The sequence below is a fragment of the Callorhinus ursinus genome, unplaced genomic scaffold (assembly GCF_003265705.2).
Source record: "Callorhinus ursinus isolate GAN/ISIS: 27379988/994484 unplaced genomic scaffold, GSC_fseal_2.0 scaffold2, whole genome shotgun sequence".
Lineage (NCBI taxonomy): Eukaryota > Metazoa > Chordata > Mammalia > Carnivora > Otariidae > Callorhinus > Callorhinus ursinus.
In genome coordinates this window covers 33,801,566-33,873,654 of record NW_027397064.1, presented here as the reverse complement: position 1 = coordinate 33,873,654, position 72,089 = coordinate 33,801,566, and the positions used below count along the sequence as shown (strand labels likewise).

At 38.8% G+C, this 72,089-nt stretch overlaps 1 protein-coding gene, 1 long non-coding RNA gene and 1 pseudogene across 2 annotated transcripts in view; 1 reads left to right on the top strand and 2 right to left on the bottom strand.

The window, feature by feature from the left end:
• FTCDNL1 (formiminotransferase cyclodeaminase N-terminal like) overlaps positions 1–31,039 on the bottom strand; it is a 144,355-nt gene extending 113,316 nt beyond the window's left edge. The window contains 3 exon segments of the mRNA XM_073880592.1: positions 26,356–26,457; positions 29,123–29,244; positions 30,751–31,039. Of these exon segments, the coding sequence (XP_073736693.1) occupies positions 26,356–26,457; positions 29,123–29,244; positions 30,751–30,779 (253 nt within the window). The 5' untranslated portion in view covers positions 30,780–31,039.
• Positions 31,040–44,689: 13,650 nt separating this feature from the next.
• Positions 44,690–63,672, bottom strand: LOC141370571 (uncharacterized). Its single transcript, XR_012374733.1, has 3 exons — positions 63,527–63,672; positions 46,363–46,532; positions 44,690–44,769 (listed from the first exon to the last, which is right to left on the bottom strand). It is a non-coding gene; the product is annotated as an uncharacterized lncRNA (long non-coding RNA).
• Positions 63,673–69,686: 6,014 nt separating this feature from the next.
• On the top strand, positions 69,687–70,361 carry LOC112807672 (ras-related protein Rab-33B pseudogene; annotated as a pseudogene).
• The last annotated feature ends 1,728 nt before the right edge of the window (positions 70,362–72,089 follow it).

Genomic DNA, 72,089 nt, shown 5'->3' with positions numbered 1-72,089 from the left:
GGCTTTTCTGTTTTACTGGGAGGAGTGAAAAAATATGCTGAGAAACACTGATGTAACTAAAAAGGTTAGAAAAGTATATAAAGTCGTTCAATTTAAAAATAAGGAGGGAAATTGCCATTGCTGGGAACTAAATTCACTGAAAAACCAGATGAATAACATCTACCCTAATGATAAAAGTGTTACAAATTCTACTTCAATAGATATTATTGTAAAAAATTAAAGCATTTACTCCTTCCCACATAAATGTTCTTTTAAGGGAGAATTCATGCTAAGATTTCAGTTGATCCTATCTCTTAAATTTGAATTACAATCTGGTTTGTGAAATATTAGAAACTGTTTATCCACATCCCTTATTCACTGTTCCTCCTTGAAACATTTTCTTTTTCTGCTATTAACATCTGCTTTGAGCCTCCTAAATGAGGGTGTCTCTTGATGAACAATGGCCTGCCTAACTTGGCAACTCTTGCAATTTTCAAGTTTTTTGCACAAAGATTTTTACCACTTGTCAGGAAAGACATGGCGAAAAAAGTTGTGCTAATATTTCCTTCTTATCTTGAATCTTCCATCTAACCCAAACTGAATGAATGCACTGAAACCCAGGTCTTATAAAACTGACCACTGCAGGGCACCTGGGTGGCTTAGATGGTTAAGCGTCTGCTTTCGGCTCAGGTCATGATCCCAGGGTCCTGGGATCGAGTCCCACATCGGACTCCCTGCTAGGCGGGGAACCTGCTTCTCCCTCTGACTCTGCCTCTCTCTCTCTCTCTCTCTGACTTTCATGAATAAATAAAACATTAAAAAAAACCCACTGCAAAACCTTAATAATTATCCTTTATGAAGACGATAGAAAATAATTACAAAATTGATTTAGAGAAATTTTGAAAGTAATTTGGAAGCATTAAGAATTTAAAAATATTTTTCTTATAAATATATGAGATAAATAAAATACATGCACATATATTTTACAATACTGAAATCAAACTGTTCATAGTACTTTATATCCTTTGGCCTTGACACTGGCTACCCCTTCTTCCTAAGACTCTTCACATCTCCACATGGCTAACAGTCTCACCCCTTCAAATCTTTGCTCCTATGCTGCCTTCACAATGATGCCTACTTTGGATTATCCCATTTATATTTTTTTAAAAGATTTATTTATTTGGGAGAGAGCACGAGCAGGGGAGTTGGGGCAGAGGCAGAGAGAGCGAGAATCTCCAGCAGACTCCATGCTGACTAGGTAGTCCAATGCAGGGCTCAATCTCATGACCTGAGCCGAAATCAAGAGTGGGATGCTTAACCGAATGAGCCACCCACGTGCCCCTGGATCATCCCATTTAAAATCATAACTCACTTCCATCCTAGAACTCATGATGATGCCCCTTGTCCCATTCAATTTTTTTTTCCTTTAGGCTACACCACCTATCATTTTTCTATCACACTATATAAATTCCTTATTTATTAAGCATTTTATTTATCATCTGTATCTTCACTTCCTCCCCACTGGAATATAAATTCTTTGAGGACATATAAATTCTATTTTGCACAATGATGATAGTGCCTGGCACATACTAGGTACTTAATAAATATTTGTTGCCTTAATCCATTAATTACAAATTTTCTCTCTACACTGTATTGTATTTTCCACGTTGCTAAAAATTCTTCCCAAACTTCACACTTAAGTGCTTGTGCAACAATATTTCACGTGGGTATGCTAACAGTCTGCTTAACCATTCCCAAATCCTGAACATTTACAATGTTTCCAGTATCCATGGTCATAAATAATGCTTTGATAAACACACTTGTAGATAAGTACATGCACCTTTTATTATTTCCCTGGGATTTATCACTAGAACTGGAATTCCTGCAAGGCAGTTCTATGCATTTTGAGAGCTGTTGATACATATCACTGACTTGCTTCCAGGAGGTTTTTTTATACTACCATTAGCAGTATGAGTGCCTCTAACTACATCTTTCCCAGCACTAAACATTACCTTTAAAATACCATCTTTAAACATTTTTGTGCCAATTTTGGCAACTTAAAGTTTTAACTTAGGACTTGCAGATGTTGATGAAATTATTCATGTAAATCACAGCTCTCCGTGTGGAGTGAAATAAAGCAGAAATGAGAAATCCCGAAGGGTTATCCATTTCAAATCAAACAATGTAAAATAGGTGAGGATGGAGCAGAGACACAGATTATCTCAACCATAAGCTGTTCTCTCATGAGATGGGGAAGCAATATCCACTTTGGTTTAAACAATTACAGACCAAATCTGTTCCTAAGAGACTTAATATGAACACTGAACTCAGATTTCCTATCAGGTTAAATTTCTTCCCAAATACTGATGCATTCATTCTCACTGCACCACAAAAACAAGAATTAAGTTTTCAAGGGTTTGCTTAATCTAATGCTAAAGCCAGTTCTTCTGTCCCCCAATACTGGTAACCCCATTTCTAACTCCTGTCCACCTGACCAATCCCAGTCACCTGGCACCGCAATGACGTGGTCTGTGGTGCGATCCCTTCAGGATTCAGTGAGCTCAAATTAGAAACCAGGAAACAGATTTCTTGAAAGTTAGAAAACTTACACTTCTACATTTGTGAGACAAATTGTGGGAAAATATGTGAGGTTCAAATTGGCAGGAAGCAATCAGTTTCTTCCTTTATTCCATAACTAAATACTAAAAAACATTTATAATCACTCTTTAATAAATCTCTCTACAGTGGATTTAAAAAATGGTCCTTTAGGACACCTGGGTGGCTCAGTCAGTTGGGTTTCTGCCTTCGGCTCAGGTCATGATCTCAGGGTCCTGGGATGGAGCCCCGCATCATACTCCCTGCTCAGCAGGGAGTCTGCTTCTTCCTCTCCTTCTGCCCCTCCCCTCTGCTCATGCTCTATCTTAAGTAAATAATAAAATCTTTTTTAAAAAATGGCCCTTTAGTATCATATCTGGCACTTAGACATGATTTCAACTTCACAGTGTTATGAGGGAGATACAATTACTATGTCCATTTTATAGATATGGGAACTGAGGTTTAATGAAATTAATGGCTAATACACAGCCAGGCCAAGATTTGAGCACAGCCTCACAGCCTATGCTTTTTTCATTGTACTATTCTACTGGATTGTAGATATCATTTGTTTGAGAGCAGAATTCTACACAAGGTCTGTGTGTAACCACAGCGGAGCTATGCCTCAAGGAAATGTGCCTGCCCACCTCTTGCTCCCTGGGTATCTAGTATTTTAATAACTGCTAGGTAGGTATTAACAACCAAAATGTTACCTAACGTGATTTAATTTTTGACCCCCACAGAAGATATTTGAGAATGGAAGAATTAAGACTCAAATAAACAGCACTGGGCTGGAGACGTGCAGGAACGGGGTTTTGGAGAGGGGCACTGCCTTTTCCTAAAGTCAGCCCTAAGCACAGGAGATGAATGGAGTAGCAGAGAGAGGCAAGAGCTGATGAATCCAAGGGAAGAGAGAACACCTTCCCAGTGTTTGTTCTCTCTGTTCTAGGTGCCTGTTGCCTAGAAAAGCTTTTCCCCAGGGTGGCTCTAGAACTGATTTCAAGCTGTAAGCATCCACCCTGCCACCCTGGATGTTCAAGTACTGAAAGATTTTCCTACGAGCTCAAAGTAGCCTCTGATCAGGTCCCTACCCCTCAAGTGTCCCCATCACACCCCAGGATACAACCTCATACCCTTAGACACAGCAGCAGGCCCCCAGGCACCTTCCCCAGTGTCAGAAGCTGCAACCATTCTCATCACTGGCCATGTTGCAGGGCTCATTAAAGATCCTGAATATCACTCTTGGGGGCTCTCATCAATTACCAGGGCTTCTAGCCTCTCCAGTCAGCTTATAAAGGCATGGATGAGAGTAAAAACCAAGAGAAGACTCACCGATTCAAGGAGGAGCCCCCAACTGTAAACCCTTCTGCTGACATGGGAGAGACCAAACAAAGGGAACCTCAGGATGCTGATAAGTTTAAAAACAAAAGCAGGACAAAAACATACTGAGAACCTGTTAAACCACATCTAAGCAGGTGCCGCTCCCAGGTCAGATTCAAGAGCACTGAGATCTCTCCTCATAAACCATCCAGTTGCTTCCTTCTCTGGACAGAACGCACTTCTCAGGCAGGTCAGCCTCACTGAGGAGAAATACACCACAGCCAGAGACATGAAGGACCAAATTCTCAGCAAGGCCCACGAGCAGCAGGAAATTTTAACAAAATTAAATTGAAATTAAACCCAATAAAAAAGTAAAGCATATAATTTTTTATAGTGATAAAACATATATAACATAAAATCTACCATTTTAACCAATTCTAAGAGTACGTTAAGTATCCTCCCATCACTGTGTAACCATCACCACTATACCATATAATTTATACAATTTTTAAAAATCAAAGTTTGGGTATAATTAATTTTCCCTTGAAGGTAGTCTCATGAAAAAAGTTTGTCTTTGTACAAGGAAGCTAAAATCCCCAACCCAATACAAATCTAGTTTTGCAGGGAAAATTCATCACAAGAATTAATGAAATCGGTGCCTTCAATTTTTAAGCAATTTTATGACAACACCAAGTTGTGTATATTGTTAAGAAAAATAAAAAGTTAAGAGTAAAAGGGCCAGATCCTCACTGGAACCTGTAGCTACATGTACTATTAACTTTAAATTTTCATTAAATTAATTGGAAAAGAAAAAGTGAAATTGTCACTATTTGCAGATGACATGATATTATATAGAGAAAACCCTAAAGACTCCATCAAAAAACTGTTAGAACTAATAAACAAAATCAGTAAAGTCAAGATCAATAAACAAAAAGCTGTTTCATTTCTATACACTAATAACGAACTATCAAAAAGAAAAAATAAAATAATCCTGTTTATAACTGCATCAAAAAGAATAAAATACCTAGAAATAAACTTAGCCAAGGAGGTAAAATGTATATTGAAAATGAGATGTTAATGAAAGAAACTGAAGACAATACATAAAAATAGAAAGATATTCCATGCTCATGGATTGGTAGAATCAACATTGTTAAAATGTCCATACTACCCAAAGCAATCTACAGATTCAAAGCAATCCTTATCAAAATTCCAAATGCATTTTTCACAGAAATAGAATACACAATCCTAAAATTTGTATGAAGCCACAAAAACCCTGATAGCCAAAGAAATCTTGAGAAAGAAGAACAAAGCTAAAGCCATCATGCTCCCTGATTTCAAACTATATTACAAAGCTGTGGTAATAAAAAAACAGTATAGTATTGGCACAAAAACAGACACATATATCAAGGGAACAGAATAGAGTTCAGAAATAAACCCACACATATATGGTCAATTAATTTATGGCAAAGGAGCCAAGAACATACAATGGAGAAAGAACAGTCTCTTTAACAAATGGAGCTGGGAAAACTAGACAGCCACATGCAAAAGAAGGAAACTAGAGCACTATTTTGCACCATACATAAAAATCAACTCAAAATGGATTAAAGATGAGTGTGGGGCATCCGGGTGACTCAGTCAGTGGGAGCGTCTGGCTCTTGGTTTCGGCTCAAGTCATGATCTCCTGAGTCGTGGGGGCACGACTCAGGAGATCATGACCAATGCTCAGCGGGGAGTCAGCTTAAAGACACTCCCCCTCGGTCCCTCCCCCGACTTGGATGCACACTCTCTCCCACTCTCTAAAATAAAGAAGTCTTAAAAAAAAAAAAAAAGACTTGAATGTAAGACCTGAAACCATAGAACTCTTAAAAGAAAACATAGGTAAGTTCCTTGCTATAGGTCTTAGCAATGATTTTTTGAATCTGACACCAAAAGCAAAAGCAATGAAAGCAAAAATAAATAAAGTGGGACTACATCATACTAAAAAGCTCTGCAGAGCAAAGGAACCCAGCAACCCAGCAACCCAGCAACCCAGCAAAAGGTAACCTTATTTAATGGGAGAAAATATTTGCAAATCATGTATCTGATAAGTGGCTAATATCCAAATTAAATAAACAATTCATATAACTCATAGCAAAAAAACAATCTAATTTAAAAATGGCAGAAGATCTAAATAGACATTTTTCCAAAGAAGAGTTACAGATGGCCAACAGGCACATGGAAAGATGCTCAACATCATTAATCATCAGGGAAATACAAATCAAAACCAATGAGAAATCACCTCACACCTGTGAGAATGGCTATAATCAAAAAAGCAAGAAACAACAAGTGCTGGTGAGGATGTGGAGAAAAGAGAACCCTTGTGCACTTTTGGTGGGAATGTAATTTAGTGCAGTGCTCCCTTTGGCAGCACATATACTAAAATTGGAATATAATTTAGTGAAGCCACTATGGAAAACAGCATGGAGGTTCCTCAAAAAATTAAAAATAGAACTACCATATGATACAGCAATTCCACTTCTGGGTATTTATTCGAAAAAAATGAAAACACTAACTTGAAAAGATATCTGCACCACCCTATTCATTGCAGGATTATTTACAACAGCCAAGAAGATATGGAAGCAACCTAAGTGTCCATCGATGGATGAATGGATAAAGAAATTGTGTCTGATACACACACACATAGTATTTTTCAGCCATAAAAAAAAGAAGGAAATCTTACCAGTTGCAACAATGTGGATGGACCTCGAGGGCATTATGCTAAGTGAAATACATCAGACAGAGAAAAACAACAAATACCATACGATCTCTCGTATGTGTAGAATCTAAAACAAACAAACACCAAACAAAAAACAAGCTCATAGATACAGAGAACATATTGGTCGTTGTCAGAGGTGGAGTGTGGGAGAGTGGGAGAAATGGGAGTCAAAAGGTAAAAATAAAAATTTAAATTTAAATACATAAATAAAATATAATTAAAAATTAAGTTAAATGTGGCACTAGTCACATTTCAAGTGTTAGTAATCACACGTGGCTAGTAGTCTCCCTATTGGACAGTGCAGACATAGAACATTTCCATCATCACAGAAAGTTCTATTAGATAAACATTTCCAACATCACAGAAAGTTCTATTAGATAAACACTATAAGGAAGTCTAATGTTTCCACATTATTGGAGGCTACTCTGAATGACAACTTGTTTTTCATCCTCTTCCTCCATTCCTCGTATCTGGATTTTCCCTCTCTAACCTTATCTTCCAAGGCAGATGACAGAATTGCTTTCCCATTTTTTCTGGAGAACTGTCCCAGAGGACTTCTGTTTGCTGCTGATGGCATCTCTTTATGGGTCTAATTACAGTCCCCTGTAAGCAAGGATAGAGATAACATACGTGTGTGTGTGTGTGTGTGTGTGCGTGCGCGCACGCGCGCGTGTGTGTGTGCGTGTGTGTGTGTGTGTGATGTACAAAATTTAGGTATTTAGAGAATGGTGGTATTGCCTTGGTGTGGCAGCAGTGTAGGCCTTCTTCATCTGGAGGTACATTATGGAAGAACAGAGGCTAAGATGGGCCTCTAGCCACAATAAGCACAGGAAATCTGTCCAACTGCAATTTTAGGGTTTGTTCTTTGTTTTCTGTTTCTAATGTAGACTGCCATGTTGATGGGAGGAGTAAATATTTTGTACGCCTGGGTTGTATGAAATCTTGGGAAATGTTCTTTCTTTCAGTCAGGTTGGGACTCTAGCATTGGAAGCCCATGATGTTGTACACACCACAAAGAAAATCTCCCAAATTTACTAAGTGATCTTTGCTTCTTTAACACTACATTAAGATACTATAGGACACCGCTGATAGGTAGGGCCAGATGCCTGGGACACGTACAGCCAACTGAGGTTTAGGAATTGTAAAATAATGTTTAGGTGGTTAGCTAAATTCTCCCCTCAAATCTGGAATGGCAGGGGGTGGGCATGGCAAAAACATTTAGGAGAGTTAGGATATTGAGACATCGTAACATCTGACAACTGTCCAAATTGTTCTGATCACCTGTACCTGCTCCACCATAACTCAGAGTGACTCACACTTCGGCTGCTGCAGGAGACTAAAGCACAAACTGTGATGCCTAAAGTCTCTCCTACTAAATAGTGTGACATATTTTCTGGCTTTACCCAGCTCTCTGCCTATCCAGGCCAGCACCTCCATATGGAGCTATAGTTCTGGAGCACTGCAGTTTATAGAGCCCGGAATGTCTGCAAAGAAGGATTTTTGGAGCCTAGTACCTAAAGGGCAAAGCTGTGGGAGATACTTGCAGTAGCAACCCCCAGCTGTTAGTCAGCAATGGGGGTTCAAGGGCAGGGGTGCATTTTGTTTAGTGCAAATCACATATGCTTTCTTGAAGCCAGAAGATATCAGTTTGAATATCATTTCTGCTCCTTAATACCTATTTGGGATCTTGAACAATTTACTGGACATCTCTGAGCTTCAACTTCTCTGTCTGTAAATTTAAAAAAAAAATGTTTTAAAAGCTTCCTGTAAAGCACCAACTCATTATCTAGAAATTTGGCAATTAAAAGGCATAGGAAAAAGCATTTATCCTGCCTTTCCTGTATAAACTGTTTCAGGGTAGCTAGATAGCCTGAACTGAGGAAAGATTTTTTTTTAACAGAAAAAATCCAACTACTAAATGTGCAAGTAATGAAGTAAGTAGAAAATCATCATTTTACAGCCTCTAAGAAATAATGGTTTCAGACAAAGATCATCAATAGATGAATACCTCAATTGAACTTCAAATCAATCAAGCCTCTAAATCTAACTTAAAGTTTATTAAAAAATATGAGAGATGAAGATACAAGTAAATTATGATACCACAAGGGAGTAAACAGATTTGGGACAACTGACCCAGTTTCTGTACCAGTAAGGACAGGAAAAAAGGGGAAGGGCGATACAGGGGCACTGGTCTAGATCAACACCAGGAGAGATACAATGAATCAGTGTTGTGCGTGAACCATGTGGAGATCCAGATTCAAATAAGCCCATCACAGGAAGACATGTGCCCAGATTATACAATGGATACGAGGTGGTACCAGAGAATTCTCATTTTGCTGGGTGTGATGACACTGAGGTCATGTGAGAGCATGTCCGTAGTGCTTAGCGACATATATTCAATACGTAGGGGTGAAATGACATGATCTTTGGAACTTGCTTTAAAATACTTCAGTAAAATCAAAGGAAAAGAAAAAAGGAGGAGGAAAGGAGAGAAGAATAAAGGAAGTAAAGAAAAAAAAAAAGAAAGTGAAGAAATGACTCAATAGAATGAATGAAGAAATTAAGCTTAAATAAGCTAAGAAAAGCACCTGGCATGAAGCCTGCTGCACGGTACTCGGTAGACGCTAGCTTCCTTTCCCCTTGGCAAGCCCACACCACTGTTCTGAATTCTGAAAGTTCTGAATACCTTCCTGGACTGCTATGTCTGCACTTACTAGAAACCCCAGGATATTTTAACGACGCTCCTCTTCCATTATGTGTTCTACACAAAATCAGGATGGAAGGAATCCAATTTAATTTTTGTTCTTTAATGAAGCCAGAAAAGGAAATATTTCATTATTCAAGTACAATGAAAAGACAACCAAAGCCAAAATGGTAGTAATAGAGATAGTACGCTATACTATTCATATTCAAGGAACTAACATTTGTGTTTCTAATAATTGCAACTTAAGGGCCCATGGCCGGTGGGTATTTGTAATTTTGCTGAAAAGTAAATTTAGATTGCCTGTATTTTCAAGAAAAGCATCAAATTTAGTCAGAAGCTTACTAGCAAGTTATTTTATTTGTGATATAAATTACATATTCAAAAGAGCTAGTTTTAATTTTATCATTTTATTTACAATTAATCTACGTTAAAATCATCCCATGTAACTTCAAATCCTCACATCATGCAAATCAAACAGGCCTTTTGCAGAAGATAAAAATTCTGAATACTTCAAGCTCGAGCCAGTGGGAACCGACTCCACTGGTTTTCAGGTAAGTGGGTTATTATTTAAAACAACAGTTCCATGTGCATTTCCTGTGAAGCCACCACTCCCTCTCCAGTGGAGTCAAATGCTTCCAGAGCGGGAACTTTTAGCACTTGTAATGAATCCCCAAAACCCAGAACATCTGAACTAAGAATCCCTGCTTCTTATTTGTGTTCTCCGTCCACTGAAATTCATTTTTCTCTCTCTCGTGTTCACAGAGTATTTTACAGCTTTTATAGGACATAACATCAAACCTCATCTACTTGTGTTATACAGTTAATTGTGGACTTTTGCTCCTCCATTAGGTTTCATACTCCCTGAGGCAGTGCCTTGTAGTTAATCATGTGTTAGGTTGAATGACTTGAATTTGGTTCCTAAGCCCTTTGCAGGCATTGGATACTGCAAACCTGAAGAATGGGGTCCATTCCAAACACACAAATGACAGTAAGGAGTCACTGTGCTAACAAAGTGAGAAACCCTGGGATCCATTTTCCAGCATTATTCTCATGTTTTCCAAGCTGTCCTCATCAGCAGCCATCAAAGCCACCAGTCCCTGTGGGCTACCTGAACCAGTCGGTACTGTCAGACAAGGCAAATATCTGAATCACCTGGTGCAGAAAGAGTATGATGCCATCGTGCTGGTATTGAAACAGGCAAAGCAAAACTCTGCAGCTTCCTAAATGGTGCTCTATTAAAAGACCAATATTTTTTCATTTTTCTTCCCTTCTTGACAATCTTTTCCCACCATCATTAACAGTTCTGATCTTTCAATTTTCACTAGTTTTATTTTGAAAAGGCTGATAAGTGATATTTTTTTCAATGTATTTTAACCCTCATGGTTGAATGACCTTATTTACTCAAAAATGATTTTTAGCCATTTCTATACATGTACATTTATCACTTTTAGTCTTAAATTTAGAGACTTCTATGAGTTTGCTTATACCTCTTTGCAAAAGGAGAACCGTTGCAATGAGAAGTACCTCAATGCAATGAGAAGCTTAAGCTTCATATTCTTAACAAAATGCTTTTCTCTGAGCCTATAACAGACATAAGTGTGGCTAAAATGTACTATTTAAAGAGAAGATACAATAAGTTGTACGTAAAGACATTAAGAATCTGCTTAATTAAATAGATATGCCTGCCTTACACTAACATACACTTCATGTCTACAGTAGTATTTAATATTGTCCTTTGCCCTTCTGCTTTTGTTTCTTTCAGGAACAATTTAGGACTACTGGCATAAATGGAGTTAAAATTTAACTGTTAAACAGACTTGCATTTCAGCAGCTTGAGGTACATAACTGATGAGCTCAGGTTTGTTATATTTTCAATAGCACCCAAAAGGTACAACTAGAAAAAAACTCAGGTCTGTCATTCCCTTTCCTCTAGGAATAGATAAATTTTCCTTCCTCTGACCCATGGCATGATGTGTGGCTTATTATTAATATTATTTTCAAACCAGAACTCTAGTGATACTCAAACAAGAATCAAATTTTTTCATAAGTACATAGCAATCAAAAAGAGTATTTTTCAACCCTGTCACCTCATACCCAATAACAAGAAAAGGGAAAGAAGCACAGAATCTAAAAATTAAACTGGGTGCTAGACTTCAAATCTTACAAGCATCCTCTAGTTTCAGTCTAGCTCTCTTAATATAGCCAAGATTTTTGTTTAGTTGATTTATTTATGTATTTTTTAATGAGAAGAAAAAAAAGATTCTCTACCAGAAGCCATAAAAATCTCTCAGATGGTAAAACAGATAGCCCTAAAAGTTTTTGCCTAAATTCATACACATACCTAAAATAAAACTGGCCCATTCATCTCACTACGGTCCTTTGAAAGAGAAGTCATTTGAAAATACAGCCTAGTAGTTCGATGCTGCACTGCCTCTAATTAAGTGCAGACTAGGGAAAAATATTCTTAGTTCAACCCATGGCGGGGGGCAGAAATTTCTCTCTTTGCAATTCAAGATTATTTTAAAGACAGACCATTTCTTTTCCAATATCTCCATCAAAAAGAGCTGTTAAGAACTGTCTCCCAACCATCCAACCCCAAGAGCACGAAGCTACCCAGTATTCACCCCATATGCTTGGCTTTGAAGTGTGAAGCTGGGACGTCCCACTGGACTCTTCAGCCACCATCAAAGCCATCTCATTACGCCCAGCGCTGAGAGTTGAAGCACGGGGCCCTAACCGCTCCAACACAAACACTGCATTAACAAAGCAACCACAATATTCCTCCCCCACATGGCTAGAACTTGAAGAAATTTTTACCATATGTACACATGCACAAGATACGAAAATTTATTATGCTAGAACATCATTGAGAAATACATTAAACATGCTGACTAGAGCTGGATGTTATTCTAAGGGACTGAAAAAAAATAAAATGCAGCTGATCTTTATGATGAAAGAACAGAAACATCAGGCTGAAAAACAAGATCAAGTACAATTCCTAAATTGTATTTCTACTGACACATTCTGTTGCCTGTTCTTTCTTGAAGTAGCAGAAAACAATTTGGGGGGGAAACAAAACTCTATGGCACATCTCTGGATGCTACTGTTTACTCTGCCAAGTTCATTTCTAAAGGACAAATAAGCTTACAAATAATGACACACTGATAAAAGCATTTATGATTCAAAATGAAGAGGACTTACTAAGAAAAAATAATTCCACTTGTGTCTCTGAGTTGTCAATTTATCATTGGCATGGCAGTAAAAAATAAAGTGCAAAGAAAAAACTTGTTACATGCTATGGAAATGAGGTAATCAAGAAATGAGGGTAAACACTTGATTGGTTTTCATGTAAAAACTAATCTGTCAAAATATTTTAAAATATTTGTACCTAATGACTCCATTCCTTTAGAGAAATTCTTGCATTTGTACACAAGAAAGACTATTCAAGAATGTTCACTGCTGCATTATTTGTAGTAGGGAAAAATGAGAAATAATCTGAATGTCCACAAATAGAGAAATAAGTAAAATGTGATATATTCATACCATGATATTATATAGCAATTAAAAGGAATAAACTAGAACTATATGTAATACCATGGATAGATTTCCAAGATATCTTGCTGAATAAAAAAGTTCTATCTTGATCGCATTTATATTACAAACACACACAAGCAATATTATATTGGGTTTATGAGTATATACATACATATATGTAAACAAAAGCATGGAGAAATTCTGAATTCAGAGTGCACATAATATCCTCACACCATAACCTGGCAGGGGGTGGTCAGGGAACCAGGAACGGGGATGATGGTCAGAGGTGAACTTTAACCTTACATGGAACACTTGAAATTTTGAAAAAGAGAATTAATATAAAGTCCTAGGCAAGGTCTAATAAATAAAAAGTTGTGAGGATCCTTCATTCTGCTGCTGTCTTGATGCAAAAACATGAGTAAGTTTCTTAGTATTTCTACATCTGGGGCGCCTGGGTGGCTCAGTTGGTTAAGCGACTGCCTTCGGCTCAGGTCATGATCCTGGAGTCCCGGGATCGAGTCCTACATCAGGCTCCCTGCTCGGCAGGGAGTCTGCTTCTCCTTCTGACCCTCCCCCCTCTCATGTGCTCTCTCTCTCTCTCTCACTCTCTCAAATAAATAAATAAAATCTTTAAAAAAAAATTTCCACATCTGTTTTTCAGCTATAGAATGAAAAAATTCATCTATCTTCTATCTTTATTATAAACATTAAGAATTACATGCCTCTAAACTCTTCATATATCATATACTTTCATGGAGAAATAGGTATCCATGAAAATATATAGTATATTAATAGTTTTGGGGTACATTTTATACATTTTTTCACATCCAAGAATCCAAGAATTTTGTTATTTCCTTGTATATGACATATACTTTCATAGAGATGTGTATATACAAAAGCTTGTTATTCCCATGTAGGGCATATGCTAAGATAATTATCACTTTGTGCAGACAGGATATCACTCATTTAAAGAATTATACTTTCCTGAGTGACCTAGCATATGTTACTTATGCTGTATTCAGTAATACGAAATAGGCACTGAATATTATTTTGCAAAGAAGAAGCTGTCTGCTATAGAGCTTAGAATTTTAGAGCTGAAAGCACTTTACAGATCTCCTTCTCAAGAGGTTTTCAAACATCTTGTCCTGCAATCCTTTTTCTCAAAACGCACCCTGTTTGGAATCCTGCTAACACAAAAGGGAGACCAGGGATCCATTCCCTTTATGGTGGAGGGCAATCGCCTGGGTCCCCACTGCTCAGCACCCTGCTCCACCATGCCACAGAGAATCACTGCAAATAGTGACAGCTATACTTACGGGTGGGAAGCAGTGTACCAGAACCTTTACATACAGGAATTATTTCTCATAATCCTCCTGGCAGGATGATATTATTCCCCACTGAATAGAGCAAAACCAAAAAAGGACTATAAAAGAGACTAAAAAATTTTCCTAACATTAGCTGGCAAATAAGTAGCAGATCTGAAATTTGAACTCAGATTTATTCAGCTCCAAAATCCCTATTCTGACCACTTATGATTTGGCTTTCCTGTCTAGCCACCCAATGTGATATAATCTTTTAGTTCATGCTGATTAAAAATAAACGGCACATATACATACAGATGTAATGTGTACATGGGATAGAATTGGGCCTGTCCCTTCCTTATGATTCTCCCTCTTAGTAAGGACTTCTCACTCTCTTTCAGGGGGCTGTGGAAAAGCTGGGGCTGCCCCAAAGAAGAGTTCAGATGGGACACAGCAAAGCCTTGGGAATGGCTCCACCAGAAGGAATACTTCTGCGGGCCAATATATCATCATGTAATTTGCCTTTAATATAAAGCCCACTCCCCACAACAGCAAAGAGTTAATTTGGCTCTCCCACCCAACTAGAGCTCCCCAAATGACAAACAAACTGAGTGAGTTTGGTTTCCTTGTGCGTGTCTGGATCCCACACATCTTCCTGGCCACTGACCACTGACCACACTCAACAACCTCTCAGTCATCGCAAGCCTAGCTGTAACTCTCACCATGTGCCCCCTTAATAGGTCCACTTCTCCCAGTGCCCTTCCCACAGTCCCTCTGCTCTTTGCCACCTCGCACCTCTTTAAAACTCCCTTGGGGGAAAAGTGTTTCCTGCTCACTACTGACATTTCTTCTACATGGAGAGAGTTCTGCTGGTCTTGCTGGCCAGCAGAGTTTTACGAGTTAAACTGTGCCCCACCCCAAATCCATATGTTGAAGTCATAGCCCCAGGACATCAGACTATGAATTTGGGAATAGGGTCATCGTAGATAAAATTAGTTAAGATGAGGTCATATACAGGAGTAGGTTGGGGTCCTAATCCAATATGACTGGTGTCCTCATAAGAGAGACATCTGGGGGGCACCGAGGTGTCTCAGTCGGTTAAGTGTCTGCCTCTTGGTTTCAGCTCAGGTCATGATCTCAGGGTCGTGAGATCAAGCCCCGTGTTCAGGCTCTGGGCTCAGCTGAGTGTCTACTGGAGATTCTCTCTCTCTCTCCCTCCCCCTGTGCTTTCACTCTCCGTCCCCCCTGTTCCCTGTGCTCTCACTCTCTCTCTCTAAAATAAATAAATAAAATCTTTTAAAAGAGAGAGAGAGAAATTTGGACATAGACAATATATGGGGAAATGACATGTGAACATGAAGAGGGCCATCTAAAAGCCAAAATGAAATAGATCCTACCCTCACGGCCCCCAGAAGGAACCAACCCTGCTGATACCTGGATCTCAGACTTCTAGCCTTCAGAGCTGTGAGATAACAAATTTTTGTTGTTTAAACCACCTGGTGTGTGGCACTTTGTTACTGAAGCCCTAGGAAATAAACATTGGCCTTGCTCCTCCTAAATTTCATTCCCTGATGGGGAATTTGGAAGAGAAGCTGTGTTTGCATAGGCATACCCTTTCTCCTTCTTCCTTCTTAGGAGCTAGCTGTCAGCAGGAAGCACATATTATGGTCCACTCCTCCTTGCCAAAAGCTTTCCAGGGGCAGGCCTGTGCTGTCCAGTGCTGCCTGTGACTGGCTGGATGAGTCTGTCTGATTCTCTGGTTGAGTAAGCTCAGCGGTGTTAGTTTCATCAGTATTAAAGTTAGTATTTCCTGGGCGCCTGGGTGGTCAGTCAGATAAGTGTGTGCCTTCAGCTCAGGTCATAATCCCGGGGTCCTGGGATGGAGTCCCACATTGGGCTCCCTGCTGAGCAGGAAGCCTGCTTCTCCTTCTCCCCTTGCTCCTCCCCCCCACTCATGCTCGCTCTCTCTCTGTGTCAAATAAATAAATAAAATCTTTAAAAAAAATAAAAGTTACTATTTCCATTTCTCATCTGCCTTTCTTTACTGACAAACTGGTTCAAAATTTGGGAAAGGAAAGAGTGTACTATTTATAACGAACACCCTCTGTTCAAACCTGGACCCCAGTCATCTTCTTCTGGGCAGGGAGTGAGGTGGCCTCCTCCCTTGTCTTTTCTACTGCAATGGTATAAACTTCGTGCACTGCTTCTCCCAGGCCTCTCCTTTAAGTTGTCAAAAATTCAAACATGAACACTGACTGCTACTTCCTTTTTTTATTTTTTCTTTGAGAGGGAGGGGGAGGAGTGGCAGAGAGAGAAAGAGAGAGAATCTTTTTTTTTTTTTTTAAGATTTTTATTTATTTGTCAGAGAGAGAGAGCACAAGCAGGGGGAGCAGCAGAGGGAGAGGGAGAAGCAGGCTCCTCACTGAGCAAGGAGCCCAATATGGGACTCGATCCCAGGACCCTGGGATCTTGACCTGAGCCGAAGGCAGACGCTTAACGACTGAGCCACCCAGGCATCCAGAAAGAGAGAGAATCTTAAGCAGGCTCCACGTCCAGTGTGGAGCCTGATGCGGGGTTCCATCTCATGACCCTGAGATCATGACCTGAGCCAAAATCAAGAGTTGGAGGCTTAACCAACTGGGCCACCCAAGTAAACCCTGACTGCTACTTCCTCACTCCCACTATAAAAATTCGATACCCCTCAAGGTAGCAAATAACTCAGTTTGTCCAAGAAACAGTCATGCATAGTCTATGGGGGAAAGAAGCACACAAAAATTAATATCTCAAAATATTATCTTACTGTATGTTTTTAGTTAGCTAAAATTGGGCAATGAGTTTTTTAATATATCAATTTTAGTAGTCAAACAACAAATGATAATTGATCTAATTAAAACCATGTTATAACCATATGTTGTTGTCATTACTATTATCACATGCTCTGGGTCTCCTGAAGAAGAACACCCTCACTTAACCAATGGAGAGCAGGTAGACAGGCTGGTAGATCCAGGAGAGTGTGGACAGACTTGGGTTTATGTAGCGCACTTTACAGGCCCATCAGTGTCACTAGCATCACTATGTCATTTCTTCAGAATTTTCTAATCCTAGTGACTTTGACATTGGGAGTATTAAAAATGCTAGGAAGCAGGGATAAAAAAGAAAAGGAACTCAGGAAAAGAACTGCCAAAGTCAGGGGGCATCTGGGTGGCTCAGTCAGTTGAGCATCTGACTCCTGATTTCAGCTCAGGTCATGATCTCAGGGTCATGAGATCAAGCCCCGAGTCGGGCTCCGTGTTCAATGTGGAGTCTGCTTGTCCCTTTCCCCCTGCTCCTCCCCCCACTCACACACATGCGCGCGCTCTCTCTCTCTCTCATATTAATTAATTAATTAATTAAATCTTAAAAAAAGAAAAAGAATTGCCAAGATCCAGGGACCTGGGCTCAAAAAGTTAGCTTTGATGTCAGTGGCCTGCTATAAATCCCTTATTAGGTTCACATTCTCTGAAACACCATCAGCAATCACATAAAATCAATCTCTGGGTACTATAAATAACTACTCAAAACCAGAAAACCTAGAGCCCTTAAACTCTGAGAGCCCCCCAGGGCTGCCTTTACTAGTAAGTAGTGAATGTTAATATCTCCCACAATGACCCATGACTTCATCATAAGTATTCTGAGACCCTTTAGAGGTAGGGTGGGAGGCCTCCCAATTTTTAACTATAAATCTTCTAAGTAACTTCTAGATTAGGGAAGAATTATAAGAAGTATGCAGTTAGGCAGCAAAGATTTCATGCACTCCACCCAATCATCCCAAGATTCTTATAATATAGTCATTTTTGGTCAATATTTGCAATAAATCCTATTCAATATGCATCAAGAGTAAAACAGGGAAGGAGGGAGAGCGAATACAAAGGTGTGTTATCAAGCTAGTCATCATTGTGAGCAACTGGGGCTTGGCCTTGCTGGAATGGGCCTCAGAATTGTCCACCTCAAGGACAAAAGATGAGAGTATACATCTACCAACTCAGGTCCCTCCATTGGTCATGGCTTGCCCCATGGGGTAACTTGTTTGGACTTCAGGTTACCGCAGAGTCAAAGCAAAAGAAAAGCATGCCACTTTTTTCAAGTATGGTTGGGTTCATCCGTAATTGCTGTGGAAGAACAGATTAGTTTATTCTACTTCTCCCATTTGGCCTTATCCTTCCCTCATTAGTACCTCTGTTTACATTAGTAGATATAATCCTGTCACATTTATTAAACCTGTAGTAATATGCATTTATGAACAACCTGGTAACTCTCCTTTGTAGTTAAAATGTACTAAATCAATCTTAATATTTTAAGTACTTTCCTAATGCACAATCCCTTGTTTTTTCAGTTTTCTTAAAATACAGTGCCAATATCCTCAAAATTCTCAACTAAATGCTATGTCCTAAAACTATGTTAACATATGCTCATAAAATCAACCACTGTTTTTATGCTATGGCAATGAGGGCATTGCTGATGGTGGAGAGAATTATATCAGAACCCAGCATCTAAATTGACTAATCTCAACCAAATCCAGGGCTGTTTTATAAGACAATCTCCATAGCAACTAGAGAATCGGGGTAGAAAATTCTTGAAGTGGAAAGTTGTGCCTGATTTGCCAGATCAGCCCATGTTTTGACAATCTGTAATAAGGTAATCAAAGGGTCTCAAGACTATCACACAAGTGTTGACATCGTGTGAATCTGTCATGGCACGTGTCCTCCAAGTCATAAAAATACTCAAAAAAAATCTAACAAGGCTGATATTTCTAATCAAATTCATTAATGTTTTATATATTTTGAGGTAAATCAAAAAATAAAAATCAATCATGTAGGAGCTATTTCTTTATTCACATAACTTACTTAGCTAGCACTTTATCTTTCCAGTCTTCTAAATGTCCATTTATATGGCATTGTACAAACATTATTTCATCTGATTAATGACATAAAACAAAAAGCAGGTTTCCACATCATTTATAAAATTCATAGCTATTGTCCAGACTTTTAAAGCTGAATGTTATGAGCCTACATGTTAGGTAAGCCCACTGTCATTGACAAATCATTGGGAGAACTTGCCTGAGCACCTTCTGCCCGGACCCCTCCCCCACATTTTCACTCAATCCTTCTCATGAAGATTTATGTGTGAATGGGAAACAGGGTCATGTTTCAGAAACACTGGTTCCCACATGTAAAAACACTGAGTAAGGAAGAAAGGAAAAACATACAGGAAGCAGTATGGCCCACAACAATCCTTCAGAGAAAAATGCTTATTAAAAAATTTATAAAAACCCAGAAACTGAGACTAAATATATTCAATATTGAGTTAGACATCAGACAAAAGAATATGTTCCTGTAAACTTACCACTGATTCCAAATTAGGTGAATTAAGTGTTCTTGAATGATCCAAATTAATTAAAAATCATCAAGAAGAATTACAGAAGTAGGGACTTCCAAGTAAAATGAGAGTATGGATCCTTATGTTTACTTTCACTGCTTCCCAAAATCCCAGGAAAAAGATGGGAAAGGGATACTTTTTAAAAGCAAGGACTCAAACAAATGGAAGCGAAATGGAGGAGGAGGCAACAGCACTGGAACTTGGAAAACATGTAAGAGTGGTAGGTGATTAAGCAGATGCAAAGCAGCAAGAGGAACAGCAGAGAAGCAACCTGACTTAGGCCACAGGCACTTGATAATGATCAGAAATGGCAGACTCACTTTGGAAGGGAAGATAAAGGCAAAGCTCAAAACAGGGAAGCTGGTGGCAAGTCTGTTTAAGCAGCAGTTAGATGCTACCCATCCTCCACATAGACAGGCAAGTGCCCTGTCCCCACCCTGGCAGAAGACACAAGAGGCATCTGGCACCAAGGCATCTGGGCTGGGGAATACTGGACACAGCTGAGGGTAGGGATGAGTAATGAAGAGCTATGAGAATATTTACAAACTAAATGCTGAGACTCTACCAGCCCTTGTCTACAATTCATTTCCTAAAACATGGACAGCTGTGTCTACCCTCCAGGCTGAAGACTGGAAGATCCTTCTACAAGGAACTTGAACAGCCCAAGAGGAAAGACAAAAAAAATACTGACATAGGGGTTCTCCAAAGAAATGATCTAGTCAGATGAGTCTACAGCTGACAAACTCCACCTATATACTGAGAATATCCATTCAGTCTCTTAGTGTCCACTCTTAGAGTAAGCAGCCAACCAAGAATCATCAGACATCCAAGGAAAGCCTTTAAAACAAACAAGCAACCTGGGGGTGAGGGTGAGGGTAGGGGTTGAAAAACAGACATAATACAGGAAGAAGAAAATATTAAAAATTATCCATTGATAATGCATTCATGAAACATGGCCAGAATGTCATTTCAAATAATAAGATAAAATCCACTCAGAGAGTATATGAAAGCATTTGGAAACTAATATAGAAGAAATGAAAGACTTACTGAAGGCTTGGCATATAGAGGAAATTTTCCAGAAAGTATTATAAAAATATAAAGTGATGGGGAAAAGAGAGAAAATAAGGGTCGAGAACCAGTACAAGAGTTCCAATATCCAAATAACAGAGCTTCCAGAAAGAACTGAGAAAATGGACGAAATCATCAGTGAGATAATTCAAGCGTTGTCTGGCACAGAGGAACAAGAGTGTCAAGGATTCAAAGGGCCTAACACATCTCCAGCCTAATAAATGAAAACAGACTCATACAAAGGCACATCACAGAAATTTCAGAACACTAGGAACAAAGTGAAGATCTTACAAGCTTCCAGAGAGAAATGACAGATCACATACAAAGATTAGGACTCATAATGGCTTTAGAGGTTTCAATAGTAACATAAAAATAAGAATTCAATAATACACTGTCTTCAAAATAAAGGAATTATTATTTCTAACCTAGAATTTTACACCTAGCCAAACTAACAAGTGTGATGATAGAATAACAGCATTTTCAGACATGAAAGGTCTCAAAAATATACTCCCCCCTTTTTAAAGGAAGCGAGTAGACGATATGTTCCCCTAAAACAAGGACGTAAACTAAGGGGGACAAAAAAGAGAAGATATGAGATTTAGGAACCAGTATATCCAACATGGAGAGAGGTGCAGGGAACACCCAGGATGACAGTTAAGGGAGATTCCATGATGACAGTTATCTTCAACATGAGATTTAGGAACCAGTATATCCAACATGGAGAGAGGTGCAGGGAACACCCAGGATGACAGTTAAGGGAGATTCCATGATGACAGTTATCTTCAACAAATTGAGGGCAACCAGTACTAATTGGAACAGGTCAGAGAGGTCTAGAAGATGGTTCTTTAAGAAGATAAAACTGATAGAACATTCAATGCAGGGAATGTTCTATCTAAATGCATGGAGAGATGCTATTATTAACAGACAGGGTGGGGTTAAACCATTGATCAGTATATTAAAAACTAAGTAAACAATCAAAATGCTAATTATCAATTCCAGCCAAAAGAAAAAGTTGTGCAGAAAGGGTAAAATAGAAACAACATTCTAAATGCTTCATTGTGAATAATGTTTACATAGTTATAATAACGTAACCATTAAATATTTATCCAAATTTTGATATAACTGCATGGAAAGAGGGAGAATTAGGAAGAGTGTGTGTGTGTGTGTGTGTGTGTATGTTGGGGGTCAGGGGTGGGTGGTGAAAGGAAGCTAAATTTTCACCTTCTGCAGGGAGAAGTCAATAGACAATGCCTAAAACTGAAAAATCAAGAAGCACCAATATGAGTTGGTATTTAGATACCTGGAGTTGAATCCTAAATGATAAGACAAGAGAGTTGAAAGCACTTGGTTCTGGGGAGAAGGAAATTAAAGTGATAGGGAAAAGGGAGTTATGTAGGTACTTAGAGTTTTGGGAACAAACAGTCAACTTTCAGCCACATGTGTGTATCATTTGGATAATAACAAAGAGGAAAAAGGAGGAAAGGAAGGAGGAAAGAGGAGAGAGAGGTAAGGACACAGGGAGGAAGGGGAAAAGGGAGGAAAGAAAAAATTTTAAGAGACATAATACAGATAAAAATGAAAGACAGTCTAACAGATCAAATGTGGTTTTTATTGAGAAGGAAAACCAAAGTCCAAACATTTTTGGAAAAGTGTAAGCTTTAATAGATCTCTGTGTCTCCTAGCTCTCAATTTTATATCTAATTGCCAAATGGTGGCATATAAAAAAATATTCACGCTCTTTCCCTCCAAATCCCCTTTTTTCCATCATTTGTAAGTGATGACACTTTCATACCACTGCTTTGTTCCCACGCCCCGCCCCCCAACATCCTATGGGTTCTCTCCATTCTCTCCACTTTATTATCTAGGGCACCATCACCTTTCCAAACTGGTCTGTCTGCTTCCTGTCCATCCTCTAACAGGCAGGCAGAACAAGCTTTCTAAAATTCAAAGCCATTCACACCACTATCTTGCTTAAAACTCTTCCATGGTTCTCACTGCCTTTAGGATAGGTTTAAACTCCTTAATCTGGCATATAGGACTTCATGCTCTGACCTCTAACTACCTCTGAAGCTTCATTTTTTTAACATGCTCAGGAATGCCTCTCATTCCACCCCATCTCTAAGTTCCAGCCTGCCAAACTGAAGGCCTTTGCAGGTCCTCAAACCCAGGGTGCTCTCACATCTGAGCCCCCACATTGCTGTGCCCTTTATCCTAAAAGTTCTTCAAAGAAAATTATATGCAAAAGTATGTGTAAGTGTTTGTGCCTATGTATGCATACATGCATAAAACTTGCAAATGATTTTGACACTATTTATAAGGCCCCCGAACACCAATTTTGGACCCCACTTTAAGAACCCATTCCTTGGGCGCCTGGGTGGCTCAGATGGTTAGGCAGCTGCCTTCGGCTCGGGTCATGATCCTGGGGTCCTGGGATCGAGTCCTGCATCGGGCTCCCTGCTCCTTGGGGAGCTTGCTTCTCCCTCTGCCTCTGCCTCTCTCTCTCTGTCTCTCATGAATAAATAAAATCTTAAAAAAAAAAAAAAAAGAACCCATTCCTTAAGTTATAAGCAAGCTTACAGCTGCTATAAAAGTTCTGAAATACATCATTCAGAATATTTGCATATAAAGCATACATGAATTACACATATCAATATTAGCTATTTTTCATGTCACTGGAATGTTCTCCATTGCCCTTCCTCCCAAAGAAAGTTGGTTAAATGATTATCCTAAAGTTGGTTTCATGAGAAGAGGTAACCCTAAATGAAAACATCCCTTCACTGTTTTGAGAACAGTAAGATCCTAGAATTTGAATACTTCTACCTCATAAGAATGCCTGAGCATGCTGTTACAACAACAACAACAACAACAACAACAACAAAAACTTAAAAAAATTGGATGATATTAGATGAACAGCTGTGTAAAAAGGGGAATGTAAAAATAAAAACTGCATGTTGCAGCATCAAAATAGTAACCATATACAGTATATGACTGTTTTTAATCAGATGAAGATTGGAGCTATTACATTTCAAATCAAATGTTATAAATTAGTTCAAGAATGCAGCTGAGCTCTCATTTAATTAGAAATGTCCATGTTTAAATCATGAGGTACAGTAGCTGCCAATGAAGCAAAAGGGCAAGGGAAGGGAGAAATACCATGTCCAGACCCTCCGATTGTCAACTGTCTCCTACACAGGATGAACATCTGGGGGTGGACTAGTCCTGATGTAATGAAGAACTTCATGTACTAGCTAATTTGAGATTTAATGTAATTGAACATAATTGTTTTGAAGACAATTAAAATCATTATTCTGGTCTGGACAATTCTGAACTCTTCATTTTTGTGTGAAACGTATTTTCCCCCATGCTGAATTTTAACCCTTTCTTGGATAAAAAGTATGGCAAATTTTGGGCCAGGATTTCCCTGGGAAATAATCTTTAAATTGTCAGCTCACATTAAAATGCAGCACAAGCAGTAAGGTGCTCCTCTGGAAACAAGTCTCTTTTCCTATTGCTAGTACTTGGTGTAGCTCAGCTTAGCCAGAGTCCAAATCTACATCCCACATGTTAGACAATTCAGCATTAAATAAAAATGAGGCAACATCATACAGGGATTTCTGAGGTCATACAGAGAAGAATGCAATTATCCTAAGGCGGACTTTCCCCCAAAGGTTATGAGCCTCTGCATCTTGTAATTAACCACCGTGCAGCTAGACAGTCCAGGCAAAAGGTCTTTCTTTTCTCCCAATTTGCCTAATTCAAAAACACCTCAAGTGACATAGCTCAAATTTTCCAAATTAAATTCACCCCTGGGGCTGAAATCAAGCACGTGACAGTTCAGTTCCAAAGCAAATCTTAAAGAGAGTTGTGCATAGGAAAAGAAAAAAAAAAATCAGAGGAAAAAGGGGTAGGAGTTAACATTTAAGTGGTTTTTCAACCTCATCATTACCCCTGCTCAAGAAAATAGAACACAGATGGGCAAAACACACCCGGAAGAGTTCTGCCCGGAAGAGTCTAAGGAACTCATTAGAAACTACTGTTTTTTCTCATGATCTATGGTGAATCTGTAAGGGACAAAATGGTTGATTTGCCCCATCCCAGGGCATTTAGAGTTCCACAGTGTTGTCGGGTGGAAATTGGAAAGATAGTCACAGAGACACAGTATGCACTGCAACCCATGAGAGCCTATTGTTGATGTAGTTCTCTGAGGTCAACTCTTACCAGGGTGTTGAGGAATGATTATATTATCACAAACTGTTCTAATTTGTGAAAAATGGTTTCCAATCAGGAATGACACACTACCCTCAACTTGCTCTTACTTCTGGCCACAGCTCCACACTCATCCTGTGGGACATCAGAGAGAGGGTAAATGGGAAAGAGGTTCACTGCTTCCAGGCAAGAGTGGATCCCCTCTCAAACCTCCATAGTAATAGACTTAAAGGCCTCCAAGCTGGCAGCCAGAAGAGAATTGCCTTAAAATGTGAAATTGTAAACAACAATCACTAAACTTTCACTTGCATCTAAAGAAGCAGCTATAATTTTACTGTCCCACTTGCTGTTTTTCTTTTGCAATCTGTATAGGAGGTTATTTTTATCCAGATAAAAAAAAAAAAAGAAAAGATCCAACCATTTCCCTTCACCTCACCTCCCAATTGTCATAAAGTTTCACATTTCTGCCAGCTCTTTATTCCCAAAAGTGGAGGAATTATGCAATGTTCATCAGTCTTAAACAACTCTGTATTTTTTTTCAGTTGGTTACTTTAAATTTTTTCAATTTTATCAAATTAATCTGATAAAATTCCACATTATTTTCAGAATGCTTTATGAATAATGAAATTAAAATATACACACATACATTTTTCTGAAGCATAAGTATTTGATTTTGCTCTTGTTCAGTAATTAGATTTCTTCCATTGAATCATTAATCTAAGTACATGTTATGGACAACTATACTACTACGACTCTGAGTTTTCATTAGTGCAATATGGCCATTTTAGCAATAGAGATAAACAACAAAGAAGCAAATTTTACATCCTATGATTAACATTCAAGATAATCTGTCCTATGTTTGCTGGAAGTTATCAGTCCACTCTCTGCTCTCCAAACAAATAGGCCTTTTGAAAGAAGACACTCTGCTAAGTTGAAATCAGGTTTATTTGAAAATATCTTGAACCCTTTACTAAGCAATATTAAGATGATATAGGCTTTTCTTTAAACAATTATGATCCTTCCAATTCAAGTTGTCCAATTAAGCCTGACAACATCCCTATGAGACATGGAGTTCATTTCATTTCAACTCATGAACTAAAGATTTCAGGGTCCCAACCCAAAACACAACTGCTTGGTTTATTTCATTCCATGCCAACTTATCAGTGAAATCAAAGTTGATTTCAACACTATTACTTCACAGGTTAAAACTAGAAAAGGTTTCCTTAACCACATAAGATTTGGGATCATCATCTTCAGTGAAAGAATATTATTAAATCTTGGACCCCAAGGTTCATTTTAATAAAGAGGAAATGGGAAATGTTTGAGATATACATGTTCAGAAGAATAATGAAAAACCTTTTGGGGTACACTCTCTTGAGTATTCAGATTTATACAAGAAATCAATGATTAAAGAGCATTCAGGTCTACCTGAAGCTCACCCTTCATCAAAAGATAGATAAACAAAGAAACCGAAATCTTACCTAATTCATTAATAGAAGCCGATATTGTAATGACTGATTTGATGGAGTCTTGATCAGAAAATGAAAATATATTGAGCATTGATGCTTCAGGTTATTTCTGCCCTGTAAAGAAAACACATACATGCAAGAATTTTTTTTCTGTGATGAAATCTTAATAATTTATTTCTTCTGATACAATTAAACTTAGCTTGATAGAAAAATTCTGGGATTTGACCTCTGAAGTGACATTGACTAATCATGAAATTCACCAGTAGTAATGTCTACTTCTTAGAGCATTACTATATAACCAGATTATAGTTATAACTAGATCTGTTATCTAGTTAGAACAGTTCAGAGGCTCCATTCGGAGGCTAGCCTTTGGTGTTTATGACAGATCGTCTCTTGGACTTGCTACTGGGCTTGCCGACGTTCTCTCAACTCAGTCTAAGATGGTAGCCTCTTCTTTCAATCGCCAAATCACACCACTCTAAATTCTGGTCCTTCTCAATCTCATCCTCTAGGCTTTGTCAATTTTTCCTTCCAAAACCCACAAATCAAACTGCCTGGATCAAAATCTGACATCTGGAAAAGCTAAGATAGGCCAATTAGTGCCTGAAGCACAGGTTCCTGGGATGTATGCACCTGTTAGAAACTGTTCTGTCTCCACCATCTCCTTTTCAGAGGCCACCAACAGCCTTCAGATGTTAACGACTTCCAGCTTTTGGTGGCTTGTGACTCATTTGACTGTGTAACCTGGAGGAGAAAGCTGCCATACACTTGTATGGCAGCCGCACATTACCCCAAAGTTATTTTTAAAGTTTACAAGCCTGGTTCAGCCTCCTTAAAAGTCCCCCTTAAGCCTACAAAAGCAAATTCAAAGCAAAGGACAAAAGTTTTCAGGCAGTAATTAAACCGTTAGCTATGCTATTATACCTTTGCCGCCCTGTCCCCTGGCAGCCTAACAATTAATCTTTTCAGAAGAGAGGAAAAATGAGTTACACACAGGAACTATAGAGCTTACAGCAGCCCTACGTTATTAATTTTAATAACATGAAAAGATAAACATATGTCACTCACTCATAGCCAAATAAGCATCTACAGAGCCCTGCCCTGGTGTACATCTAAAATTTATAACTCAGGTTCCTTTACCTAAGACATTTTTAGGCTATTTAAATATTTTCACATTGCTTAATCAGAAGAAATATGGGTATATAATTTTATTCCACTCATTTAAAAATAAATGTACTTAAAATATTTGTAAAACGACAGGTCATTTTCTTAGCTAGTGCCACCTCCTTTCATTTTTAAAACCATGAAAGATGAAGCAAGAACAAGATTATACAACCTCTTATTTTATGTATTTTTTCAACATACTCTAGCTCCTGGAAGAAAAGAGATGATTTTATTTTTTCATCCTAAATCTTCTTCTGAAAATCTTTTATTCTCAGTTTCATATGATACAATTGAATCAAATGCTAAAAGAATGAAACACTCTCTCCTGCAATTTCTTAAGCATGCATCTAGAAAAAAATTACTGCTGGCAGGAGGAACTGTCAGTATGAATCTCAGCAGAAGTAAATTGTTTGGTATTTGTAATGGAGTATAATAGCTATAATTCCACTTGAGTTTCTGCCACTAATAAGCTGATAAAAACTGTGAGTTGAGACCCAGGTGTCCATCAGTCTATGGCTTCCACAAATGTCTCTGCACATGCACTTAATCACAGAGACAGGTAACCCAATCTCTTTAGAAGTACTGTGTCTGACAATGAGGGGCCCAAGCTGGCTCTTCCCACAAAGAGAATGCAAAAGCACAGCTGCATACTGACTCCAGAGGAGCTTTCTTATCAGCAATTACCAGGAATTTTCTTAGACATTTCCAGCTCCTGCAGAGGTGTAAGACAGTAACTTAAATGTGCTCACCATTAGAAATGGGCTAGGTGAAAACACTTCTTTCTCATGAAAAGTAGTCACCAGATCAAAAATGACTCAGAAATTAAAATGTACTGTCTCACGTGCTTCAGGATTGTGACCCTAATGCTCACCTGTTGCCAAAAAGTTGATTTAATAAGAAAGCATTTCTACTTAAATGATTAGAAGTCCGAATACACTGTGTTTTGTGTGTGTGTGAAGGCAAAAACAACTGGAATTCAGAACTGTGTGTCATCACATGAACATTTTAACAAGAGTAAAATAAAGAGTAATATCTCTCATTGGAAATACTGGCCCAGGGAGTAAAGAGGCTTGAGGTCCAGTCTTCTGATTTGCTGACTGATCTTACACACATCACTTAAATGCAATTGCCTACAAGTTTTTATATGGAGAAAATGGAGTAGAAATAATAATGTTGTAATGAAAGCTTGGGCTTTGTTGGCAGGAGAGCTTTGAAAAGTAGCTGGTATTTGGCAAGTTTATTTTTTATTTAACCTGTTGAATAAAAAGCATAATGTACAATTATGCTCATTCTATTAATGATCAAATAAATGGCCCATGTGGGAAACATTAAACCTTTATGTAAATATATCGTCCTCGGGAGCCTGAACTCCTGAACAATGCTCATCTCAGACACTCACTCTCCAATATGAATAGGTGCACTGCTGAGCTTACGCAGGCTTTTGGAAGAGCACATGTGCACATATGAGCAACTGTTCTATCTCAGTATCCCGGAGTCCTGCCCCAGAACTAGGAGGAAAGTCTTAGAAGAAGGAAGAGTGTTCTATAGCACTGTCTGCAGAGTAAAAAAACTACTGTACTCATACATATTCGCTTCAATTGTCTGTTATTCCTACCATTTTTTTCATGAAGAGCTGCCTGTGCTATGGTCTCAACAATGTATTTTCTTCTGGCTTCTGAAATATTTAGTAAACAAGCAGCCAAATGGAGCCCCAGGGAAGAAGACATGGTGATTTTTCTAGAATAGAAGAAAATTATTGTTCATTTTGTTTTCTATGGCTCATTCATATTTTCATGTTCATTAACCATAAAAAAATTATAGTTTTTGGAAACCAGTCATAATATGAACACTTCACTATTTTATTCCTGGAGAACACCTAAAGGAAAAAATCCTCAGATTGAGTCAACCAAGAAACCATGTGTATGCGGTCATGCACATATGAACCTACAAACATAGTAACAATACTAGAAAATATAGGGCAAGTTACTCAGCCTCAATTGTCACGTAAATGAAAACATTTGTTAAAGTATTTTATTCCCTTTTAAACACCAATTTCCTTAGATTATCCCCATTTTCAAGGTCTATACTACTTAACAAATAAGCTTGATCCTCTTGTTAAATGAGACTAGGGAAATGTAGAAAAGGGAAATGAAGAAGATTCTTATAAAAACTACTTTTCTGGCAAAAAGAAAAGTTATCTCTATGCGCCATGTTATAGGCAATATGTGAACAAATAAAAGGGACTCATTTGGGTGCTGTAAGATACCAGGTGTTTAGACAACTATTTGACTAAATTCGTCTCACACATTAATCCCCAAAGTTCCTTTATGAGTGTAAAATCTTTTCACAGGACTCTCTTCCTTGAATTAAAATCTGACATATATTCTATAACGAATCAATAATTACAAAAACGTGACTGATGCCCTTTTGTTGAAAGTGGATTAATTACAAAATTATTCCCCTTTTCAAGATCAGGCCATATTTTGGTCTCTCTTAAATATAACTAAATATGGCCCTCACGAATTCATTCAACAAATTATTTCATAAAGGTTATCTTGTATCAGGCAATGTTCTCAGGGTGAGGAATACCGCAGTGAATGTTGTCCAAGTTTGAGACAAACGTTAAGCTTATGAGTTTAAGCTAAACTGTGCTCTGGTGCAAATAACAGTACAGGCGATGCATAAATGCTCTGGCTTCTGTTCACCAGGATTTTCATTGGCCTAATCGTCCTAACCCAGAGGGAATGCAGGGCTCCGTGGCAAGTTTAGGTTTGTAAGCAACTTTTCATATCCTGACCATCATCTCATGACTGAAAATTCATTAAAATATAGTCATTAGGTTTTTGTAGACGTTAATAACATCGTTGTAATAAAGCAGCTCAGACCTCTCTCGTTTCTATGTAAACAAAAAATTGCTTTACACAAGGGGTGTGGGCGTCTTCTGGCTTTCATTTGTTTTCAGTGTGTTTATGTAGCTTAATTGTCTCATCAGGCACTTTCCCAACATAATTATGCTTTTTAACAAATGGTGTTTATGGCAACCCCTAACAGTGCAAAAGAAAGGATTAGTTTCATCCTCTCATTCCACATTTTGATTCCCTGTGGACAGTTAAATCACACAAAGATGGTGTTAGAAAAATCTACCTTCACAGCAAAAGCTGAAATTAGCGGCCACCAGGCTTTTGGAGAGCAGTCAGGCTTGTTAGCAAAAAGGGTAAGTGTTTCCCTGCCTCTTCCACTTACAAAGTAACCCAGAGCCACCTCGCAAACATTCAGCGGTTTGGAAGAATGCGCTCCTAGTCCGCCCATCCCTCCAATCACAATCCGATTACTTCCGGCCATAAACCAAAAAGCTGCCTCCCCATGGGGAGGAACCAGCAGGGCCAACGCCCAGTGGAGCAGTTCGCGACAGTTCCGCCAGATCACCTGCCTCCCGGCGCACGCACCGCCGTTAGCGCTTTTAGGGCCGCAAAAAGGCTCGCCGAGGGGGCGGTAGCGCGTGCTGAGGTGGGAACCCGCCGCTGGGACGCCCTGCGAGGCCCCGCCCCGGTTCCGGTGTGGAGTGGCTCCGGGCCACGTGGGCAGAAAGCTAACCCGAGGGACTCGGCGCGGGCCTTAGGGCAGTCCCCCGCTGCTCCGCGAGGGCCGCCGGGAGCAGCGTCTGCGGGCCGCGGGGCCCGGGAGCGAAGGACGGCCGGCGGCAGAGCCGTCCGGGACCCGCTCTCGAGCCAGCGCCGGCGCTCGCGGACGCATCGGGGAGGAAACCGAGCTGCGCGCGCGGAGGGGCGGCGGGGTAGGGGTAGGACGGCGCGGAGCCGGGGTCGCCGCGCGAGAGCGGCGCGCAGCTTCCGCCGCCGGCCCCGCCCCCCCTGACGCCCCGCTCGCGCTCCAGCCCGCCGCGCGCCTCCGAGCGCGCCTCGCGGGTCGCTGCCTGACCTCCGCTCCGCGCTCCCCGCGCTTCCCGCAGCCCCGAAACCTCAACGTTCTGCTTGGAATTGCCTTTTCGCCCCCTCTACTTTAGCTTGGGATTCTCCACAGTTGTCTCTTGTAAATGAGTGACTTTTTAAAAGGGCATCAGAATCTAATGATGAGGTCGTTACCCATTAATCATACACCCAGCAGGGGGCTCTTTGGTGCACACGCATACGCACCCTTCTAGTAAAGTCTCTTCTGAGAAATACTGCCCGCAAGCGCTTGTGAGTAGGAGCTGGACCCACCCTAGGACAAAGCTGTACTAGTACCTGCCCTTTTACTGAAAAGTTACAAGCGGTATGAACCAAGCATTAAGCATTTCCCTTTTTTCTAGGCCAGTGAACCTTGAGAATACATTTCTCCTACAAAAACCTGTGTTTTTTTAAAAATATATATAGCAAGGATTAAATGTCACCATTTTGATCCAATTTCGTTCCTGAAGTGAAATAATCACTAAATAACTACTTTGACAGAATAAATTAATTTTTAAATCTATTTTTTTATTTTCTAATTATACTTTTTAAACACAGATTTGAGGAAATTAACATTTATGTGGACATTTGGTTTCTAGCCTAATGTGGCATAAAAATAAGTAACATAATGAGTGTTAAAAAAAATCAGGTTCATGATGCTTCTCACATCATCATCATTGTACTTAGATGTCACAACAGTATTATGTGCGATTGTGTCAGATCCAGCCTTCTCCATCTCAGAGTGTTGGCAGGTAGGAGGGTTGTTGGCAAGAGGAGGGGTGTTAACCTCAGGATCCTGGATTCATTCCAAGGCTGGTAATTACATTCTGCCAGCCAAAATTCATCCCATAATTTTAATTGGATAAATCCTTTCTGGCCTAAGCTACTGCTATGCCTGTCAAACTGTTGCCACATTTCACCCCAGAGGTGTCTGTGTTTTAGTTGCAAGAATCAGTCCCTTTGAGGTTGGCTTATCAATTTAAATCCTCAAAGTGCTTTGGGATCCTATGGAATTAAATATATATTTAGGTATTTCTTCTACTGAATCTGCAATAGAAATGCATAAAATATACATCCATGTTAATGCCTAAAAACCAATACGCATCTAATGTCAGCAAATAATTTCAAACTAATTTAACTAGACTGATGTCCCTAACTTTCTCTTCGCTCCTTTTGAGAGCTTTTACTGACCATAGCATTAGCTTCCAGTTAACACAAAGTACTGCAGTGTCCAACATTTCCTTCCAAGGAGGACAATGGAACTGAAGGCCCTGTATCTCACTATTCCAAACAATCCCATGATGAGACTACTTGCTACAACAGAAGACATAGTAACAGTACATCTAGTCTTATCTGTTCCTCCAGAGAAAACAGTGTGACACCTACGGGCTCAGGGTTCTAGCTGTAACAACTGCTAGAACTAAAGCTTCTTCCCCACATCTCCTAATCCTCTCTGTGAGAAAGTCTTTCCCTTTACAGAGCTGCTGGAGTTAAGATAACTTTTCTGAAAGCATCAACACCCAGCAGTTACTCAGTAAACCTTAATCCCTTTCTCCACTCTACTGAGGTCAGACAGAAATGAGAGAAGGCAGGGTCTCAGCATTCTTTGTGGAGAGGGCAGCGTCTGCCCCTGCCTCAGAACTGTAAGCATGTCTTTTTGGAAAAGACAAGGAAATGGATACAAGCAAGTCTGATGAAAAGTTCAGCAGTAATATTTAAAGTCTTATTTTGCTCTCTTCAAGAACTGAAAAGTATGGGATGCCTGGGTGGCTCAGTCGGTTAAGTGTCTGCCTTTGGCACAGGTCATGATCCCAGGGTCCTGGGATAGAGCCCCACATTTGTCTCCCTGCTCAGCGAGGAGTCTGCTTCTCCCTCTGCCTCTGAGTGCTCCCCTTGCTTGTGCTCTGTTTCTCTCTCTCTCTGACAAATAAAATCTTTAAAAAAAAGAAGGAAGGAAGGAAGGGAGGGAAGGAAGGATTGAAAAGTACCCTTGGTGTTACTTTAGCTCAGCCACATGTAATCCTGCCTTTTTTGTTATTTAAAAGAGCTCTATGTCACATTTACAATGTATAAGCATCAAACTTCTCATTATTTAACTTAGCATGCTTTGGAGGAGTTTTTCATACATTTTAGGTGAACGCGTTATTCTGACTACTCGTTTCTCCTAAGTCCACGTTCAGGGCGTTAGGTCCTTTGATCATTACGGTTCCTGTCCAAAAACAAATGGGCACTGGAAGACAGCATAGCTCCAATCCCAGTGTCAATTCTGTCGGTGATACCTGTTTCCTAACACTCCCATTGGTCCCTTGTGAGACAAAGATAGTTTTCTCTACCCCTCATTTGCATTTTTGCCAGCAAGGAGAACATAGGTCTTATAGGAGCCTCCCCTGGCCCATCAGAACTGAGGTGGGTAAAAGGGAGAGGTTGTACTCTAGTTTGGCCCCATAGAACTACGGGAACAGAGCGCTCAGGCGCTGCTTGAGCAGGGCCAGGATCAGGGTAAGGGAGTGAGGCATTCACCTCACATGGAAAATCAAGTGGGTGCCAAAAAACTTGGTAATGCAGAATCCTGAGAAGTCAAGATTAATGCAAAATAAGAAATCCGTGGTGAACAAAATAACATTTTAAGTAAAGACAGAATCATACCCTGTACTTGTCCAAGTTGGTCACCCTCAGCTCACCCTGATCCCTGCCCTGTGGCTGCATTCCCCTTTGTACCAGTCTGTTCCTGATTGAAGGGTTAAGAGGAAACTGTACCACTCTGCCCTGCCTGCATCCTCTCTTTGGGCCCCCAAAATGGGCAACAAAACCAGAAATGTCAAGGGTAGAAATTTCCAAGCCAGTGGTTACATATAATTTATAGTCTGTTCAAGAGTTCTCTAGACCTCGTATATAGACTTGGCCAACTTACCTCAAGAGAAGGCAAACCCTTAATTGAACAAGCAAAACAATCAACTCTATTAACTAAACACATTTCCTTACCTATTTATCTGACACATTTCAAAATATGGTAATTAGAAAGTTTCCTATTGCACTTGGGAATTTTGAAACAATGTTTTAAAGACCATTTTAAATCAATGCTATGAGTCTGTTTTCTATCTTCATATTCCAGCACTTACCTCTGTTCAGGAAAATGTGAGAATTTCCCTTAGAAAGACAGAAATCTAATTCTTTTTAAAAAAAGATTTATTTATTTATTTGAGAGAGAGAGAGAAAGAGCACGAGCAGGGGGAGGGGAGGAGGGAGAGGGCAAGAATCCTCAAGCAGACTCCCTGCTAAGCACGGAGCCTGACTCAGGGCTCAATCCTAGGACCCTGAGGTCATGACCTGAGCCGAAATCAAGAGTCGGATGTTGAACCAACTGAGCCACTCAGGTGCCCCAGAAATCTAATTCCTAATGCAATTTTTTTCTTCGAAGATTTTACTTTCACCCTCTTTTTGCCCTGTAGCAGATTTCATTCTGCCTTCTTTCTTCGTGAAACGTGGAAAGATTTTATTTCTTCTTTCATGTAAATGTGGTCTGATAAATGAATAGTTTTTAAAAAGTGACTTTAGTCAGGCGCCTGGGTGGCTCAGTTGGTTAAGCGACTGCCTTCGGCTCAGGTCATGATCCTGGAGTCCCGGGATCGAGTCCCGCATAGGGCTCCCTGCTCAGCGGGGAGTCTGCTTCTCCCTCTGACCCTCTTCCCTCTCGTGCTCTCTATCTCTCATTCTCTCTCTCACAAATAAATAAAATCTTTAAAAAAAAAAAGTGACTTTAGTTATCATTCCAGGACAAGTTAAATACAGAAGTGGTTTTAATTACTTGTTTTAAACTGTTGAATCATGTGATATTATGAAATATCTGTTCTATTAGTCATTTTCTAAAACAGCAAATGGGTTTCACTGCTGCCATTTTTAGTTTGTAGGGGGGGAAGTTATGCTAGTAATTTATTTTAAATGAGTAAAAGGAGCTTCAAGTCCAGAAAGAAGTTGTAACAACAGAAATACCTCCCTTGCCCATACACCGCTGCCTTAATTATGGGAAATGATCTCCAGCCATTTTTGTCTTAATGAAGAAAAAAACCCACAAAATTTCCGGAATTAACCTTCTTCACCTACCTTTTTGGGAAATGTCTTTCCCTTTATACAATATGGATTCGGTTGGCTGTTTACCATAAAAGAGCAGTAGGCTAGAATGTAAGCATAGTTACTAGCTTAAATTGGAATCGCTTGTTATGCATTTTGTTCATTCATACTAGGAATATGTCATGTAATTAGCCAAAAATGAAGTCTTTGACCTATCCACCTTAATTCATTCTTTGCCTTTTTATACCATGTATACCATGTTTTATACCGCATATACCTTTTTATTCCATGTGGTCACTCAGTTGTGCATTCCTTTATTATGGAACCTAGACATTGAATGGAATGAAGTGTCTCCTAGGCCTCTCTCCAAAGCTGTTTTTCCATAGCTATTAGTCATACTGCAGATGAAAAACAATTCCTAAAATACACTTTGCATTTTTGCTGAAAATTTGTTCTTAACTTATGGGACTACATTAGAATTATTTCTAAAACTATAATTCATAAAATGTAACCTCCTGTATGCACAGGAATCAGAGGCCTCGGACAGAAGCAATCCTGTGATGTCTGATGTCCTAATTCACATGTGTGTTCAGAGCCATTCCTTGCTTTGAAAATGAGCCCTTTGGGAGAGAACCAATTCTGCTCTTGGTCAGATCTCTAAGCTCTGTCTCTGCAGGACATTCGAACCGAAAGTTCCAATGAAGTTTTTCTTGCTGATTTGTTTCTCTTGTATATCTTAGTGTTTGAAGCGATTCACTTTTTAAACATATTTTTCATTATATTTAAATAGAAAGTGTCTAATTTCTTAAGAACAGGTGAGCAAGATTACTTTGTTGGTGCTGTTGTGCTTAATGTTTATCCTAACTTGTGCTTCTCAGTTATTATGCAACTCTTTTAGCTTGAAGTTTTGTGCTTTTTGGAGAGGATTTGAAAATATAAATTCACAGTTTAGGTCAGAAAAGACCTTAGCGGTCATCTGGCACCTCATCATAACCTTTGTTTAAATGATATCTGATCTGCAACAAAAGGACAATAGGGGTGGAAGCAGAGCTTGTGATGAAGTGTGGGGTGGGGGGGTTGCAGGTCACCCCTACTCTTTGCCCCTGCCACTGCCTCTTCCATGGCCCCTCCCTGAACCCTAAAGTGCCTTTGAAAACCACCAACTAGTTCAACCACTTTTCTGGGGCTTGAAATCCCTTTTTTACCATGGCATACAAAGTTCTCATCTTTTGCTGATTAACTCTCTACCTTGAAACAAGTCTATGATGCCGTCTCAAAACACAAGCATTGTGAAAAATCCACACTACTTTAAATTATTGGGTTTTAATGATAATTTCTGTGGAGGAAAATAAATATGAACGGATATTCACATCTGAAATGATCCATCAAAGGTTTTCATTAATACTCAAGGAAGTATGATACAGAAACCCGGAAGGATCATGATTGGGGGGGGAAGGAGAAAGAAGGATTCAAAAAGATGCAATCAGACCCTTATAGTGAGACAAGAAGCCAGGATGAGAGTGGCTTAGTTCCTGCCTCCCTAACCAGTTCAGAAGGCTGTACCACAGCCCTGCCTTTCCCTGTGCCTCTGTCACCTTTACCACCAGTATTCTCAGGTCTCTCTTATAGGTACAATGATGGCAGTGTTTCCCACAGGAGATTGCTGTATTCTATTTACATCTGGGGCCCTTTTTTCTTTCCTGCTTTCCGCATCCAGTTTTTTTCTTTTATCTCATGGTATGTCATTTGATCTATGAGCTAAATTCGGAATGACAACAGAACTGGACGAGAGCAGGGGTTTCAGCTACCTATATTTTAAAGTTGAATTTAAATTACAGATATAAAAATGTTAAATGAGAAATATAGCATGAAAATACATTTTATAAATCAAATTATATCAAATATCCAGTTGATAACTACTCAAGTAAAGTTCAAACAATTGTTAATCTTTGGGTTCTCCTCATTTATTAATGTACAACATAAAAGACCCCAGTGTTTTATTTCCCTAAAACACTCATTTTTTTTAATTTAATCTTTTATTTTTTTAAAGATTTTACTTATTTATTTGACAGAGAACGAGAGAGAGCACAAGCAGAGGGAGCGGCAGGCAGAAGGAGAGGGAGAAGCAGGCTCCCTGCTGAGCAAGGAGCCCTGCAGGAGCCTAATGCGGGGCTTGATCCCAGGACACTGGGATCATGACCTGAGCTGAAAGCAGACGCTTAATGGACTGAGCCACCCAGGTGCCCCAAAACACTCATATTTTTTAATTAATTACTCAAATTATAAAACATGTTAAATTACTTATATATAATTAGATTGTCTAAAACTTATTGATAAAAGCAGAGAAGGTTAAGGAAAATACATTTTAAAAGTCTACCCCAGGTGCAACCAAAAGTACCTATTGACACAGGAATTAACCAATTGGAAGACTATATTCTGCAGAATAACTTGATCTTCTCAAGTATGCCCACCCTTAAAACAAACACCAAATAATATATTAATAGGAATATATTATAATTTGTTCATTATAATGAAAGCACATATCTGCAACAACACAACTTTTGTGTATAAAGGTATTTTCTTTATAGATATTGTGATTTTTATTGATAGTCGTAATATCAATCTAAAAATATACAGCATTTAGTATATCTAATGGATTGACTTTATAATTATAAAATGTAATTTTGTAACTAAAGGCACCCTGAAACATATCCCATCAAATACTTTAAGGGTGGGAAACCCAGGCCTAAAGAGGTGACATGATTGCCACATGTTTAATGTTACTCTTCTATTTTAAGTTTCGATGCCTGGAGGGTGAATTCCAAGACCCTTCTCAGCAGGACCCCATTCTACCTTTTTAAGAGTTTCGCCTTTCCTTTTTCCAACCTCCCTCCTCTCTCTAATAGATGCCACAGCAGCGAGCACCCAACATACTCTGGACTACTGTATGTCTCTGGCTTAGCTTGTGCATTACTCCAAATTTCATTCTAGAACCACCGTCCACCCACACAGTAAACAACCTCCATCCCTGTGAAGCCTTCCTGAATTCTGCCCTCTAATCCTGTATTTATCATTCTCTTCTGTGTTCTCAGAACATCCTACATTTAACACTGAAACACTGATCACCAATTGTTATGGTATTTCATAAGTGTCTCTCTCCCCTGCAAGGTTGAACAGGAATAGGATAATTTTTGTCTTTTTTTTTTTTTTAAGATTTATTTATTTGACAGAGAGAGACACAGCGAGAGAGGCAACACAAGCAGGGGGAGTAGGAGAGGAAGAAGCAGGCTCTCTGCCAAGCAGGGAGCCCGATGCAGGGCTGGATCCCAGGACCCTGAGATCATGACCTGAGCCGAAGGCAGACGCTTAACCAACTGAGCCACCCAGGTGCCCCAATTTTTGTCTTTTTAATCCCTTAGTCTGGTCTTGAATCACAGTAGACATAGTAGATGCTTTATAAAAATTTGTTGAAGTGATGAATATGTACATGCAGAAGTCAATGAATGTATGAACTAATTAATAAGCAAACAGACAAACCAACAAAGGAATGAATGAATAGGTCAAATTACTCAACCTGGGCACTTTTAATCTTGGGCAGGATAATTCTTTGTTGTGGATAAGTCTTTCCTGTGCATTGTAGGATACTCAGAGCCATCCCCGACCTCTACCCACAGGTGCCAGGGGCAGCCCCCTCACCCAAGTTGTTATGATCAAAAATGTCTCCAAGGCATTGCTAAATATTCCCCAGGGGTAAAATCGCCCTTGGTGGAAAACAGCGGAAATACATGGAACGCTGGCTGAATACAGCAATTTCACGTGGAGGGCAGAGATTAGAACTCTGTTCTCTATTTCAGTCCAGAACTTTTTCCATTATGACTTAGCCCTGCCAAGATCCTAGTTCAATTCTTAGACTTCTCATAAGACATGTTTTAAAACCTGAGACCAATAACAGAATTTCAGTAGTATAATTTTGGGGACAAAGTATCAAAGAAGCAACATTAGGAATAAAGATATGCCTTCCTTATATCAACTAGTCCGGTTGATGATGTTAATTTTTTTAAATGGCATTTACCTACAGTCACTATTATTAAATGGTACTTATTTGGCCCTGCCTAAAAGCTGCTCCTACAAGGCATATGGTTTTCAAAAATTTCCTAAATGCCACGTCATAGCACCATCTTGTGGATTTTAGAGGAATTCACCGATTTCAGTTTAAAGTGTCTAGTTATTTCTCCAGAAAAGGAGACAAAAAGAATAGAAAAACTATAGAAGATTAGGACATTCTTTGCTTATTGAAATGTTCTACCATACTCTGAATTAGGGACTTCCTAAAGTTTGATTTTGACTTTGGTATTTGGCCAAGATTGTTATTTGGCTTCAACTACAGCCTCTGGAAAATCAAATAGCCACATATTTATGTCATCATCACCATGTCTGCATCATGTACAGTCAGTAAAGCAGGGGCACAATGCCAACAGGAAGGCCATTCTAATGTATTGGTTAACATTAAATATTCACTTTGAGTGTACAGATATAACTTGGAATTAAAATTTCCTTATATGCCGGAAGCAAAGTGTTGCAAAATTAGGGAAGATTATGAAAGCTGTTAATGTTATATAGAAAACAAATAAGAATTTTTAAGTTGTTAAATTGAGAAATAGGGAAATAGATTGACAGAAATATGAATATTTGTGCCTGTACCATATCAAACTTTAAAAATTCCATTACCGGCTTTTTTTTATTATAAAAGTATAATTGTGATTACATTTCACATTTCTTCTTGTATCCAAGAAGTTCTTTCTATGATGATATCTAGCTTCAGCCTCTGACACATGTTGTAATACTAAGCTGTTTGGCATTCAGCCTAAATATGTATTTATATAAATCTATTCTAAATCTAAAAGGAGAGTAGAATGAAAAGAAGATAATGTAAAACATAATAGTTTTGAAGTTTCTTCTCTTTTTCAAATACGTAAGTTTTCCTTTCTGACTTGAAAGAAAATATTCAGCACAAACTGCCAGGAGCACCAAATGCAAAGGGCAGTTTGGAACAGCCTACATGGGATTACTGATATGGAAAAAGCATTTCTACTAATTACAGCTGCAATTAAATTCTAATTTTATAGACAAAATGTTCAATTGGTTATAATTATTATTTGTTTTTCCCATCCCAATACACAATTGACTTTTCTTCTCCCCGAGAGAAAGGGAGCATAGTCATACAGTATAAGGTTTTGTTACCCGATCATCTCCTTTGTTGATCTGTTCAAATGGAAACACCAAGAATTGCTAGCCAGGTTCAGCTGGGGGCAATTCCATATCCAAAGTCCATTCTTCTCTGAGATAAATTACCTTCATTTTGGAAAACGGGAGAAGGCAAGGGTGTTAAAAAGAGAACTTTTCCTGCAGGAATTTTCACGTAATTGTTTTGACCCCAATGTAACTATTTTATGTTACAGGACAGTTGACTACTTGGCTTGCCTGTGTGCCTTAAAATGGAGCCCCAGCAGGTGGATAATGGCCATGAAATCTAACAACCATGATGACAATAATTGTTATGGCATTTAGGTCCCACATTACCTCTGTAAGAAGATAATCAAAGTTATGAATAACACATTTTGGTTTTGAATTGACATAGGATGTCCCTTATTAGTAATACTGCATAATGGAAAGAACTCTGGAACAGAGATCAAGAAGCCATGTTTTTATTCCAGCCTGTCATCAAGTGTGTAACATTGGACAAATGACTCAGGCTCCCTGCTCTATATCTCTAGAATGAGGGAGTTGGATGAGGGATTCAATCATGTCCTTTCCAGCTTAATAGCTTAAGTTTCTATGACATGCCCTTTTGGGTAGAAGCATAGCCCAATCTGCACATTTTTTCTGAGACTGGGTACCAAGGGATGAGTTGAATAGTGTTGCCCTGCACAGTTTAGGAATCTAACAAGACCATCTCTAACTTCTCTTTCTAGTGATTAGAAATAAGTTTTGTGGGTTTTTTTTTGCTTTTCTCAATACCATTTATTTTCCATATATACGTCTCTGCAGACAAGTTTCATTTTACTTGTAAATATTTCCTTCAAATTTCAGAGGAGTCCTCCTAATTCTACTACTCAAAAATCTAGTTTCCAATTCTCTGAACTTTCCATATTTTATAGACCACAACCATATACCCTGTAAACAATCTATTCCTGAAGAGGGCCTGCAGAGCATTTACTCCCTGAGGTGTAAGTTTTCCACAAGGAAAACAAGATTGGGTCTCACCAAACGGCATACTGTTTTCTTAGATACGTACAATAGCCATTATGATTTTAATGATTAGGAAATCCATTTTTATCTTTATTTTCTAATTGTTCTTGTCTTAGTGTAGTTTATTCTGGTTTTGTTAATCTGGTGGGATTTGGGGAGGCGTGGGGTGGGGGTGGGGGGGTGGCTATTACTTCAGGAAATGGCTTGATCTAAACCTATCATTTTATCCTATCCTGACACAAAAGCCATTCCTGTGAAGACGTGATGCCTCTCTGGATGTTTCCCAGCTCCTCTGTTGTTATTGCATTTAATTATGTCTTCCTAGAAACAAGTAAGAACCTCTGAACTTTCTCTTTAATATGATGGCCATTTAACAGATAAATGAACTACCTTAATCCAACATTTATGTATTCTCAATGATTCAAGTATCTCATATTTTCACTGCTGCAATATCATTTCAGTATTTTATACATTTAATTCAAAGGTAAAATAAAAACATTTGAGAAGAATTTGGGGGGTTCCTTTGTGCTACCTTGGTCAAACATGGTTTTGGTAGTGAAAATCCATGTGCAATATTCACTGCAATCAAAAGTACTTGAGTCTGAGAATTAAATACACATATACACACAAAAAAGTTATCCATTTGAGAACAGAGATTAGTGTAATAACCTGGAATCTGCTGCAATAGGAAATAAGAAGGGATAACACTTTTTTAATTAAAAAATTATTTTAAGATTTATTCATTTATTGAGAGAGAGAGAGAGAACATGAGCGGGAAAGGCAGAGGGAGAGAGAATCTCAAGCAGATTCTGCACTGGAGCACAGAGCACGACATGGGGCTCAATCTCCCGACCCCAAGATCACAACCTGAGCTGAAACCAAGAGTCAGATACTTAACAGACTGCACCACCCAGGGTCCCCAAAGGGATAATATTTTTACCTAATGCTAACATCATACCCTGCACTAACCTCTCACCTACTGAATGAAATAATACACTAACTTCATAGAACCAGATTCCTGAGGTATCTAATCTTAAATATTAGGCAATAGTTGTGGCAAAGGTAAGGAGCCAGTTAATCTCAAAGTTAGGCATGGTTTTAAATTTAAGCTATAGACACACCATAATGAACAGTGTTGGGGCAACCAATATAATTTTTTTTTTTTGGTATTGAACATGAAATTATTTTCTCAAGTATCCTGGCAAAAATAATCAGTCAAAATATTTTTGGTAAATGAATTTCTTAACATTTCTGTGTCTTTCTTAATACCACAACATGGACCCACCTATTTTAGTATTTTATGGCATTTGCTAATGACAATTTTATTTCTATTTAGTATTTAAAGAGAAGATTTTCGCATGTTTTTTCTCTTCAAATTATCTTATACACACATTATTTTTATCTTATTTACAAATTAAGCACATTTAAATTACTAATCTACTTTTAAATTTTAAATGAGAAATGCTTTTAAAAAAAGCAACAGGAATTAGACATCGAATGCCCAAAATATTGAAAACATAATCCCTTTAAAAATATCCACCATCTCTCTCCTCCCTCTCCTAATTCAAACTAGTTAGTTTCCTTTGAAGATGTCTTCTGCCAATGTTTCTGCAAACTATTTTTGTTTGAAAATTTCAGGGTGGAATAGTTTTTTAGATGAAGCAAACTGTATTTGCAATTACAGCTTATAAAGTAAAGAAAACCATAAAGTTCCTTTGGCATCAGTTTGACTCAAGGTCAAAATTAGATTTCCTGTTCCTATAATATTTGAATTATAAACCTCTCTTCTTGTAAGTAGATTTGAGCGGTCGGCTGGAAACTGCAATATATTGTATGAATACTAGAGTTAATGTACAATTTGAAGTGAACAGCTCACTTAATTTTGGCCTTCTTCCGTTACAGTAGTGATTTTTCAGTCTTAGTACCAAACATACAGTGGGTGGGTTTCAATTGTACAATAATGCCACTGTATATTTTTTCTTTTTTTTTTAAGATTTTTATTTATTTACTTGACAGAGAGAGACACAGTGAGAGAGGGAACACAAGCAGGGGGAGTGGGAGAGGAAGAAGCAGGCTTCCAGCCAAGCAGGGAGCCCGATGCGGGGCTTGATCCCAGGACCCTGGGATCATGACCTGAGCCGAAGGCAGACGCTTAATGACTGAGCCACCCAGGTGCCCCCCATTGTATATTTTCTTAATTCATTAACAAGATAGGTTTAAAAATTTTCCAATTAACACTATTAAAGATTGGAATTATTTATTTTCACATCAGGCTGTGTGGTGATAGTGATGTTAATAGAGTAAAGGAAGGTATTGGGGTCTTCTATGCAACAGAATTATTTATTAGTTGCTATGAGAAAATAAAAAAGGTACCTGTGGAGAGATAATTCCTGCCCTCGAGGACCCTGTAATACATAGCTGTTTTTTTAAAGCTTTCAAACCAAACATTCGCAAATCAATCTCAATGAAAATACTCTCTGAGTAGGAAAGCACGGGGATTGGGCTAGAAAAATTACCTCATTTCCTCTCATCAACTCCTATTTGAATGCATCACATTACTCATGATGGTGCCTAAAGATACGTTGAGAATTCAAACTCATTTTACCTTAATTACTTAATATATATTAGACTGTTTATTTATGAGTCACAAATCACTGAGCTGAAAAAGACCTGAAAAACTCCTCTGAAGAGGCAGGGGAAAAAAACGTGTGTCCCTGATTAAAGAATTAGACTTTAAGGGAAACAAAAATAATTAAAGGGTTTGCTATGGTCTGAATATTTGTATCCCCCAAAACTTGTATGTTGAAAACCTAATACTCAAGGTGATGGTATTAGGAAGTGGAGCCTTTGGGATGATTAGGTCATGAGGGTGGAGCCCTCATGAACGGGATTAGTGCCCTTATAAAAGGATACAGAGAAGTCCTCAGTCCATAACCTGGAAGGGGGCTTCACAGAACCCAACCACACTAGCACTCCAATTTCAGATTTCCAGTCTCCAGAACTGTGTGGAACAAATTTCTGTTGTTTATAAGCTCCCCAGTCTATGGTACTTTTTTAAAGATGTATTTGTTTATTTTAGAAGGGGGGGCAGAGGGAGAGAGAATTTTTTAAGCAGACTGCGCCAAGCATGGAGCCAGACCCAGGGTTTGATCTCATGACCCCAGAGACCACAACCTGAGCCGAAACCAAGAGCTGGCCACTTAGCCGACTGCGCCACTCAGGTGTCCCTGGGATTCTTTAACAGCAGTCTGAATGGACTAAGACAGGGTTGTGAGACCAGAATCTAAGATTAATTTTATTTGATAAATAAATCTGGCTCATGCTCAAGCAATGAGAATGATATACAAGCACTATAAAGTAATAAATTCCAGCACCTGTTGAGGGGGCCACACCTAAGTCTTCTGCAAATGGGCAGCAACAGGTGGGTTTGCAAGGCTATCTTGGTTCCTTGGTTACCTTCCCACTAATCTCCTTGACTTCCTCAGCCGTCCTCCAACTGAGTGTGAAGATGTGCTGAGGACAACTTGGGCTTCAAGTAAACATAAGTCTATGCTCCCTAGCTTTCCCCCAAGATTATTAAAAACCTGGTATCAGTGATATGGTAATGATTTCCGTCATAATTTATTGCATCTAGAGCTAAAAGTAATTTTTTGTCATGATGACAAATCTTTTTAAGAATTTTCTTAATCTACGTAGTATAAGTAAGCTTTCTAAGATTAGATTATCTACATACTGGGCAATATAAATGTTTATTAATATGGTGCTTAAGTGCTTAAGTGGAGGGTTGTGTGTTTGTTGACTTTTAACACTTCAAGCACAAAAGTAGAGAAGAGTATGAGATCCCATGTACCTAGTTTCTACCACTATCAATGTAGTGAATTTGATTTTATCTATAACTCATCTATTACTCTTTCCCCCGACCTTAGCACTAAAAGTATGGTTTTATTTTATTTTAATGTTTTTAAAGGATTTTATTTATTTATTTGAGAGAGGGAGAGTGAGCTGGGGGAGGGGCAGAGGGACAAGCAGACTCCCCACTGAGTGTGGAGCCTGACGCTGGGCTCAATCCCAGGACCCTGAGACCATGACCTGAGCCAAAGTCAGAACACAACCGACTGAGCCTCCCAAGTGCCCCATCAAAGTATGATTTTAAAGGAAAGCCCAGTTACCATATTTTACCCATAAATTTAAGAAGGGATTTTGATGTCAATAGATCACTAGTCTCTCCATGATTTACAACCACTTTGGAAAAGTTCAGTTTGCCCAAGTGGCCATTTGCTCTCAAGAATCCTTGATCCTAGCCACAGTTTTATTCTCTCAAACATCTTCAGTGTGTATACTTCCTACACCACTCCCTGTCAGTGGTATTACCTTCAGTTTACCCATGATTCTTAATGTTAATATGGCAATTTGATTTAAAAGGTACCTGGGCAAATCACTACTCATCCATTCATTTATTCCCTCGTTCATTCATTCATTATTTGTTGTTCTAGACACCCGAGGTACAGTGTTGAGCAAATTAGATAAAGAACTTGTTCTCCAAACTTATTTTCTAGAGTTTTGATAAAAAGGCAACCATTACGTGGAAGAGTACCTCTTTATATGAGCATTGATGTTCCTGATTCCACTTTATTTTCCCTCTGGGATACTCTTCACACCCTCGCAGCAAGCCCATAAGGGATCACAAGTGTTGCGTATGTCGATTGCCAGCCGCCCTGTTCCCCCTGCTCCCACTGCCTGCCCTACACATAGCTCCAGGAAGGTCTGGAAAAAACATGAATGGTCACATCTTCATCTCAAAATAAAGTATTAATAGGGAAAAAAAAAAAGTAACCTGTGTCTAAAATGCATGGCTTTGAGAATGAAATTTCTAAATAATTACATGACAGCATTCAGAAAATACATATGTCTCTACATAAAACTGTATAATTTAGTAACTATGATGTGTTATATTAAAATGAATGACTGTGCAAAATCAGTTCCCTTATACATCAATCTCTAATTTAAAAAACTGAAGTTTAGAGCTACAAAGGTTATCATTGTTTTTTGCAACACTGAATACTATCTAATTCAAATTCCTTTAAAAAGCCATCTGTAGTACTTTGAGTTTTTGATGTTCCAAAATTGCCTTTCTCTCTGGACAGGTACTTGATAGAGAATATTTAAGCACACAGAATATACCTGTCATTAAAAAAAAAAAAAAGCAAAACAATAAGGAATCATAGAAGTTTTCTCCCTTTTTACATTTAAATTAATCTGGTTTTAGCTGTTTATTTTTCTTTCCAGTCAACAAAAATTAAATTGTAATATGCTATATGGCACATTCTGTCATTGCTTCCTTGCAGATTGAGAATAGAAATGGTTTGTAATTTTAAGGATCGAAAAGATTTAATAACTGGATGAATTATATTTTAAAATTCCCATTAATTTATTTTCAAATGAGGAAAACCCACAACTTTGAGAACTGATTATTATGGGGGGGGGAAGGCCTTGATTTGTAATTGTACCCAAATATGAAAGCCTACATTTTGTAAGCATAAAGATTACATTCTCTTCAAAAGATTTGCAAATTCTCATAGACACATAACTTAGAGAATGAGAAGATTGTAATTTGAAAAATTACAGATTTCATTGTTTTTTTGATGTGTGAAACCTATAAACAAATATCAAGAGATTGTATTGCAAGACTGAAAATCCCTTGTTTAGTTTTGTAAGGGACATTGCCCTCTGTGGGTTATAACCCTGACTTAAAAGAAAAATGCAGAGTAATGCAAAAGACACTCTAATCACTGCATCTAATTACAAAGAAGAATAACACAGTAAAAAAATGTAAGTATCCTTGGGCTGGCGTGTGGTCTAGTGGTCAGAGCATGAGATTTCAAGTCGGTAGTCTAAATTCCTATTTTAAACACCACTTCTAAATTTCTCCATGACTTTGGGCATGACATGAACTTTATTTTTAAATACGAATTTGAGATTCATGCTTGATAATTATAAAGTAGTCTTTTAATCCTCTAGTAGAAGTATAAATCTAACACTATAAAAATTAACAGAGGGACAGGTGTTTTCTTGACTTCTTGCTGATAAAAAACTTGACAGAAAGTTCAGGTAAATACTAATAAATTCAGAAATGTTTTCTTTACCATTTGCGGGTAGCATTGCTATACCCATGTGTTATTTCAAAGTTGGTTCAGGGCATTATTGAACAATCAACTCACTGATATGGTGACTAATTCCGATAGCTCTCCTCTGAATTACTCCTTTGCTTTTGAGGAAATAGTAGTCCTTAATGGAGCCAACACTGCTCTTTTTATACTAATTGTTATTGTCACTCTAAGGAACTTGTACTCCACCACGATGTGCCTGCTTTGTATTTTGTTTATGTGTAGTGTTTTTTAAGTGTTCCTCCAAGTGTAATAAGTACAGACAAATTACCATATAAGTTTTCTTTAAACTACTGCTAGATTTCTAGGGATGAATGGAGGTAAGTGATTCAAATTCTAACATACCTCTATAAATCAATTAGCACAGTAATTTTCACTGGGAATAATTAACATTTGAATTCAAGGAACATGATCTGACTTATAGGACTGTCCTTCCTTCCTTCCTTCCTTCCTCCCTTCCTCTCTCTCTTTCTTTCTTTCTTTCTTTCTTTCTTTCTTTCTTTCTTTCTTTCTCTCTTTCTTCCTTTCTTTCCTTTCTTTCTTTCTTTCTTTCACTGAGTTTCAGTACTCTATGAATTTTCCTGAGTATGATAATATTCTTGTATGCTTTTTAGTCCTTAGTTTAGCTAAAGAGTATGCTTTATCATCGGGAGAATCTACCCAATCTAATTTGCTAAAATAGCCAGTATGCAAATTGGAAACAAGAAAAATCAGGAATATCATGGGGTATTAGTGCAGCACACAGTAAGGTTTTACAACATGTGGCCAAAATCTCAACCCCAACAAGAACCTTCAGTGTCTGATCCATTGCACATTTTCCAGGCAAAAGGTGGTTTTTAAAAAATGGCAATTTATCAAGATAATGCCTCATGAAAGGAAATGGAGACCATTATAAGGCAAAGTAAAACAGCTTAAGGACAAATCTTGTTTTATGTTTCCCTGATTAGAAATGCAGTGTCAGAATGCCTTGCTAAAGTACTTAGAGCACGATTATATGGTCCAAATCTCAGGTGAGAAATCACTGAGTTAAAGGATCAAATCCTGATAGGGTCAGTTTGGTCTTCTGGCATTATATAGTAGGAAAATTAGAATTGAGCTTTCATTAAATGTGTCCTCTGAGGCGGGGGGATCTTCAAATGGAATCCTTGTGTGAGGGCCTGCAGTAGCTCTAATAGCTTCAGAGAATGTCTCTGGATTTTAACATTTATTTATGTTAAGTAATAAAGGGGGAAATCCAACTTATAAAGATCATGAAATTAAAGTTATCTATTTTTTAAAAGCTTCAGATTTTATTTTTTTTTAAGATTTTATTTATTTATTTGAGAGAGAGAGAATGAGAGATAGAGAGCACGAGAGGGAAGAGGGTCAGAGGGAGAAGCAGACTCCCTGCTGAGCAGGGAGCCCGATGCAGGACTCAATCCCGGGACTCCAGGATCATGACCTGAGCCGAAGGCAGTCGCTTAACCAACTGAGCCACCCAGGCGCCCTAAAGTTATCTATTTTTTAAAACCTGAACATTTAGGAAAATATTAGTTTATATTTTAAATGCAGAAATTTAGTCCTGGATTAAGTCTACTGAAGTCTCAATTTCCTGTTTGGGCCTGTTTAATGCATCTTGCAATCAAAAACAATAACAGAAAAGAGAGTAATTTCTTAAAATTTGCTGCTTTATTTATAAAACACTAAATTTCCCCTTTTTAAATCAAACTATTTGATTCTTCATGTTCTCTATGGGTTTCCAAATACAACCGTACTTTACCTACCCACTCCCTAAATATACAATGGATATAGATTAAAAACAACACCTCCTACATATGTGATGCTGTCCTTCTGAGAAGGGCAAGGTGGAAAAAAAATTGTAAACCATGGGAATAAATTCTGCTCTAGCAGAATTAGGTACAACGGGTCAACTTCTAAATAGGGAATGCAGGGTTTTCACTTCATTCTTCAGAAGACATTTCTCTAAGTATCAATTATAATGATAAACTGTAATTATTTGACTAGCTTAGTTGATACTTGAACTTTCTCCAAGAGTTCATATTTCCTCCCATTAGCCCCAGTTTTATCCAGCATTACAACGTAATTCTTGCATTCCACTCCTAAATCTGCTAGAGTACTTTATATGGATATAGAACATTTGGCATGGTGCAATAGAGCCAGAAACCTGGTTGGAAACTTTGGGAAAACAGAGTTCCTCTGTTGTCTCAATATATTACTCATCCTATAAAATTCAAATTTTGTTTTTGACATAGCAAAGTTATCTCTAAAAGGTTACCATGGAATCAGAAATAAGTATTTTAACAGCGGATTTATGTCATTTTCAGCATGAGTTTAAATTTGAAATGTGCTACAAACAATTCTTGTTTGATTGCTAACCACAAAACAGAATTTTAATAGTTGTAACTGAGAGCCTATAAAAATGGCAACATATGCATTATTATTAAAATATTACATTCTCAGTGTTGATTTATGCTTTTGAAATAATACCAAATATAGCTTTGTTAACCTTTACAATCATTAATATTTATGCATAGAATTTTATAAAATCTAGAAAGCAGTTCAGGGGGTTAAGGACAGACATTCAGAATCAGACTTTCTAACCATCCTCAATATTCAGTTTCCAATTTGTGATTTAAGGTGGTAGCTCTGCCTCTAGCTATTGCATTCATAGTCTAGATAGCAGGAAGAAAAAGGGGGCATTTCCCACCCAAAACAATCACATGTGATAGTGTGATCATGATTCTTTGACATAGTATATTCATAATTTTTGACTCTTTCGTCATCGTATTTGATTATACATTTTCTATGTTAAAAGGTAATTTTCAGGAAAAGGTAAAATCATGACTCTCACACCAAAGCAATCTTGAGAAAGAACAAAGCTGAAGGCATCACACTTCCTGATTTCAAACTAAATTATAAAGCTATAGTAATCAAAACAATATGACATTGGCATAAAAACAGACACAAAGACTAATGGAACAGAATAGAGAGCCCAAAACTAAACCCATGCATACACACTCAACTAATTTATGACAAAGGAATCAAGAATATATAAGGGAGAAATAAATGGGCTCTTCAATAAATGTTATTAGGAAAACTGGACAGCCACGTGCAAAAGAATGAAACTGGACCACTATCTTAAACCATACACAAAAATCAACTCAAAATGGATTAAAGACTTGAACGTAAGACCTAAACCATAAAACTAGAAGAAAACACAGGCAGTAAGTTCCCTGACATCAGTCTTAATGACAATTTTTTGGATTTGACACCAAAAGCAAAGGCAACATAAACAAAAAATAAACACGTGGGACTACATCAAACTGAAAAGCTTCTGCACAGAAAAAGAAACCACCAACAAAATGAAAAGACAGCGGGGCCTGAGTGGCTCAGTTGGTTAAGCCGTCTGTCTTCAGCTCAGGTCATGATCCCAGGGTCCTAGGATTGAGCCCCACATCGGGCTTCCTGCTCAGCGGGAGCCTGTTTCTCCTCCTTCCTGCTTGTGCTCTCTCTTGCTATCTCTGTCACTATCTGTCTCTCTCTCAAATAAAAAATAAGTAATTAAATAATTAAAAAACCAAAATGAAAAGACAACCTACTGAATGGGAGAAAATATTTGCAAATTATGTATCTTATAAGGGATCAATATTCAAAATATATAAAGAACGCATACAACTCAATAGAAAAAAACAAGTAATCCATTAAAAACATGGGCAGAGGATCTGAATAGACATTTTCCAAAGAAGACATGCAGATGGCCAACTGATGCATGAAAAAATACATCATCACAATGAGATGTCACTTCATACCTGTTAGAATGGCTATTATCAAAAAGATAGGACCGGGTGCCTGGTTGGCTCAGTTGCTACTCTTCATCCTGAGTTTGTGAGTTCAAGCCCTACATTGGGTACAGAGATTACTTAAAAATAAAATCCATATATAAAAAAAGAAATAACAAGTTTGGATAAGGATGTGGAGATAAGGAAATGCTTTTGTACTGTTAGTGGGAATGTAAATTAATGCAGCCACGGTGGAAAACAGTATAGACGTTCCTCAGAAAATTAAAATTAGAACTACCATATAGGGGTGCCTGGGTGGCTCAGTTGGTTAAGCGACTGCCTTCGGCTCAGGTCATGATCCTGGAGTCCCGGGATTGAGTCCCACATTAGGCTCCCTGCTCAGCAAGGAGCCTGCTTCTCCCTCTGGCCCTCCCCCCCTCTCATGTGCTCTCTCTCTCTCTGTCTCATTCTCACTCTCTCAAAATAAATAAATAATCTTAAAAAAAATAAAATAAGGGCGGCTGGGTGGCTCAGTGGGTTAAGCGACTGCCTTCGGCTCAGGTCACGATCCTGGAGTCCCGGGATCGAGTCCCACATCGGGCTCCCTGCTCAGCGGGGAGTCTGCTTCTCCCTCTGACCTTCTTCCCTCTCATGCTCTCTCTCTACCATTCTCTCTCTCTCAATAAATAAATAAAAATCTTAAAAAATAAAATAAAATAAAATAAAATTAGAACTACCATATAATCCAGCAATTCCACTTCTGGGTAATTACCCGAAGGAAACAAAAACACTAACTTGAAAAGACATCTGCATCCCCATGTTCACTGCAACATTATTGACAGTAGTTGAGATGTGGAAGCAACCTAAATGTCTATTGTTGGATGGATAAAGAAAATGTGGTACATTTATATAATGGAATATTATTCAGCCATAAAAAAAGAAGGAAATCCCTGGGATGCCTGGGTGGCTCAGTTGGTTAAGCATCTACCTTTGGCTCAGGTCATGATCCTGGGGTCTTGGGATCGAGCCCCGCATCGGGCTCCCTGCTCAGAGGGGTGCCTGCTTCTCCCTCTGCCTGCTGCAGCTCCCCCTGCTTGTGCTTTCTCTCTCTCTGACAAATAAATAAATACAATCTTTAAAAAAAAAAAAGGAAATTCTGCCATTTGCAACAACATGAGTGGACCTTGAGGGCATTATGCTAAGTGAAACAAGTCAGACAGAAAAAGACAAATATCTCAGTTATATAAAAAGAAAAAATTGAAATCATAGATACAGGGAACAGACTGGTGATTGCCAGAGATGGGGGTTTGGGGGTGAAATGGGTAAAGGTGGTTAAAAGGTACAAACTTCCAGTTATAAGATAAATAAGTCCTGAGGATATAATGTCCGGCATGGTAACTATAGTTAATAATACTGCATCGTGTATTTGAAAGTTGCTAAGACAGATTTCTCATTACATGAATAAAGTTGTGACTATGAGTGGTGATGGATGTTAACTAAATTTATTGTGGTGATCATTTCACAATATATACAAATATCAAATCATCGGGCACCTGGGTGGCTCAATCGTTAAGTGTCTGCCTTTGGCTCATGTCATGATCCCGGGGTCCTGGGATCGAGACCCGCATCGGACTCCCTGCTCCACGGGAAGCCTGCTTCTCCCTCTCCCACTCCCCTTCCTTGTGTTTCCTCTCTCACTATGTCTCTCTGTCAAATAAATAAATAAAATCTTAAAAAAAAACCAAATCATTATGTTGTACACCTGAAACTAATATAATGTTCATGTCAATCATATCAATAAAAAAGTAGACACATTTGAGTGAGTTTAATCAATTTATCTGTTTTATAGTTTGCAGTATACTATGAGATTATTATAATCCTATCTATATGGCAACATTATTATACCTGATAGCTATTTATGCTACATTTATTTTTTTTAAAGATTTTATTTATTTATTTGAGAGAGAGAGAGAGAGTGCATGAACTGGGGGCGTAAGGGCAGAGGAGGAGGGATAAGCAGATTCCCAGCTGAGCAGGGAGCCTGTGGGCCAATCCCAGGACCTGGGATCATGACCTGAGCCAAAGCAGACACTTAATGGACTGAGCCACCCAGGCACCCCCCCGATTTATGCTATAGTTAAAACATGTACCATGCCATGGTTCTTAAAATCCAGGGTGATGGAGTCAGACATGGACTCTGAGTTACCAGCTGAATGACCTTGACTCAAATCTCAGTTTCTCTACTATAAAATAGTTATAAGAAACCTATTTCAATGGATTTTTATGGAATTAAATCAACTAATAACATGTCTACGTAAAGATAGACCACAATACTGGATGCACAATATGTGAACAAAAAGGATTAGTTCCTTCACTACCTTAGGAAGCCGAGCTAGAGTAGAGCAGTGGCTTTTTTCCTCTCTCAATTTTTCCTTCCTTCCTTCCTTCCTTCCTTCCTTCCTTCCTTCCTTCCTTCCTTCCTTCCTTCCCTCCCTCCCTCCCTCCCTCCTCTTTTACTTTACTATGCCTAAGAATGACTTTGGGGTTATTAAAAATGGAGATTTCTGGGCCTTACCTCTTGAAGCTGAATCCTTGGGTTTAGAGCAGAAAAGCAAGGAGGATGACTTTTGATGTAGGGGGTCCCTAGATTCACCTTGAGGGAAGAAGTGGTGGAGGAGAGAGCGCACTGGCTGGCTGGCGGCAGGTGTGAGCACAGCGGCTCTCTGATCTAGTCTGCCTTTCTAAGGACTTAACACATGGCTCAAGGCAAGAGAGTTCCCTTCCCACCCCTCCTTTGGCTGTCTGTAAATGAGAATTTAGAGATTGAGTCTATTGCTTTGGTCCCAGGAGAGACTTTTGTAAGATTCAAATAATATAATAACTTTTATAAGTTAATAACTTGTCAAGTTAATATTTGTGAAGTAATAACTTTTGTTAAGTTTTCAAATAATGGCCAAGGAAAAGGGAGTTAAATTTTAAAAAGGAATAAAACCAAGAGAAAATGTTTGGCAAAAGGCATAAAATTATGTTTGGAAGGAGGCAGGACAAAAATTGAAAAGGGACTGGAGACAAGCAAAACGAAGATGCAGCAAAAATAGGGGGCAGATTAGCAACCAAATACTCAATCTCGTGCGCTTATTTGGGGAACTGGGGAATTAATAGATACACACTCAGAAAAGGGAAGGAGTTCAAAGGAAAAGCAGCAAAAGGTACAGGCAGAAAAAGAATGAATACACAAGAGAAGAAAACTGAAGGTCAAATGCAAGAAAAGGAAGGCAAGGGGGTTCTGAAATTTGTCTCTTGCCTAATGATTACCTTAAAATCCACAAAAGAAAAGTCTGCTGAGGGAAAAGAACTAAGCAGAATTTCTGAAGGGAAGAGCACAGAACTTAGAACCTAAAGGGCAATTTGTAGTGGGGAGATTTTTAAGTCAGCAAATACCCACACAAGGATTTCATTGAGGGAAATTCGATTATAAAGTCACTGGTTATGATTTAAGGCTCTTTCATTGACTTAGATGCCAGGATGAAAGACCAGCTTTCAGGAATAGACCAATTTTGTTAAAAAATTTAAAAAATATTTGAGAAGGGAGAGAAGCTTCTGGCTGTTGATGCTATTAAAAGAGCATATGGCATTTCTAAACGAACATATTATTTATAACAAACTGATAGGAAGGGATCACATAAATGGTTAAAATCCTGAAAACTGTGAATGTGGAAAAAGAAACTACACAAGTGTAATAAAACATCTATAGCCAGGTAATTTGATTTATTAGTCCGTGCTTGTCCTCTATTTCCTTACATTTTTCTCTCTTTCCATTTCAAGCAGACAGCCATGCTTTGGATTCCCTTTGTCTGGGAAGCTTTAAAGCTACAGTTCCCTTTGCCAGGTTTAATTTATTTTTTTACTTTTTTTAAAGACTTTATTTATTCACTTGACACAGAGAGAGCGCGAGCGAGCGAGAGAGAGACAGAGAGCAAGAGAGAGACAGAGAGACAGAGAGCAAGCACAAGCAGGGGGAGCGGCAGGCAGGGGAGAAGCGGCTTCCCGCCGAGCAAAGAGCCTGATGGAGGACTCAACCCCAGGACCCCGGGATCATGACCTGAGCCAAAGGCAGACGCTTAATGACTGAGCCACCCAGGCACCCCTGCCAGGTTTAATTTAAAAGTAAAAGTTGCATATATTCCAACTCCTTCCATCTTTTGTAAAAGCTAAAGTTCATCCAAAATATGATGGTAGGAACCCCATTGCAGAGAGGAGAAAGGGCAACCAGGAAGAAAGGTACGAGCTGTGCCAGCTGAGATTTGAGATGTTCTACAGGGTTCCTATGGGTGAAAAGGACGACAGTACTTAATAACTGGTGTGCTTTTAAATAGCTGCGAATTTATTCAAGTTGTAAATGTAAAACTAATTATTCTTAAGCTTTGAGACACAACTTGGAAATCTAATAAATTCACTTCTTTGTGAATTTTTTAAAATTATGAAGTAGTTCATGCTTACAAAAGAAGACATGTATATATATGTGCATATACACACATATAAAATTATGCATATAAAATAACATATATGATTTAAAGAACAATGAAATAAACATCCATATAGCTACCACCCAGTTTAAGAAAAGAGACATTACCGGGGCGCCTGAGTGGTTCAGTTGGTTAAGTGGCTGCCTTCCGCTCAGGTCATGATCCCAGGGTCCTGGAATCGAGTCCCATGTCAGGCTCCCTGCTCAGCGAGGAACGTGCTTCCCCCTCTCCCTCCATCTTCCGGCTTGTTCTCTCACTCTCTCTCTGTCAAATAAATAAATAAAATATTTTAAAAAAAAAAGAAAAGGAACATTACCTTTGAAGCCCTCCCAGCCTCTCTTATCATCCTTATCACCTCTTCCAGAAATAACTACCTATTTTAATTTTGTGTTTATAATTCCTTTGCTTTCCATAATTATAGTTTTATCTACAAATGGGTGTGTATATTCCTAAATCATATTTAGTTTGATACATCTTTGAATTTATATGATATCATACTTTATATTTGTCTGTAATTTGCTTTACTAACATAACATTTTTTTTATTATGTTATGTCAGTCACCATACAGTACACCATTAGTTTTTGATGTAGTGATCCACGATTCATTATTTGCGTGTAACACCCAGTGCTCATTACAACACGTGCCCTCCTTAATACCCACCCCCCTCCCCCTCCCCTCTGAAACCCTCAGATTGTTTCCCGGGGTCCATAGTCTCTCGTGGTTCGTCTCCCCCTCTGATTTCCCCCTTCAGGTTTCCCTCCCTTCCCCTAATGTCCTCTGTGCTATTCCTATGTTCCACAGATGAGTGAAAGCATATTAGTCACATAACATTTCTGACAATCACCTAAGTTACTGCATCTGGTTATAGTTCACTCATTTTTCACTGTCATATACTATTCCATAATTTGAATAAACAACAATTTATATACCCATCCTTCTGTCAATGGAAATTTTGGTTGTTTTCAGTTTTTGTTTTGTATTATTATTATTAAGAGAGAGAGCATATGTGTGAGCAGGGGGAGGGGCAAAGAGAGAAGGAGAGAGAGAATCTCAAGCAGGCTCCACACCCAGCTGGGAGCCCAATGTGGGGCTCCATCTCACGACCCTGAGATCATGACCTGAGCCAAAATCAGGGACACTTAACTTATCAGCCATCCAGGTGCCCTGCTATGAACATTCTTAAACACATCTCTTAGTGAATACATGTAAGAATCTTTCTTGGATAAATAACTAGGAATAGAATCACTAGATTGTAAGGTACACCAAATTGTGTTCCAAATGATTGCATCACTTTACATTCCCTTAAACAAAGTGGTCTTCATCCTCCCCAGACTTTTGGTATAGTCAGACTTTTTAATCATCACCAGTATACTGGGAAGTGAAAATCCTTTATAAATCGGGCGCCTGGGTGGCTCAGTTGGTTAAGCAACTGCCTTCGGCTCAGGTCATGGTCCTGGACTCCCAGGATCGAGTCCCACATCAGGCTCCCTGCTCAGCGGGGAGTCTGCTTCTCCCTCTGACCCTCCTCCCTCTCATGCTCTCTGTTTCTCATTCTCTCTCTCGCAAATAAATAAAAAAAAATCTTAAAAAACAATCCTTTATAAATCACTTTCACTTATTCTTTGATGAATGTTCAATTAATAAGTTCAACAGATGAAAATTCCTTAAAAACTTACACACACTTACACACACAAAAATAAACCTTTTAAACTATATTGACAAATTTAAGATATCTGATTATCTGAGCCATTTTACATGACTGACAAGGCAAACTAACAATTCAACAGGTGAGGTCTATGGAGCGCCTGGGTGGCTCAGTTGTTAAGCATTTGCCTTCGGCTCAGGTCATGATCCCAGGGTCTGGGATCGGCCCTGCCTCGGGCTCCCTGCTCTGCAGGAAGCCCGCTTCTCCCTCTCCCACTCCCCCTGCTTGTGTTCCCTCTCTTGCTGTCTCTCCCTCTGTCAAATAAATAAAATCTTAAAAAAAGTAAAAAAGAAACAAGCAAGGTCTAATATTCATAGCTATTATAAGTCTAGTGAGTCAAACTCATACACGTGTCAAATCAGGGCTCTCTTAAACATTCAAGCACTATTTACAAATTCACCAGTCCTTTTATACATTTCAAATTAAAACCTTAAGTCTAACATCAAATTACCTTAACTTTTCTGATTGAAATTGCAAGGTAATATATCAAATTCTCTTTATCTTGTCAAATACAGTAACAAATACAACAGCAATAATTACAAAGTTCATTCCTAATTCATTATTACTAAAAGTTTGATTTATTTCATCATTACAATTGACTTACCTAACTCTAGGACATAATTTACAATCATAGGCAGGCTAGATCAGAGATTCTAAACTGCTGTATGGATCCCTGGTAGAGATTTGGGACCACAGTCAAGATTAGATGTGACTTCCAGGATCATTCTACCAAAGTTATAAGTTAATTCATGGAGTCCTTATTGGGACTTCTGCTTGCTCTATTGATGGTCAAGTTATCTACTGCTGCTTAAAAATTCCCCCCAAACTTAGTGGCTTAAAACAACTATAATTTTATTATATTGGACGATTTTTATAATCATAAATTCAAGTAAGGATTGGCTAGGAGACTTGTCTGCTCCATATAGCTTTGACCAGGCAGCCATTTGGTGGTAATCAGCTGATTGTTGAACGGAGCTGGAGAGTCAAAGACAGTGTAACTCACTCATTTTGTCTTAATGTGGATGTCTAGAAGGCTAGGCTTAGGTGAACCTTTTCCCATGTAGTTTCTCCTGCAGAGTAACCAAACTTCCTACATGGCTGTTCAGGAGGTCCAGACAGAAAGAAGCCCTTGAGCTTTTAATGACTTAGCCTCAGAAGTTCTAGAAGGTCACTTCTACCATATCCCATTGATTAAGGAAGTCACTAAGTCCACTGATTCAAGGAGTGAGCAGTTCAATTCCACCTCTCAAAGAGAGAAATGTCCAAGAATTTGCAGCCATCTTCAATCCACCATGGGTGAGTTCCGCTTGCTATATCAACCAACGAGCCTGTCTAACTCACACTATCCTCTGGAATTTAGTTTCCCCAAAAATCATGTGCGGCTAGATATCTTTTTGAGTTTCACAGTTTCCTAATTTTTGCTGTAAACATTTTTAAAAACTTAATCACCTGAACTGGGAAAATAGGATTCTGAACTTCCTACCCAGGTTGCAGTTAATCTCTTAGTAAATGATGACTTAATTTAATTTCATACTCCATCACTACCCCCAATCTGGCTTGTACTGATTTATTTAAATTTTGCTTTTTATCGGCCTCTCCAGTCACTATTTTTTTAAGCCAATTTAAATTTTACTCTGAGCCTCAAATTAATAAATCTGGAGAGTAATTCATTCTCAATCATTATTGGGCCCCCAAAATTTCTCCCCCCAGAATTGTACAAAAACTACTACCACAGAGACCCAGAAAACTAGATTTAAGTTATTGGCTCATTCTGTTTACTACTGAAATAACCACTGCCCAGCCCATGACCCATCCTTTAGATCCAGCAACTCTGCTGCCTGTTTGGGGAATAGGAGTCTTTTGCTGGTTAGTAGTTCCTGTGCCTCCAGTCCTGGCTCCCTGTATGTCTGCTGATGTCCTATCATATACATGGCACTGACACTCTGGGATCTGGCAACCTCTGACCTTTCCAAATAAAGGGTGTAATACAATGATTTTTAAATTGTGACTGGAGAGGCTGATAAAAAGCAAAATTTAAATAAATCAGTATAAGCCAGATTGGGGGTAGTGATGGAGTATGAAATTAAATTAAATTAATTAAATTAATAAAATAAAATAAAATAAAATTTTATTTTATTAAATAAAATAAAAAGAAGAGCAGGGAAAAAAAAAAAGTGAACCAGGTAGAGAAAGGTCAAAAGCAGGAAGGTACCAAGAATTGGGTTGTTCTAGGAAATCAAAGACCTGTATGGCTGAAACACCATGGGCAAAAGAGAAAACAGAAATGAGCTCCCTCATACTGAACGCGCTCACCCAGCACAGCGCAGCGCTGGGCCAGACGAGGCCTCTTCCATCTTTGTATGGGGCAGAGCCTGCCTGTAGAGGGGCGCAGGGGAACATGGGCTCTTTGTAGGCAGGAGACGAGGGAAGAGTTGAGCTGAGCATGTCCCATATATTCTTCACACATTTTCCCAATCAGACAAGTTTCTCTACCTCTCCAGGCACAGTGAATAAAGAAGCAAAGATAGGTATTATCAAAGGAGCCATCATAATAATCGCCCATAGAATTTAAGCCAGATAAAAAGGTAGAGGGAAGAGGGGCTTGAATGATAATGAAAATGGGTGGGGTCAGGGTACTGGGAGTCTCAACTGAATTGACACCTTGTGGCTGTGGGAGTTCTACAGAAAGAGTGGAAAGGATAAAAGGAGAATGGCCCAAAGCCAGATAGATATCTGCAGCCCAGATTTCAGTAGTACCAAACTTTGGTTCTGACAGATTTGAGAAATGGCGGGGTTGTGCAGCTGCAATAGAATGGAGGAACGGGTGTTGGAGGTGAGAAGATCCAGGAATGGGGAAAGCAGGTGGAGAACAAATTACCCACATAAATGACACAGTTCTAAGGATGACATAGAAGAAGGTGAAGAGAGAGACCGAACGAAAAGCTAAAGTCTTCAGTGGTTGAGATGGGAAGGAGGACATTAAATACTGGTGATGAGGGGAAGAAGTGGGGATGAGTTTTGCAGAAAGAGAAGAAGGGCGTGAAGCGGTTATAAAGAAGCTATAGATGCAAAGCCACCTACTCTACCTCTTAGCCCCGAGGTGCTTTGGGTGTGACAGAAAAAAAAAACCAACAACAACCCAGCTTCCACATGGGTGGGCTGCAAGAACAGCAAGGACATCAGAGCTGAGGCAGCTTTCAGTTAATGCAAGGAACCATTCAAACAAGAGGTTGAGGCTTTGCTGATCACACAGTAAGACATGCTGGAGGGCCTTTCAAAGATCACAGTGAAAGGATTTGGGAATTAAGGAAGGGGTGAGCAAGGCATCATTCACCTTGTACCCTATGTTCTATTCGTACAGAATACAATATAAATTGTACTCCCAGAGTTTTGCATCCTGAGGGCCCTGGAGATAGTAACTGGAGCAATATGAGGGTGGGCATTTGGGGGAAGCTTGGCTCAAATAGAGATAAACAGAGGTAAATAGGGATGTGAGACATAATAGAACTATTTTTTGTAGTCTACCTTCCCCCCCGACCAAAGATTCTATTTATTTATTTGGGACACAGAGAGAAAGACAGAAAGAGCATGAGTTGGGGGGTTGCAGAAAGAGAAGCAAAAGCAGACTCTCAGCTAGGCAGAGAGTCCGACTCAGGGCTCGATCCCAAGACCCCAAGATCATGACCTGAGCTGAAGGCAGACACTTAACCGACTGAGCCACCTAGGTGCCCCGAGTATATTTAGGTTTTAATTATTCATCCACGATATCACCACCTTGACTCTGCTGCTCCTTGTAGATACTTTATTGTTTTCTGTCAGATTTTCCCACTAACATGAGTTGCAAAAGCATTTCTTTATTTTTCTGCTAGTCCAGCTGCAGCTGTCAAGACTGCACATACAACAAAAACAAAAAAATACAATCCTAAGGAAGAAAGGAAGTATTTTCCCAATATTTCGTAATTTGGCAAGGTTAATGTGCGAAAGAGAAGCCAAATTTTAGAAATAACTACTTGTTTCGGCCGATTTAACATTTTAGATAAAGGCCACCTTCTTTGTCAGGCTGTGACCTGTAGGTGGTGTCTTTGTTCCTCCAGGCACATATATTAAGTCTAGAAGGATAGAGAGTTCCAATCACTTTGCAAATTTGATGAGAGGTGTATACACCGCCCCCCCCACAAGAAAAATAAACGCACATTGTCATTTTTTGCTTTACTGTCAGAGGTTCACAGATCTTCTGAAGCCCAACTGTGGACCACGTTTTGAAATTCCACTTTAAAATAGCAGTTATTAGAGATGGTTTAAAGGTTTCCTTTTTTGGGGCACCTGGGTGGCCCAGTCGTTAAGCGTCTGCCTTTGGCTCAGGTCATGATCTCAGGGTCCTGGGATCGAGCCCCACATCAGGCTCCCTGCTCAGCAGGAAGCCTGCTTCTCCCTCTCCCGCTCCCCCTGCTTGTGTTCCCTCTCTCGCTGTGTCTCTGTCAAATAAATAAATAAAATCTTTAAAAAAAAAAAAGGTTTCTTTTTTTGATCTTCATTTTCTAACTTTCCTAAAATTGAAAATGGGTTATTTGTGTTAAAATAAATGTTTTCTAAAAAAAACACCCTGTGCTACAGGTAACTTAAAAGATCTTGCAAAATAAATTCATTATACAGTGAACTTGTCCAAGACTGACAAGACTTTGAGTTCGAAGTGGCTGCCATAGGAGGTACTCAGTTTTCCCATCTGTAAAATGGAGTAATTAATATTAATCAGTCATTATGTTGCATAGATTAATACTTGCAAAATCCTAATGATTGTGATTTTTTCTAAACTCCCTCTGGGTCATCTGTTATTTAGGTTATACTTTTCTTCTCTAGACTGAAGCAGATATAATGCCACAGCTGCTTCTTCAGCTACTCTGTTCTGTTGTTGTTGCTTTTTTTTTTTTGGTGAAGGAACACCTGCTTAGAATGTACCTAAGGAGTTATTTCTTTGGTTTTTGATAATTAAAGCACTGCTATGGTGATGGCTGACATCTGGATTCACTTTTAAAGACTTCACTGTATTTTTCTGGCTCCTGGGAGATTCATGAACTATAATGCATTAGATGGAAATGTGGTGATGTGCTTCCTTTTGCAACAGCAATTTTACTCTTGCTTTGTTATTTCCCCACTGCAATGAGTGAGAGCTGCCACTCTTGTTACTGCTGCTAAGAGATTAAGGGAACTGAGTTGAGCTCCAGAAATTTAATATGCCATATAATGCCTGATTTATTTTGATTCTGGCTTTGACTTGAATTGATAAACTCACTTGGGACTGCTCTGCAGAATCAACACCCAGGGATTAATTTTTTTTTATAAACTGGTTCTGAAATAATTTCTTTTTGGGGGAGGGAGCATGAAAATCTAGTTCTCTTACCTATTTCCAATAGTAACAAGGAAAGTAAAATTTGGCAAAAGTATTCTAATGTTATGATTTCCCCAAAAGTTATATTCCTCCATCTCCACTCAATTATAGCTCATGAAATTTTTCTAAGATCTGCTTTCCAGAACTATGTACTTTGTTTAAGGCGATTATAAATTACACCATTAACTGTCTCTACCTTGACATTCTTCTCGGCTGGTCCCTCACAGGTAGTCACACCAATGAAGACATGTAGATCGGTCAGGGCTCCCATTTGCAGAGGACATAAGCCAATTCTGGCTGAATGAGCAGAAAAGAAGTTTAAGAGGAGATGGAAAGACTCAGAGAACCGCCTCGAGGCCGGAGGGGACCAGGAGCAACGCTAACAACCCCCCCCCCCCCCCCGGGGAGAGGGGCCCTACAAGGTCACGCCCACTACTAACTGCCGCCCTCACAAACACTAAAGGCTACCGTTGCCAATTCCACTGCCCAGCCAGGCCGCTTCTGCGCTCTCAATTTAACCTTGCAAGCACTCCCCCCACCAAATGTCGGATGCCAATCTTTCCTTCCTCAAGCTCCTCATTTCCAAAGTCTTACGCAGGTGGGCTGAATGTGGAAGGCCAAGTCCTATGTCTGCCCCCTAGCTGGGAGAGTCTGGAAATCTCGTTTTCAGAGCTCACCTAGGGGAAGCAGTTCCCAAACTTACATTAAGACTGGGAAATCCCTAAACGTAGCAAGTATATTCAAAACAACCTGGGCAGCCAGAAAATTTGAAAATGTTTTCTACAGGAGAGAATTAATATATTGAGGATATATGCTAAGGGCCGGGTGCTTTAAATAGATTACATTATTTAATCTTCAACGAAGTAGATATTTTAACCCTCTTTTATTTTTTACCTTTTTAAAAGATTTTATTTATTATGTCAGAGAGAGAGAGAGAGAGAGCACAAGCAGGGGGACTTCAATCGAGTCCTGCTGAGCAAGGAGCCCCATGCAGGACTCGATTCCAGGACCCTGAGATCATGACCTGAGCGGAAGGCAGACGCTTAACCGACTGAGCCACCCAGGTATCCCTTTAACCCTATTTTAATGATGGGAACACTGAGGCTCAGAGAAGTTATTATTAGCTCGAGGTCATTTTGTTGGCAAAATGGAGAACATAGATTCATGTCTAGGATTTTTCCTTCAGAACTTTTCTTGTCTTACAACATACCTCTAATTTCCATTTCCCAACTGCTGACTCATATATAACAGCAGTGGGCCAAGCAGTGGGGCAGAAGGGAGCCTGGAGCTCTAGGAGCTGGCAAGGAGGGGTGCATTAATTGCAAGAAAATTTAAAGACAATAATAAAACAGACTAAAAATAGGTCTACTTTACTATTATTATTATTGAAGATTTTATTTATTTACTTGAGAGAGAGCGAGAGAGCAAGAGAGTGAGAGAGAGGGAGAGGGAGAAGCAGACTCCCCACTGAGCAGGGAGCCCAATGTGGGACTTGATCCTGGGATCATGACCTGAGCCAGAGGCAGACACTTAACCGACTGAGCCACTCAGGCATCCTACTTTATTATTATCATCATGTAACAGCAAGTCCAAAAAATGTCAGCAATAAAATATTCCTTCTTGCTGAGGTGAACTGTTCCCTACTCCTTGGTACACCAGTATATATAAGAAGCCCCCAACTTAATTTCCAAGGTCTAAAAAAAGAAGGTTGTTTAGAAATTGTCATTGAAGTGCCTTAAACAGCTATATCTTCCTAGAATAGGTCATAAAGAAAAAAAATAGACCATTTAACACATGGTGTACCTGAGTACCTATCTTTTAATGTTATTTCTAAGAAAAAATGAGTTCTAATTTTCATTTTAGAAGTACATCTCTCCTCCCTTACTCCCTCCCACCAAGAAAGAAGTACATCTCTCTCAAGTTTGGCAGTGTGAGCAGAGGCTCTTTTACCTTTTAGTAGCACCAGAAGCTCTGATAATAAGGCAGAGCCTCCTTGGAGAGCCCCTTTGGTAGCTGTCTTGGCAAGGTGGTTTCTTGGTGGTAAGAAAGGAAGGAGATGCATCCCAGTAATTTATACGGTGGAATCGGAAGAAGTACCTCTTGAAGTTGGCACGAGGAAGACATTGTTTAAATGAATCCCCAGGTACAGAGAATTTGAGATCTTAAAGAATTAACTTTACCCCATCACCAAGCCTTATAAATTCTGACTCTTAAGTATCACTCAAATAAGTTCTCTCTTCACCTTGGCCTATTCGGATGCTAATATTATTTGATCTAGACTACTGCAGCATTCTGCTAGCTGCTCTTCCTTCCTGTCATTAGTCTCAGCTTATTCCAATCTATTATCCACATAACTGTCAGAGTGATCCATGTAAGCATGAGTGAGATCACAAAATTTCCTTGCTTAAAACCTTTCCATGACTTCCATGTCCTTAAGGAGATGCCACGCAAACTCCTTTGCAAGACTCAGAAATGTATTTAAGATAGAGCCCTTCCTGGCTTGTTTGGCTTCATCCTTTGTCATTCTTTAACTCAAACACTGTAGTATAGCTAATCCGCACTGCCTGCACTCTAAGTATGATGCTGTCTTAGGCCTCCTGCTTTGGCATATGTTGTTCATTCAGCCCCCTACCTCCTCCTATTCGTTGACCTCTGATAAGTCTTCTCTCTCTTTTCCAGATTCCAACTACATTAAGTACTCCATACTCTGTGCTCCATCCCGCAGTACTGGAGGTTTACTTTCATATTAGAATGCAAATTACAGAAAAATAATTGCATTCTGATCTGGCTTCTCCTACTAGACTCTACCTTTTTTTTTTTTTTTAAAGCAGTAGCTATGTCTTTTATCTTTGCCACCCCCCTGTTTAGTGAAGTTTTTGGTACAGATATTATATACTCAATAAAATTTTTAAAAAATACATGCCAGCTACCCAGTATGCAAGCTGTCAAGGTGGTGGCAGTCTAGTAGTTAGGACAGGTCAAATTCATATAACTAAAACACAAGGCAGATGTGCCACAACCGAGGTTTAAATGAAATGCTTTGGTTACTTTAAGGAGAGAGCTCCCAGTTCTGGTTTTGGGGTGAGGTGGGGGTACAGAATTGAGAAGGATCAGGGGAGGAGATAGCATTTGAGATGGACTCTGACAAGAGAAATTTTAATACTTGGAGCTGCAGCAAGCATAAAGAATAGATTAGGTCACATACTGATATAGTAAAGCAGAGGGTATAACACAAGATCATAGAGTAGTCCCACCGAGCGTGTAAGAGAATATGGGAAAAAAGCTGGAGAAGTAGTTTAGGCTTTAAATGCTGGCTAAGGAGTCAGTTTTTAATTTAGAAGGCAACCGTAGTGTAATTAAAGGCAGTAATTAGCAGAAGAAAACTATTAGAGCAACTGTAATAGTCTGATGAGGAGTTACAAGGTCATCTTTGACAGGTAGTATAGTAGAGACAAGCAGAAAGACCTGGGTCACTTATTGGTGACATGATCTTGAATGTGTTATTTAAATTCACAAACCCCAAATTTCCTCATTTATTTCAAAAGAATGTTGTGATTAAATTTATGTAAAGAGATTAGCATAGTGCTTGGCATGTATCAAGTGCTTGAATTAATCAGTGATAGTTCAGCTGCAACTGATAAAAATTGAACTCAAATCAGCACAAGCAAATAAGGGAAATTATTAAAAGGCTACTGACAAGATCAATGGAACAGAATAGAGAGCTCAGAAACAGAACCACACGTAGATAATCAAATGATCTTTGACAAAGGAGCAAAGGCAATACAATGGAGCAAAGATAGTCTTTTCAACAAAAGGTGCTGGAACAAGTGTACATCCATATGCAAAAAAAAAGAAATGTAGACATAGATTTTATACCCTACACAAAAATTAACTCAAAATGTAGCATAGACCTAAAAGTAAAATGCAAAACTAAAAAACTTCTAGAAGATAACATATGAGAAAGTCTAGGTGGCCTTGGGTTTGGTGATGACTTTGTAGATCCAAAGCTCAATCCATGAAAGAAAAAATTGAAAAGTGGGATGTCATAAAATATTAGAAATTTCTGCTTTGTGAAAAACACTGTTAAGAGAATGAAAAGACAACCCACAGGCTGGGAGAAAATCTTTGCAAAACACTTATCTGGTAAAGGATTGGTATCTGAAATCTGTATATAACTCTTAAAACTCAGCAATAAGAAAGGAAACAGTCTAATTGAAAAAGGAAAAAGATTTGAGCAGACACCTCACCAGAAATGATATAGAGATGACAAATAAACATATGAAAAGATACTCAACATCACATGTCATCAGGAAATTACAGAACAATGAGATACCAGTGCGCATCTCTTAGAATGGCTGAAAGCCAAAACACTGACAACACCAAGTGCTGGCGAGGATATGGGGCAGTAAGAGCTCTCATTCGTTGCTAGTGGGAATGCAAAATGGTACAGCCACTTTGGAAGACAGTTTGGCAGTTTCTTACCAAACTGAACATCCTCTTACCATATGATCCAGGAATTACACTTCTTACTATTCACCTAAATGACCTGAAAACTTACGTTCACACACAAAAAACAGCACACAAGTGTTTATAGTTTTATTTATGATCGCCAAAACTTGGAAGCAACCAAGATGTCCTTCAATAGGTGAATGGATAAACAAACTGTGGTATATGGATATATGGTATATGGAACATGATTCAGCAGTAAAGAGAAATGAGCTTTTATATCATGAAAAGACATGAAGGGCATACTGCTAAGTGAAAGAGGTCAATCTGAAAAGCCTATATGCTATATGATTTCAACTATATGACCTCTGAAAAGGGCAAAACTCGAGATAGTAAAAAGATTGGAGATTGCTAGGGGTTCAGTGGGAGGAAAGGGGGAGGGATGAATATGTAGAGCCCAGGAGATATTTAGGGCAGGGCAGCCATTCAGTATGATACTGTAATGGTTAGTATATGGCATTATACAGTTGATAAAATCCATAAAACATAAAACAAAAAAAAGAGTCCTTAATGTAAATAAGCTATAAACTGTAGTTAATAATAATGTAAGAATACTGACTCTTAATTGTAACAAAAGTACCACACTAATGGAAGATGTTAAGAACAGGGAAACTAAGGTGGGGAGATAGAAGGAATATGGGAATTCTTTGTACTTTCCATTCAATTTTTTCTATAAACCTGAAACTTCTCTGAAAATAAAGTTATAAATTTAAAAATTCACTAAGCAGTATATATAAAATTCATGCACTGTAATAAAAAATGAAAAAGTTGTGCTTTAAAAAAAAAATGCTACTCAGGTAATTCCCAGAAACAAAGACAGCCCAGAGCTTTAGGGACTAAATCTGGGAATTTGATTTCTCTTTTCTTTTGTTTTCATTCTCTGATAGGTAAGCAGGTTTTCTTTACCTGCTTTAGGTATGGCTTTAGGAATAATGATGTTCCCCACTCCCTCCACCCAAAAAGGCCTAGACTGATATCTGAGGCTGGTAACAGTGTGGGGAATCTGAGATACTAAGTCATCTGAGAAATCATAGTGAAGCCTTGAACAATGGTGACCTGTGTAACATGATAGCAAACAACAGGCACTACTGTTGCCTACAGTAAGAAGATGAAAAAGGAGCCTAATGAAATTTTAAAAAAACTAAGCTTAGGGGGCGCCTGGGTGGCTTAATCAGTGAAGTGTCTGCCTTCGGCTTGGGTCGTGATCCCAGGGTCCTGGGATCGAGTACCACAGAGCCCGCTTCTCCCTTTCCCACTTCCTCTGCTTGTGCTCTCTCTCTCTCTCTCTGTCAAATAAATAAATAAAATCTTTAAAAAAAAAAAAACACTCAACCTGAACTTATTTTCAAATTATAGATTCATGTGACTTTATTCCTGAGATATTTTCACTGGGTATAGGATTCTGGGTTGACAGTTCCTTTCTTTCAACACTTGAAAAACATTTATTTCCTTCTGACCTCCACGTTTCCGGGAAATTTGAAATTTGCTGTCATTTCCATTGTTTTTCTCCTATAGGTGAAGTGTGTTGATGTCAAATGAACAAACCTTTTAGAATCTCTAGAAGTAAGAGAGTTTTATTTGAGCCCAAGTTAGGACTGCTGTGGGGGATACACAAACTTCGCAAAGAAGAGAGTGCTCCTGCAAAGGAACATTTGGTGTAGGGTTATATACTTTTTTTTTTACATTAAAAAGTTACAGGGACGTGGCGAGGCTGGGCCAGCCTGGGTGCCGGGCCTGGGGCGCTCTGCTTGGCCGCTCGGTGGGCCAGCCCTCCGCACCCGCCGTCAAGCCCCCGCCGGGCCCCACGGCCGTCAAACCTTTCCAGTTTGGGGCGGGTCCAGAGAATGGAGATGGAGTAGTCTCTTGAGGCAAGCTTCTCGTCCAGCGGTGCGGTGTCAGGGGCTTCAGTATTTCTGCCTCCGGCTCGCTCCCGTATCTTCAAGATAATCGTGATCGGTGACTCCAACGTGGGCAAGACGTGTCTAACTTACCGCTTCTGCGCCGGCCGTTTCCCGGAACGCACCGACGCTACTATCGGGGTGGATTTCCGAGAACGTGTGGTGGAGATAGATGGGGAGCGCATCAAGATGCAGTTATGGGACACAGCAGGACAAGAACGATTTAGAAAGAGCATGGTACAGCATTATTACAGAAATGTCCATGCTGTTGTCTTCGTGTATGATATGACTAATATGGCTAGTTTTCATAGCCTGCCATCTTGGATAGAAGAATGCAAACATTTGCTAGCCAGTGACATACCACGGATTCTAGTTGGAAATAAATGTGACTTGAGAAGTGCCATTCAAGTACCTACAGACTTGGCACAATAATTTGCTGACACACATAGTATGCCTTTGTTTGAAACCTCTGCGAAAAACCCCAATGATAATGACCACATGGAAGCTATATTTATGACCTTGGCTCATAAACTTAAGAGCCACAAACCATTAATGCTTAGTCAACCCCCTGATAACGGAAGTATTCTGAAGCCCGAACCAAACCCTGCAATGACATGCTGGTGCTAAGTAACAGTCTTTATTATACCATCTAATTTTACCTAAGAAATGCTTTTGAAGTATGACGCTGATAAGTCATAAGATTTAATCTCAAATATAATGGATCATCCTGACATTTTACTATTTATCATTGTCATGCTAATTTTTGTATTTTGTATCTACTTAATTACATTTGTCATTGTGACAACACAGGGCAAAAGTTGGTTTTCATGTGTGGTTGAAAATGAAGTAAAGGTAGGATGAATTAGACCATCTTCCCATTGAGAGCCCAGTGAAGGAGGCTTCAAATGAGAGCACGATGGTATTTTAGGAATAAATGACTCTTCAATCCTGTGTTCTGGGATTGAAAAAAAAAATTAAGGGTTTAGGACATACTTACTAGGTATGTTCTTTGGGAAGTATTCTCAATAGGACAAAACTGGTATTTGCCTCTCACTGGAGTTCTGTCTTTGTATTATTGATGTATTTAATTGCATTATTATTGGTACATTTGAGAGCCAAGACTGTATTTAGTTCCAGTGTGGGGAGAAGGCATAGAATATTTTCTGGTTCTCAGTGCATAAAGAATGACTTCCAGTGATTCCAGATGCTTGATATTTCTAATCAATATATCAATCAGATCTACAGAAGTCATTGTTATTTTTAGAAAAATAATTTGAATTGTTTTCTTACTAAATTCTATTAGAATATGCAAAAGCAAGTCTGACTTTAATGTAAATGAAGAGATATAATAAGGTGCTTTATATTTTATTTTGATATCTTTACTGAAAAACCAATTGAAAGCATTGGAGGAGTTGTAACTTGGGGGGGAAATAGGTAAATGTGGTTCCTGGCTACCACAGGAGACCTGTTCTCTTAGCTTTTAGTAATTTCAAGCTGTGTATCTGACGTAGTATCTTTTGCTCTCCCCCACAGTCAGTCAATTTAATGACTAAAGGTTGAATTAACAAATCAACTTCTCTTTGGATTGTAGCTCTGAAGGCATACCTCTAATTCCTAGGAGTCTACATATATTTCTGTAATAATATTGTGTTACAGTGTTTCAGTTTTTAAAATCTTTAAATTTTATGGTCACAACAAGCTATTCCTCCTCAGTATGAAAAATAAAGTAGATATTGAGAAATACCTTGTCTCTCTCCCTCAGTGGTGTAAAGAATAGTTCAAGAAATTTCTTACCCTAAGTATGTTTATTTTAAATTTAAGACTTTGCATAGAAAATAGTAAGTTTGCATACAAAGCTATTACATGAATGGAACATAAGCCATGAACTTTAACTGAAGGGTGCACATTCATTAGTTCTGATAGATTGCTGTCCTTGATATTTTAGAGGTAATTAAGCGAAAAGATGATTATACTTATAATATTTTCAGAATGTAGGAAATCAAATATGTAATCTAATCTAGTTTAGGAGTTTTGTTTAATCATCATGGTGATCCTAATTGGATAATTTAATTATAAAAACAAGGTAATGCTATTAAATGAACTGAAAGAAGTAATTATAGGAAATAATTATTCAGTTTTAAATATTAGAGCTTAAGGAAAAACAAGTTGGCTTTATCTGTGTTTAGGGAGATTAATCCAATTTTCCTATCATGCTAGAATTAAAAATGGTTAGAATTTAAATTGTTGATTTGTAACTATTTTGTAGTAAAACAATGACAACTGTGCTAATTGTGGTGGGTGTAACAGTTTTTTAAAGAAGGGAATCTGTTTGTTGCTTTTAAAACATTTTCTAAA